Genomic DNA, 70,954 nt, shown 5'->3' on the forward strand with positions numbered 1-70,954 from the left:
ATGCTTCTGGACAACGTTTTCTGCCCCTTTTTCAGCCCTGGCTGGGATTGTGATCCAGTTTCAGTTTTCTACGTCTGCAGCAGCAGGAGCCAAGGCGTTGCTGTCGCTTTCCTACTTTTGCATTTCAGTGCTTTCAAGCACTTAAAGCTCCCTTTTGCCAAGCCAACCTTCTTGCTGATAGCAGCCAGGGAGGAAAATCAACTTCATATCCATCTAGAGTGCTGCTGAATTGGCCCATTTGAATTTGGTAGCTGTGAATTCGAAGCCCTCTGTCACCATGAAATATGGACGATTTTTCCTTAGTAGGTGTGGTGGTAGATGTGAAAAGAGATGAGATTCTGCATGATAGGAAATGGCCTGTCCCTCATGCTCCTCTCTTCTGACAGATGACAGAAGCACAAGCCATCTCTCCCCTGGCTCCCGCTGCTCCTGGACAAGAAGCCAAGGAGGAGCAGGCTGAGCTGCATGACCGCCAGCCACCATCAGTGCTCACACCAGAGGCTGGATATTCTGAAGCTGTAAGTGCCAGTTGTGTGGGGTGCTGTCTTTAGTGCAAGGCAGAGCTGCAAGTTTTGCAGCAGCCAGCACTTTGCTGTTGCTGGCTGAGGATGCTGGGTGCCAGAGTCCTGCCAGGAGCTCGGCATTTCCTCCAGGCAGCGACCAAGGCACTTGGCCTCTGACCTGTCACCTTGAGGCAGCCCAGGGCTGGTGCTTCTGGGAGAGCATCTGGCTGCTTGACTCAGGGCAGCTCTATCTCTAGGCTTCTGCAGTGCTATGGCCAAGGGCAAAGCAGGTAGTGCTGGAGGTGGCAGGCCTTGGTTTGCTTGTTTTCCCTGTTTGGAAAGGTGTGCTTGGCTTGGGAAAGCGGTCTGCACTTTCTTGGAGTAGTTCTTCACTTGTACAGTCTCTTTTGGGCCAGCTGTCTTTTGGCTTTTGATAAGCTGCAAGGGAAGGATTGTGTGGTCCATGCAGCTGTGGGGGGGCCACTCCTGTCCCTCCTAGGCAAAGAAAGAAAGTGCGGAGTTGCCAAGCCTTCTTGTGAAGCCAAAAGCAGAAGCGGCCAGTTTCTGTAGAAGCATCTTTTGCTGCAGTCTGCAGCTTTGGCAAATGCCTTGGAGCCTGCAGTGGGGGTGAAGCTGCAAGTCCTTGAGCGCTGTCTTGTGTTGCTGGGAAGAGGAAGGCCATCTTGCAATGGCGCCTGCTGTATCTGAAGTGACATGGGCACCTTTGTGGGGGAGGAGCTGCGTGGGCCCAAGGGACGCAGGGCTGGCGGCCTTCAGCTGCTGAAGATGAGGCAGCGTGTGGCCAGGTGGCCAAGAAGGCCAAGGGCCTGGTGGCCTGTGTCAGCAGCAGTGGGGCAGCAGGAGCAGGGCAGCGAGCGTGGCCCTGTGCTGGGCAGCGCTGCGGCCACCGCTGCAGTGCTGGGTGCACTTGTGGGCCCCTGGGCAGCAGAAAGTCCTTGAGGGGCTGCAGCACGTGCACAGAAGGACAGGGGAGCTGGGCAAGGGGGTGTAGCACAAGGCCAGTGAGGAGGTGCTGAGGGAGCTTTTGCCTGGACAATGGGAGGCTCTTGAGGGACCTTCAGGCAGACGTCCATCCATCCCTGCATGACAGTGCTCAGCACAAGGGCTGTTTCACCGCCAAACATCCCCTCACTGCATCCTAGGCCTTTAGACACTGGAGGGGGTGACCTTTCCATCTTGTGCTTTGTTGGCTGGTAGTTTTGTTAGGAAGAGAAGGCCTGTTCATTTTCCTTTTTGCAGCAAGCAAAGATGCTTCTGGACAACGTTTTCTGCCCCTTTTTCAGCCCTGGCTGGGATTGTGATCCAGTTTCAGTTTTCTACGTCTGCAGCAGCAGGAGCCAAGGCGTTGCTGTCGCTTTCCTACTTTTGCATTTCAGTGCTTTCAAGCACTTAAAGCTCCCTTTTGCCAAGCCAACCTTCTTGCTGATAGCAGCCAGGGAGGAAAATCAACTTCATATCCATCTAGAGTGCTGCTGAATTGGCCCATTTGAATTTGGTAGCTGTGAATTCGAAGCCCTCTGTCACCATGAAATATGTACGATTTTTCCTTAGTAGGTGTGGTGGTAGATGTGAAAAGAGATGAGATTCTGCATGATAGGAAATGGCCTGTCCCTCATGCTCCTCTCTTCTGACAGATGACAGAAGCACAAGCCATCTCTCCCCTGGCTCCCGCTGCTCCTGGACAAGAAGCCAAAGAGGAGCAGGCTGAGCTGCATGACCGCCAGCCACCATCAGTGCTCACACCAGAGGCTGGATATTCTGAAGCTGTAAGTGCCAGTTGTGTGGGGTGCTGTCTTTAGTGCAAGGCAGAGCTGCAAGTTTTGCAGCAGCCAGCACTTTGCTGTTGCTGGCTGAGGATGCTGGGTGCCAGAGTCCTGCCAGGAGCTCGGCATTTCCTCCAGGCAGCGACCAATGCACTTGGCCTCTGACCTGTCACCTTGAGGCAGCCCAGGGCTGGTGCTTCTGGGAGAGCATCTGGCTGCTTGACTCAGGGCAGCTCTATCTCTAGGCTTCTGCAGTGCTATGGCCAAGGGCAAAGCAGGTAGTGCTGGAGGTGGCAGGCCTTGGTTTGCTTGTTTTCCCTGTTTGGAAAGGTGTGCTTGGCTTGGGAAAGCGGTCTGCACTTTCTTGGAGTAGTTCTTCACTTGTACAGTCTCTTTTGGGCCAGCTGTCTTTTGGCTTTTGATAAGCTGCAAGGGGAGGATTGTGTGGTCCATGCAGCTGTGGGGGGGCCACTCCTGTCCCTCCTAGGCAAAGAAAGAAAGTGCGGAGTTGCCAAGCCTTCTTGTGAAGCCAAAAGCAGAAGCGGCCAGTTTCTGTAGATGCATCTTTTGCTGCAGTCTGCAGCTTTGGCAAATGCCTTGGAGCCTGCTGTGGGGGTGAAGCTGCAAGTCCTTGAGCGCTGTCTTGTGTTGCTGGGAAGAGGAAGGCCATCTTGCAATGGCGCCTGCTGTATCTGAAGTGACATGGGCACCTTTGTGGGGGAGGAGCTGCGTGGGCCCAAGGGACGCAGGGCTGGCGGCCTTGAGCTGCTGAAGATGAGGCAGCGTGTGGCCAGGTGGCCAAGAAGGCCAAGGGCCTGGTGGCCTGTGTCAGCAGCAGTGGGGCAGCAGGAGCAGGGCAGCGAGCGTGGCCCTGTGCTGGGCAGCGCTGCGGCCACCGCTGCAGTGCTGGGTGCACTTGTGGGCCCCTGGGCAGCAGAAAGTCCTTGGAGGGCTGCAGCGCGTGCACAGAAGGACAGGGGAGCTGGGGAAGGGGGTGTAGCACAAGGCCAGTGAGGAGGTGCTGAGGGAGCTTTTGCCTGGACAATGGGAGGCTCTTGAGGGACCTTCAGGCAGACGTCCATCCATCCCTGCATGACAGTGCTCAGCACAAGGGCTGTTTCACCGCCAAACATCCCCTCACTGCATCCTAGGCCTTTAGACACTGGAGGGGGTGACCTTTCCATCTTGTGCTTTGTTGGCTGGTAGTTTTGTTAGGAAGAGAAGGCCTGTTCATTTTCCTTTTTGCAGCAAGCAAAGATGCTTCTGGACAACGTTTTCTGCCCCTTTTTCAGCCCTGGCTGGGATTGTGATCCAGTTTCAGTTTTCTACGTCTGCAGCAGCAGGAGCCAAGGCGTTGCTGTCGCTTTCCTACTTTTGCATTTCAGTGCTTTCAAGCACTTAAAGCTCCCTTTTGCCAAGCCAACCTTCTTGCTGATAGCAGCCAGGGAGGAAAATCAACTTCATATCCATCTAGAGTGCTGCTGAATTGGCCCATTTGAATTTGGTAGCTGTGAATTCGAAGCCCTCTGTCACCATGAAATATGGACGATTTTTCCTTAGTAGGTGTGGTGGTAGATGTGAAAAGAGATGAGATTCTGCATGATAGGAAATGGCCTGTCCCTCATGCTCCTCTCTTCTGACAGATGACAGAAGCACAAGCCATCTCTCCCCTGGCTCCCGCTGCTCCTGGACAAGAAGCCAAAGAGGAGCAGGCTGAGCTGCATGACCGCCAGCCACCATCAGTGCTCACACCAGAGGCTGGATATTCTGAAGCTGTAAGTGCCAGTTGTGTGGGGTGCTGTCTTTAGTGCAAGGCAGAGCTGCAAGTTTTGCAGCAGCCAGCACTTTGCTGTTGCTGGCTGAGGATGCTGGGTGCCAGAGTCCTGCCAGGAGCTCGGCATTTCCTCCAGGCAGCGACCAAGGCACTTGGCCTCTGACCTGTCACCTTGAGGCAGCCCAGGGCTGGTGCTTCTGGGAGAGCATCTGGCTGCTTGACTCAGGGCAGCTCTATCTCTAGGCTTCTGCAGTGCTATGGCCAAGGGCAAAGCAGGTAGTGCTGGAGGTGGCAGGCCTTGGTTTGCTTGTTTTCCCTGTTTGGAAAGGTGTGCTTGGCTTGGGAAAGCGGTCTGCACTTTCTTGGAGTAGTTCTTCACTTGTACAGTCTCTTTTGGGCCAGCTGTCTTTTGGCTTTTGATAAGCTGCAAGGGGAGGATTGTGTGGTCCATGCAGCTGTGGGGGGGCCACTCCTGTCCCTCCTAGGCAAAGAAAGAAAGTGCGGAGTTGCCAAGCCTTCTTGTGAAGCCAAAAGCAGAAGCGGCCAGTTTCTGTAGATGCATCTTTTGCTGCAGTCTGCAGCTTTGGCAAATGCCTTGGAGCCTGCAGTGGGGGTGAAGCTGCAAGTCCTTGAGCGCTGTCTTGTGTTGCTGGGAAGAGGAAGGCCATCTTGCAATGGTGCCTGCTGTATCTGAAGCGACATGGGCACCTTTGTGGGGGAGGAGCTGCGTGGGCCCAAGGGACGCAGGGCTGGCGGCCTTGAGCTGCTGAAGATGAGGCAGCGTGTGGCCAGGTGGCCAAGAAGGCCAAGGGCCTGGTGGCCTGTGTCAGCAGCAGTGGGGCAGCAGGAGCAGGGCAGCGAGCGTGGCCCTGTGCTGGGCAGCGCTGCGGCCACCGCTGCAGTGCTGGGTGCACTTGTGGGCCCCTGGGCAGCAGAAAGTCCTTGAGGGGCTGCAGCACGTGCACAGAAGGACAGGGGAGCTGGGCAAGGGCGTGTAGCACAAGGCCAGTGAGGAGGTGCTGAGGGAGCTTTTGCCTGGACAATGGGAGGCTCTTGAGGGACCTTCAGGCAGACGTCCATCCATCCCTGCATGACAGTGCTCAGCACAAGGGCTGTTTCACCGCCAAACATCCCCTCACTGCATCCTAGGCCTTTAGACACTGGAGGGGGTGACCTTTCCATCTTGTGCTTTGTTGGCTGGTAGTTTTGTTAGGAAGAGAAGGCCTGTTCATTTTCCTTTTTGCAGCAAGCAAAGATGCTTCTGGACAACGTTTTCTGCCCCTTTTTCAGCCCTGGCTGGGATTGTGATCCAGTTTCAGTTTTCTACGTCTGCAGCAGCAGGAGCCAAGGCGTTGCTGTCGCTTTCCTACTTTTGCATTTCAGTGCTTTCAAGCACTTAAAGCTCCCTTTTGCCAAGCCAACCTTCTTGCTGATAGCAGCCAGGGAGGAAAATCAACTTCATATCCATCTAGAGTGCTGCTGAATTGGCCCATTTGAATTTGGTAGCTGTGAATTCGAAGCCCTCTGTCACCATGAAATATGGACGATTTTTCCTTAGTAGGTGTGGTGGTAGATGTGAAAAGAGATGAGATTCTGCATGATAGGAAATGGCCTGTCCCTCATGCTCCTCTCTTCTGACAGATGACAGAAGCACAAGCCATCTCTCCCCTGGCTCCCGCTGCTCCTGGACAAGAAGCCAAGGAGGAGCAGGCTGAGCTGCATGACCGCCAGCCACCATCAGTGCTCACACCAGAGGCTGGATATTCTGAAGCTGTAAGTGCCAGTTGTGTGGGGTGCTGTCTTTAGTGCAAGGCAGAGCTGCAAGTTTTGCAGCAGCCAGCACTTTGCTGTTGCTGGCTGAGGATGCTGGGTGCCAGAGTCCTGCCAGGAGCTCGGCATTTCCTCCAGGCAGCGACCAAGGCACTTGGCCTCTGACCTGTCACCTTGAGGCAGCCCAGGGCTGGTGCTTCTGGGAGAGCATCTGGCTGCTTGACTCAGGGCAGCTCTATCTCTAGGCTTCTGCAGTGCTATGGCCAAGGGCAAAGCAGGTAGTGCTGGAGGTGGCAGGCCTTGGTTTGCTTGTTTTCCCTGTTTGGAAAGGTGTGCTTGGCTTGGGAAAGCGGTCTGCACTTTCTTGGAGTAGTTCTTCACTTGTACAGTCTCTTTTGGGCCAGCTGTCTTTTGGCTTTTGATAAGCTGCAAGGGGAGGATTGTGTGGTCCATGCAGCTGTGGGGGGGCCACTCCTGTCCCTCCTAGGCAAAGAAAGAAAGTGCGGAGTTGCCAAGCCTTCTTGTGAAGCCAAAAGCAGAAGCGGCCAGTTTCTGTAGAAGCATCTTTTGCTGCAGTCTGCAGCTTTGGCAAATGCCTTGGAGCCTGCAGTGGGGGTGAAGCTGCAAGTCCTTGAGCGCTGTCTTGTGTTGCTGGGAAGAGGAAGGCCATCTTGCAATGGCGCCTGCTGTATCTGAAGTGACATGGGCACCTTTGTGGGGGAGGAGCTGCGTGGGCCCAAGGGACGCAGGGCTGGCGGCCTTCAGCTGCTGAAGATGAGGCAGCGTGTGGCCAGGTGGCCAAGAAGGCCAAGGGCCTGGTGGCCTGTGTCAGCAGCAGTGGGGCAGCAGGAGCAGGGCAGCGAGCGTGGCCCTGTGCTGGGCAGCGCTGCGGCCACCGCTGCAGTGCTGGGTGCACTTGTGGGCCCCTGGGCAGCAGAAAGTCCTTGAGGGGCTGCAGCACGTGCACAGAAGGACAGGGGAGCTGGGCAAGGGGGTGTAGCACAAGGCCAGTGAGGAGGTGCTGAGGGAGCTTTTGCCTGGACAATGGGAGGCTCTTGAGGGACCTTCAGGCAGACGTCCATCCATCCCTGCATGACAGTGCTCAGCACAAGGGCTGTTTCACCGCCAAACATCCCCTCACTGCATCCTAGGCCTTTAGACACTGGAGGGGGTGACCTTTCCATCTTGTGCTTTGTTGGCTGGTAGTTTTGTTAGGAAGAGAAGGCCTGTTCATTTTCCTTTTTGCAGCAAGCAAAGATGCTTCTGGACAACGTTTTCTGCCCCTTTTTCAGCCCTGGCTGGGATTGTGATCCAGTTTCAGTTTTCTACGTCTGCAGCAGCAGGAGCCAAGGCGTTGCTGTCGCTTTCCTACTTTTGCATTTCAGTGCTTTCAAGCACTTAAAGCTCCCTTTTGCCAAGCCAACCTTCTTGCTGATAGCAGCCAGGGAGGAAAATCAACTTCATATCCATCTAGAGTGCTGCTGAATTGGCCCATTTGAATTTGGTAGCTGTGAATTCGAAGCCCTCTGTCACCATGAAATATGTACGATTTTTCCTTAGTAGGTGTGGTGGTAGATGTGAAAAGAGATGAGATTCTGCATGATAGGAAATGGCCTGTCCCTCATGCTCCTCTCTTCTGACAGATGACAGAAGCACAAGCCATCTCTCCCCTGGCTCCCGCTGCTCCTGGACAAGAAGCCAAAGAGGAGCAGGCTGAGCTGCATGACCGCCAGCCACCATCAGTGCTCACACCAGAGGCTGGATATTCTGAAGCTGTAAGTGCCAGTTGTGTGGGGTGCTGTCTTTAGTGCAAGGCAGAGCTGCAAGTTTTGCAGCAGCCAGCACTTTGCTGTTGCTGGCTGAGGATGCTGGGTGCCAGAGTCCTGCCAGGAGCTCGGCATTTCCTCCAGGCAGCGACCAATGCACTTGGCCTCTGACCTGTCACCTTGAGGCAGCCCAGGGCTGGTGCTTCTGGGAGAGCATCTGGCTGCTTGACTCAGGGCAGCTCTATCTCTAGGCTTCTGCAGTGCTATGGCCAAGGGCAAAGCAGGTAGTGCTGGAGGTGGCAGGCCTTGGTTTGCTTGTTTTCCCTGTTTGGAAAGGTGTGCTTGGCTTGGGAAAGCGGTCTGCACTTTCTTGGAGTAGTTCTTCACTTGTACAGTCTCTTTTGGGCCAGCTGTCTTTTGGCTTTTGATAAGCTGCAAGGGGAGGATTGTGTGGTCCATGCAGCTGTGGGGGGGCCACTCCTGTCCCTCCTAGGCAAAGAAAGAAAGTGCGGAGTTGCCAAGCCTTCTTGTGAAGCCAAAAGCAGAAGCGGCCAGTTTCTGTAGATGCATCTTTTGCTGCAGTCTGCAGCTTTGGCAAATGCCTTGGAGCCTGCTGTGGGGGTGAAGCTGCAAGTCCTTGAGCGCTGTCTTGTGTTGCTGGGAAGAGGAAGGCCATCTTGCAATGGCGCCTGCTGTATCTGAAGTGACATGGGCACCTTTGTGGGGGAGGAGCTGCGTGGGCCCAAGGGACGCAGGGCTGGCGGCCTTGAGCTGCTGAAGATGAGGCAGCGTGTGGCCAGGTGGCCAAGAAGGCCAAGGGCCTGGTGGCCTGTGTCAGCAGCAGTGGGGCAGCAGGAGCAGGGCAGCGAGCGTGGCCCTGTGCTGGGCAGCGCTGCGGCCACCGCTGCAGTGCTGGGTGCACTTGTGGGCCCCTGGGCAGCAGAAAGTCCTTGGAGGGCTGCAGCGCGTGCACAGAAGGACAGGGGAGCTGGGCAAGGGGGTGTAGCACAAGGCCAGTGAGGAGGTGCTGAGGGAGCTTTTGCCTGGACAATGGGAGGCTCTTGAGGGACCTTCAGGCAGACGTCCATCCATCCCTGCATGACAGTGCTCAGCACAAGGGCTGTTTCACCGCCAAACATCCCCTCACTGCATCCTAGGCCTTTAGACACTGGAGGGGGTGACCTTTCCATCTTGTGCTTTGTTGGCTGGTAGTTTTGTTAGGAAGAGAAGGCCTGTTCATTTTCCTTTTTGCAGCAAGCAAAGATGCTTCTGGACAACGTTTTCTGCCCCTTTTTCAGCCCTGGCTGGGATTGTGATCCAGTTTCAGTTTTCTACGTCTGCAGCAGCAGGAGCCAAGGCGTTGCTGTCGCTTTCCTACTTTTGCATTTCAGTGCTTTCAAGCACTTAAAGCTCCCTTTTGCCAAGCCAACCTTCTTGCTGATAGCAGCCAGGGAGGAAAATCAACTTCATATCCATCTAGAGTGCTGCTGAATTGGCCCATTTGAATTTGGTAGCTGTGAATTCGAAGCCCTCTGTCACCATGAAATATGTACGATTTTTCCTTAGTAGGTGTGGTGGTAGATGTGAAAAGAGATGAGATTCTGCATGATAGGAAATGGCCTGTCCCTCATGCTCCTCTCTTCTGACAGATGACAGAAGCACAAGCCATCTCTCCCCTGGCTCCCGCTGCTCCTGGACAAGAAGCCAAAGAGGAGCAGGCTGAGCTGCATGACCGCCAGCCACCATCAGTGCTCACACCAGAGGCTGGATATTCTGAAGCTGTAAGTGCCAGTTGTGTGGGGTGCTGTCTTTAGTGCAAGGCAGAGCTGCAAGTTTTGCAGCAGCCAGCACTTTGCTGTTGCTGGCTGAGGATGCTGGGTGCCAGAGTCCTGCCAGGAGCTCGGCATTTCCTCCAGGCAGCGACCAAGGCACTTGGCCTCTGACCTGTCACCTTGAGGCAGCCCAGGGCTGGTGCTTCTGGGAGAGCATCTGGCTGCTTGACTCAGGGCAGCTCTATCTCTAGGCTTCTGCAGTGCTATGGCCAAGGGCAAAGCAGGTAGTGCTGGAGGTGGCAGGCCTTGGTTTGCTTGTTTTCCCTGTTTGGAAAGGTGTGCTTGGCTTGGGAAAGCGGTCTGCACTTTCTTGGAGTAGTTCTTCACTTGTACAGTCTCTTTTGGGCCAGCTGTCTTTTGGCTTTTGATAAGCTGCAAGGGGAGGATTGTGTGGTCCATGCAGCTGTGGGGGGGCCACTCCTGTCCCTCCTAGGCAAAGAAAGAAAGTGCGGAGTTGCCAAGCCTTCTTGTGAAGCCAAAAGCAGAAGCGGCCAGTTTCTGTAGATGCATCTTTTGCTGCAGTCTGCAGCTTTGGCAAATGCCTTGGAGCCTGCAGTGGGGGTGAAGCTGCAAGTCCTTGAGCGCTGTCTTGTGTTGCTGGGAAGAGGAAGGCCATCTTGCAATGGCGCCTGCTGTATCTGAAGTGACATGGGCACCTTTGTGGGGGAGGAGCTGCGTGGGCCCAAGGGACGCAGGGCTGGCGGCCTTCAGCTGCTGAAGATGAGGCAGCGTGTGGCCAGGTGGCCAAGAAGGCCAAGGGCCTGGTGGCCTGTGTCAGCAGCAGTGGGGCAGCAGGAGCAGGGCAGCGAGCGTGGCCCTGTGCTGGGCAGCGCTGCGGCCACCGCTGCAGTGCTGGGTGCACTTGTGGGCCCCTGGGCAGCAGAAAGTCCTTGAGGGGCTGCAGCACGTGCACAGAAGGACAGGGGAGCTGGGCAAGGGCGTGTAGCACAAGGCCAGTGAGGAGGTGCTGAGGGAGCTTTTGCCTGGACAATGGGAGGCTCTTGAGGGACCTTCAGGCAGACGTCCATCCATCCCTGCATGACAGTGCTCAGCACAAGGGCTGTTTCACCGCCAAACATCCCCTCACTGCATCCTAGGCCTTTAGACACTGGAGGGGGTGACCTTTCCATCTTGTGCTTTGTTGGCTGGTAGTTTTGTTAGGAAGAGAAGGCCTGTTCATTTTCCTTTTTGCAGCAAGCAAAGATGCTTCTGGACAACGTTTTCTGCCCCTTTTTCAGCCCTGGCTGGGATTGTGATCCAGTTTCAGTTTTCTACGTCTGCAGCAGCAGGAGCCAAGGCGTTGCTGTCGCTTTCCTACTTTTGCATTTCAGTGCTTTCAAGCACTTAAAGCTCCCTTTTGCCAAGCCAACCTTCTTGCTGATAGCAGCCAGGGAGGAAAATCAACTTCATATCCATCTAGAGTGCTGCTGAATTGGCCCATTTGAATTTGGTAGCTGTGAATTCGAAGCCCTCTGTCACCATGAAATATGGACGATTTTTCCTTAGTAGGTGTGGTGGTAGATGTGAAAAGAGATGAGATTCTGCATGATAGGAAATGGCCTGTCCCTCATGCTCCTCTCTTCTGACAGATGACAGAAGCACAAGCCATCTCTCCCCTGGCTCCCGCTGCTCCTGGACAAGAAGCCAAAGAGGAGCAGGCTGAGCTGCATGACCGCCAGCCACCATCAGTGCTCACACCAGAGGCTGGATATTCTGAAGCTGTAAGTGCCAGTTGTGTGGGGTGCTGTCTTTAGTGCAAGGCAGAGCTGCAAGTTTTGCAGCAGCCAGCACTTTGCTGTTGCTGGCTGAGGATGCTGGGTGCCAGAGTCCTGCCAGGAGCTCGGCATTTCCTCCAGGCAGCGACCAAGGCACTTGGCCTCTGACCTGTCACCTTGAGGCAGCCCAGGGCTGGTGCTTCTGGGAGAGCATCTGGCTGCTTGACTCAGGGCAGCTCTATCTCTAGGCTTCTGCAGTGCTATGGCCAAGGGCAAAGCAGGTAGTGCTGGAGGTGGCAGGCCTTGGTTTGCTTGTTTTCCCTGTTTGGAAAGGTGTGCTTGGCTTGGGAAAGCGGTCTGCACTTTCTTGGAGTAGTTCTTCACTTGTACAGTCTCTTTGGGGCCAGCTGTCTTTTGGCTTTTGATAAGCTGCAAGGGGAGGATTGTGTGGTCCATGCAGCTGTGGGGGGGCCACTCCTGTCCCTCCTAGGCAAAGAAAGAAAGTGCGGAGTTGCCAAGCCTTCTTGTGAAGCCAAAAGCAGAAGCGGCCAGTTTCTGTAGATGCATCTTTTGCTGCAGTCTGCAGCTTTGGCAAATGCCTTGGAGCCTGCTGTGGGGGTGAAGCTGCAAGTCCTTGAGCGCTGTCTTGTGTTGCTGGGAAGAGGAAGGCCATCTTGCAATGGCGCCTGCTGTATCTGAAGTGACATGGGCACCTTTGTGGGGGAGGAGCTGCGTGGGCCCAAGGGACGCAGGGCTGGCGGCCTTGAGCTGCTGAAGATGAGGCAGCGTGTGGCCAGGTGGCCAAGAAGGCCAAGGGCCTGGTGGCCTGTGTCAGCAGCAGTGGGGCAGCAGGAGCAGGGCAGCGAGCGTGGCCCTGTGCTGGGCAGCGCTGCGGCCACCGCTGCAGTGCTGGGTGCACTTGTGGGCCCCTGGGCAGCAGAAAGTCCTTGGAGGGCTGCAGCGCGTGCACAGAAGGACAGGGGAGCTGGGGAAGGGGGTGTAGCACAAGGCCAGTGAGGAGGTGCTGAGGGAGCTTTTGCCTGGACAATGGGAGGCTCTTGAGGGACCTTCAGGCAGACGTCCATCCATCCCTGCATGACAGTGCTCAGCACAAGGGCTGTTTCACCGCCAAACATCCCCTCACTGCATCCTAGGCCTTTAGACACTGGAGGGGGTGACCTTTCCATCTTGTGCTTTGTTGGCTGGTAGTTTTGTTAGGAAGAGAAGGCCTGTTCATTTTCCTTTTTGCAGCAAGCAAAGATGCTTCTGGACAACGTTTTCTGCCCCTTTTTCAGCCCTGGCTGGGATTGTGATCCAGTTTCAGTTTTCTACGTCTGCAGCAGCAGGAGCCAAGGCGTTGCTGTCGCTTTCCTACTTTTGCATTTCAGTGCTTTCAAGCACTTAAAGCTCCCTTTTGCCAAGCCAACCTTCTTGCTGATAGCAGCCAGGGAGGAAAATCAACTTCATATCCATCTAGAGTGCTGCTGAATTGGCCCATTTGAATTTGGTAGCTGTGAATTCGAAGCCCTCTGTCACCATGAAATATGGACGATTTTTCCTTAGTAGGTGTGGTGGTAGATGTGAAAAGAGATGAGATTCTGCATGATAGGAAATGGCCTGTCCCTCATGCTCCTCTCTTCTGACAGATGACAGAAGCACAAGCCATCTCTCCCCTGGCTCCCGCTGCTCCTGGACAAGAAGCCAAAGAGGAGCAGGCTGAGCTGCATGACCGCCAGCCACCATCAGTGCTCACACCAGAGGCTGGATATTCTGAAGCTGTAAGTGCCAGTTGTGTGGGGTGCTGTCTTTAGTGCAAGGCAGAGCTGCAAGTTTTGCAGCAGCCAGCACTTTGCTGTTGCTGGCTGAGGATGCTGGGTGCCAGAGTCCTGCCAGGAGCTCGGCATTTCCTCCAGGCAGCGACCAACGCACTTGGCCTCTGACCTGTCACCTTGAGGCAGCCCAGGGCTGGTGCTTCTGGGAGAGCATCTGGCTGCTTGACTCAGGGCAGCTCTATCTCTAGGCTTCTGCAGTGCTATGGCCAAGGGCAAAGCAGGTAGTGCTGGAGGTGGCAGGCCTTGGTTTGCTTGTTTTCCCTGTTTGGAAAGGTGTGCTTGGCTTGGGAAAGCGGTCTGCACTTTCTTGGAGTAGTTCTTCACTTGTACAGTCTCTTTTGGGCCAGCTGTCTTTTGGCTTTTGATAAGCTGCAAGGGGAGGATTGTGTGGTCCATGCAGCTGTGGGGGGGCCACTCCTGTCCCTCCTAGGCAAAGAAAGAAAGTGCGGAGTTGCCAAGCCTTCTTGTGAAGCCAAAAGCAGAAGCGGCCAGTTTCTGTAGATGCATCTTTTGCTGCAGTCTGCAGCTTTGGCAAATGCCTTGGAGCCTGCAGTGGGGGTGAAGCTGCAAGTCCTTGAGCGCTGTCTTGTGTTGCTGGGAAGAGGAAGGCCATCTTGCAATGGCGCCTGCTGTATCTGAAGTGACATGGGCACCTTTGTGGGGGAGGAGCTGCGTGGGCCCAAGGGACGCAGGGCTGGCGGCCTTCAGCTGCTGAAGATGAGGCAGCGTGTGGCCAGGTGGCCAAGAAGGCCAAGGGCCTGGTGGCCTGTGTCAGCAGCAGTGGGGCAGCAGGAGCAGGGCAGCGAGCGTGGCCCTGTGCTGGGCAGCGCTGCGGCCACCGCTGCAGTGCTGGGTGCACTTGTGGGCCCCTGGGCAGCAGAAAGTCCTTGAGGGGCTGCAGCACGTGCACAGAAGGACAGGGGAGCTGGGCAAGGGGGTGTAGCACAAGGCCAGTGAGGAGGTGCTGAGGGAGCTTTTGCCTGGACAATGGGAGGCTCTTGAGGGACCTTCAGGCAGACGTCCATCCATCCCTGCATGACAGTGCTCAGCACAAGGGCTGTTTCACCGCCAAACATCCCCTCACTGCATCCTAGGCCTTTAGACACTGGAGGGGGTGACCTTTCCATCTTGTGCTTTGTTGGCTGGTAGTTTTGTTAGGAAGAGAAGGCCTGTTCATTTTCCTTTTTGCAGCAAGCAAAGATGCTTCTGGACAACGTTTTCTGCCCCTTTTTCAGCCCTGGCTGGGATTGTGATCCAGTTTCAGTTTTCTACGTCTGCAGCAGCAGGAGCCAAGGCGTTGCTGTCGCTTTCCTACTTTTGCATTTCAGTGCTTTCAAGCACTTAAAGCTCCCTTTTGCCAAGCCAACCTTCTTGCTGATAGCAGCCAGGGAGGAAAATCAACTTCATATCCATCTAGAGTGCTGCTGAATTGGCCCATTTGAATTTGGTAGCTGTGAATTCGAAGCCCTCTGTCACCATGAAATATGGACGATTTTTCCTTAGTAGGTGTGGTGGTAGATGTGAAAAGAGATGAGATTCTGCATGATAGGAAATGGCCTGTCCCTCATGCTCCTCTCTTCTGACAGATGACAGAAGCACAAGCCATCTCTCCCCTGGCTCCCGCTGCTCCTGGACAAGAAGCCAAGGAGGAGCAGGCTGAGCTGCATGACCGCCAGCCACCATCAGTGCTCACACCAGAGGCTGGATATTCTGAAGCTGTAAGTGCCAGTTGTGTGGGGTGCTGTCTTTAGTGCAAGGCAGAGCTGCAAGTTTTGCAGCAGCCAGCACTTTGCTGTTGCTGGCTGAGGATGCTGGGTGCCAGAGTCCTGCCAGGAGCTCGGCATTTCCTCCAGGCAGCGACCAAGGCACTTGGCCTCTGACCTGTCACCTTGAGGCAGCCCAGGGCTGGTGCTTCTGGGAGAGCATCTGGCTGCTTGACTCAGGGCAGCTCTATCTCTAGGCTTCTGCAGTGCTATGGCCAAGGGCAAAGCAGGTAGTGCTGGAGGTGGCAGGCCTTGGTTTGCTTGTTTTCCCTGTTTGGAAAGGTGTGCTTGGCTTGGGAAAGCGGTCTGCACTTTCTTGGAGTAGTTCTTCACTTGTACAGTCTCTTTTGGGCCAGCTGTCTTTTGGCTTTTGATAAGCTGCAAGGGGAGGATTGTGTGGTCCATGCAGCTGTGGGGGGGCCACTCCTGTCCCTCCTAGGCAAAGAAAGAAAGTGCGGAGTTGCCAAGCCTTCTTGTGAAGCCAAAAGCAGAAGCGGCCAGTTTCTGTAGATGCATCTTTTGCTGCAGTCTGCAGCTTTGGCAAATGCCTTGGAGCCTGCAGTGGGGGTGAAGCTGCAAGTCCTTGAGCGCTGTCTTGTGTTGCTGGGAAGAGGAAGGCCATCTTGCAATGGCGCCTGCTGTATCTGAAGTGACATGGGCACCTTTGTGGGGGAGGAGCTGCGTGGGCCCAAGGGACGCAGGGCTGGCGGCCTTCAGCTGCTGAAGATGAGGCAGCGTGTGGCCAGGTGGCCAAGAAGGCCAAGGGCCTGGTGGCCTGTGTCAGCAGCAGTGGGGCAGCAGGAGCAGGGCAGCGAGCGTGGCCCTGTGCTGGGCAGCGCTGCGGCCACCGCTGCAGTGCTGGGTGCACTTGTGGGCCCCTGGGCAGCAGAAAGTCCTTGAGGGGCTGCAGCACGTGCACAGAAGGACAGGGGAGCTGGGCAAGGGCGTGTAGCACAAGGCCAGTGAGGAGGTGCTGAGGGAGCTTTTGCCTGGACAATGGGAGGCTCTTGAGGGACCTTCAGGCAGACGTCCATCCATCCCTGCATGACAGTGCTCAGCACAAGGGCTGTTTCACCGCCAAACATCCCCTCACTGCATCCTAGGCCTTTAGACACTGGAGGGGGTGACCTTTCCATCTTGTGCTTTGTTGGCTGGTAGTTTTGTTAGGAAGAGAAGGCCTGTTCATTTTCCTTTTTGCAGCAAGCAAAGATGCTTCTGGACAACGTTTTCTGCCCCTTTTTCAGCCCTGGCTGGGATTGTGATCCAGTTTCAGTTTTCTACGTCTGCAGCAGCAGGAGCCAAGGCGTTGCTGTCGCTTTCCTACTTTTGCATTTCAGTGCTTTCAAGCACTTAAAGCTCCCTTTTGCCAAGCCAACCTTCTTGCTGATAGCAGCCAGGGAGGAAAATCAACTTCATATCCATCTAGAGTGCTGCTGAATTGGCCCATTTGAATTTGGTAGCTGTGAATTCGAAGCCCTCTGTCACCATGAAATATGGACGATTTTTCCTTAGTAGGTGTGGTGGTAGATGTGAAAAGAGATGAGATTCTGCATGATAGGAAATGGCCTGTCCCTCATGCTCCTCTCTTCTGACAGATGACAGAAGCACAAGCCATCTCTCCCCTGGCTCCCGCTGCTCCTGGACAAGAAGCCAAAGAGGAGCAGGCTGAGCTGCATGACCGCCAGCCACCATCAGTGCTCACACCAGAGGCTGGATATTCTGAAGCTGTAAGTGCCAGTTGTGTGGGGTGCTGTCTTTAGTGCAAGGCAGAGCTGCAAGTTTTGCAGCAGCCAGCACTTTGCTGTTGCTGGCTGAGGATGCTGGGTGCCAGAGTCCTGCCAGGAGCTCGGCATTTCCTCCAGGCAGCGACCAAGGCACTTGGCCTCTGACCTGTCACCTTGAGGCAGCCCAGGGCTGGTGCTTCTGGGAGAGCATCTGGCTGCTTGACTCAGGGCAGCTCTATCTCTAGGCTTCTGCAGTGCTATGGCCAAGGGCAAAGCAGGTAGTGCTGGAGGTGGCAGGCCTTGGTTTGCTTGTTTTCCCTGTTTGGAAAGGTGTGCTTGGCTTGGGAAAGCGGTCTGCACTTTCTTGGAGTAGTTCTTCACTTGTACAGTCTCTTTTGGGCCAGCTGTCTTTTGGCTTTTGATAAGCTGCAAGGGGAGGATTGTGTGGTCCATGCAGCTGTGGGGGGGCCACTCCTGTCCCTCCTAGGCAAAGAAAGAAAGTGCGGAGTTGCCAAGCCTTCTTGTGAAGCCAAAAGCAGAAGCGGCCAGTTTCTGTAGATGCATCTTTTGCTGCAGTCTGCAGCTTTGGCAAATGCCTTGGAGCCTGCAGTGGGGGTGAAGCTGCAAGTCCTTGAGCGCTGTCTTGTGTTGCTGGGAAGAGGAAGGCCATCTTGCAATGGCGCCTGCTGTATCTGAAGTGACATGGGCACCTTTGTGGGGGAGGAGCTGCGTGGGCCCAAGGGACGCAGGGCTGGCGGCCTTCAGCTGCTGAAGATGAGGCAGCGTGTGGCCAGGTGGCCAAGAAGGCCAAGGGCCTGGTGGCCTGTGTCAGCAGCAGTGGGGCAGCAGGAGCAGGGCAGCGAGCGTGGCCCTGTGCTGGGCAGCGCTGCGGCCACCGCTGCAGTGCTGGGTGCACTTGTGGGCCCCTGGGCAGCAGAAAGTCCTTGAGGGGCTGCAGCACGTGCACAGAAGGACAGGGGAGCTGGGCAAGGGCGTGTAGCACAAGGCCAGTGAGGAGGTGCTGAGGGAGCTTTTGCCTGGACAATGGGAGGCTCTTGAGGGACCTTCAGGCAGACGTCCATCCATCCCTGCATGACAGTGCTCAGCACAAGGGCTGTTTCACCGCCAAACATCCCCTCACTGCATCCTAGGCCTTTAGACACTGGAGGGGGTGACCTTTCCATCTTGTGCTTTGTTGGCTGGTAGTTTTGTTAGGAAGAGAAGGCCTGTTCATTTTCCTTTTTGCAGCAAGCAAAGATGCTTCTGGACAACGTTTTCTGCCCCTTTTTCAGCCCTGGCTGGGATTGTGATCCAGTTTCAGTTTTCTACGTCTGCAGCAGCAGGAGCCAAGGCGTTGCTGTCGCTTTCCTACTTTTGCATTTCAGTGCTTTCAAGCACTTAAAGCTCCCTTTTGCCAAGCCAACCTTCTTGCTGATAGCAGCCAGGGAGGAAAATCAACTTCATATCCATCTAGAGTGCTGCTGAATTGGCCCATTTGAATTTGGTAGCTGTGAATTCGAAGCCCTCTGTCACCATGAAATATGGACGATTTTTCCTTAGTAGGTGTGGTGGTAGATGTGAAAAGAGATGAGATTCTGCATGATAGGAAATGGCCTGTCCCTCATGCTCCTCTCTTCTGACAGATGACAGAAGCACAAGCCATCTCTCCCCTGGCTCCCGCTGCTCCTGGACAAGAAGCCAAAGAGGAGCAGGCTGAGCTGCATGACCGCCAGCCACCATCAGTGCTCACACCAGAGGCTGGATATTCTGAAGCTGTAAGTGCCAGTTGTGTGGGGTGCTGTCTTTAGTGCAAGGCAGAGCTGCAAGTTTTGCAGCAGCCAGCACTTTGCTGTTGCTGGCTGAGGATGCTGGGTGCCAGAGTCCTGCCAGGAGCTCGGCATTTCCTCCAGGCAGCGACCAAGGCACTTGGCCTCTGACCTGTCACCTTGAGGCAGCCCAGGGCTGGTGCTTCTGGGAGAGCATCTGGCTGCTTGACTCAGGGCAGCTCTATCTCTAGGCTTCTGCAGTGCTATGGCCAAGGGCAAAGCAGGTAGTGCTGGAGGTGGCAGGCCTTGGTTTGCTTGTTTTCCCTGTTTGGAAAGGTGTGCTTGGCTTGGGAAAGCGGTCTGCACTTTCTTGGAGTAGTTCTTCACTTGTACAGTCTCTTTTGGGCCAGCTGTCTTTTGGCTTTTGATAAGCTGCAAGGGGAGGATTGTGTGGTCCATGCAGCTGTGGGGGGGCCACTCCTGTCCCTCCTAGGCAAAGAAAGAAAGTGCGGAGTTGCCAAGCCTTCTTGTGAAGCCAAAAGCAGAAGCGGCCAGTTTCTGTAGATGCATCTTTTGCTGCAGTCTGCAGCTTTGGCAAATGCCTTGGAGCCTGCTGTGGGGGTGAAGCTGCAAGTCCTTGAGCGCTGTCTTGTGTTGCTGGGAAGAGGAAGGCCATCTTGCAAAGGCGCCTGCTGTATCTGAAGTGACATGGGCACCTTTGTGGGGGAGGAGCTGCGTGGGCCCAAGGGACGCAGGGCCGGCGGCCTTGAGCTGCTGAAGATGAGGCAGCGTGTGGCCAGGTGGCCAAGAAGGCCAAGGGCCTGGTGGCCTGTGTCAGCAGCAGTGGGGCAGCAGGAGCAGGGCAGCGAGTGTGGCCCTGTGCTGGGCAGCGCTGCGGCCACCGCTGCAGTGCTGGGTGCACTTGTGGGCCCCTGGGCAGCAGAAAGTCCTTGGAGGGCTGCAGCGCGTGCACAGAAGGACAGGGGAGCTGGGCAAGGGCGTGTAGCACAAGGCCAGTGAGGAGGTGCTGAGGGAGCTTTTGCCTGGACAATGGGAGGCTCTTGAGGGACCTTCAGGCAGACGTCCATCCATCCCTGCATGACAGTGCTCAGCACAAGGGCTGTTTCACCGCCAAACATCCCCTCACTGCATCCTAGGCCTTTAGACACTGGAGGGGGTGACCTTTCCATCTTGTGCTTTGTTGGCTGGTAGTTTTGTTAAGAAGAGAAGGCCTGTTCATTTTCCTTTTTGCAGCAAGCAAAGATGCTTCTGGACAACGTTTTCTGCCCCTTTTTCAGCCCTGGCTGGGATTGTGATCCAGTTTCAGTTTTCTACGTCTGCAGCAGCAGGAGCCAAGGCGTTGCTGTCGCTTTCCTACTTTTGCATTTCAGTGCTTTCAAGCACTTAAAGCTCCCTTTTGCCAAGCCAACCTTCTTGCTGATAGCAGCCAGGGAGGAAAATCAACTTCATATCCATCTAGAGTGCTGCTGAATTGGCCCATTTGAATTTGGTAGCTGTGAATTCGAAGCCCTCTGTCACCATGAAATATGTACGATTTTTCCTTAGTAGGTGTGGTGGTAGATGTGAAAAGAGATGAGATTCTGCATGATAGGAAATGGCCTGTCCCTCATGCTCCTCTCTTCTGACAGATGACAGAAGCACAAGCCATCTCTCCCCTGGCTCCCGCTGCTCCTGGACAAGAAGCCAAAGAGGAGCAGGCTGAGCTGCATGACCGCCAGCCACCATCAGTGCTCACACCAGAGGCTGGATATTCTGAGGCCGTAAGTGCCAGTTGTGTGGGGTGCTGTCTTTAGTGCAAGGCAGAGCTGCAAGTTTTGCAGCAGCCAGCACTTTGCTGTTGCTGGCTGAGGATGCTGGGTGCCAGAGTCCTGCCAGGAGCTCGGCATTTCCTCCAGGCAGCGACCAAGGCACTTGGCCTCTGACCTGTCACCTTGAGGCAGCCCAGGGCTGGTGCTTCTGGGAGAGCATCTGGCTGCTTGACTCAGGGCAGCTCTATCTCTAGGCTTCTGCAGTGCTATGGCCAAGGGCAAAGCAGGTAGTGCTGGAGGTGGCAGGCCTTGGTTTGCTTGTTTTCCCTGTTTGGAAAGGTGTGCTTGGCTTGGGAAAGCGGTCTGCACTTTCTTGGAGTAGTTCTTCACTTGTACAGTCTCTTTTGGGCCAGCTGTCTTTTGGCTTTGGATAAGCTGCAAGGGGAGGATTGTGTGGTCCATGCAGCTGTGGGGGGGCCACTCCTGTCCCTCCTAGGCAAAGAAAGAAAGTGCGGAGTTGCCAAGCCTTCTTGTGAAGCCAAAAGCAGAAGCGGCCAGTTTCTGTAGAAGCATCTTTTGCTGCAGTCTGCAGCTTTGGCAAATGCCTTGGAGCCTGCTGTGGGGGTGAAGCTGCAAGTCCTTGAGCGCTGTCTTGTGTTGCTGGGAAGAGGAAGGCCATCTTGCAATGGCGCCTGCTGTATCTGAAGTGACATGGGCACCTTTGTGGGGGGGGAGCTGCGTGGGCCCAAGGGACGCAGGGCCGGCGGCCTTGAGCTGCTGAAGATGAGGCAGCGTGTGGCCAGGTGGCCAAGAAGGCCAAGGGCCTGGTGGCCTGTGTCAGCAGCAGTGGGGCAGCAGGAGCAGGGCAGCGAGCGTGGCCCTGTGCTGGGCAGCGCTGCGGCCACCGCTGCAGTGCTGGGTGCACTTGTGGGCCCCTGGGCAGCAGAAAGTCCTTGAGGGGCTGCAGCGCGTGCCCAGAAGGACAGGGGAGCTGGGCAAGGGGGTGTAGCACAGGGCCAGTGAGGAGGTGCTGAGGGAGCTTTTGCCTGGACAGTGGGAGGCTCTTGAAGGATCATCAGCATCTCCTGAATGCACCCAAATATTTAGCCACTTTTCTACTTTAATATCCCCCCCTCATTTTTCTTGGGGTTTTTTTCGTTTACTTGTAGGACGAGGCCTCTTCATTTTCTTTCATTTTCAAAGAAAACTATTTGTTTTCTTCATTTTTTTCTGCTGTGTTTTTGCACTTGTATTTGGTCGGTTTAAAATTAATTTTCCATGTGTCACTTCTGCTGAATGTAGTATTTTTGCATGAGAACATATCATTCTGTGCCAGGACCTTTGAACATAAGGAACTGTTGTGGTTCTAGGCCAGGCAGTACGGCCTTACAAATCCATTTGATCTTAGCAGTGTCTGTCCCTTTTTGCAGCCCAGGCATTCAGTGTGTGTTGTGTTTGGGAATTGAGCAGGAAATCAATGCCCTTGCATTCCAGCTGCTCCTCAGAGATCACAGGAGCTGGGAGTGCATGGGCTGCCTCTCTGATTCCAGCCACTTTATCACCATCAGTGTGGTCATTTCCAAGAGAAGAACTTGCCTGAGCACAGATGCACAAAGAGTGCAGTTCCCAGTGCAATGCCCTGGGTTTGATCCCTTTCCATAAGGACCTACACGCTCCAGATTCCCCAAGAGTGTGGTTTATTGAGGAGCAGGATTGCTGCTGATCAGGGCAATGGCTAACCTGTGTTGATGTGTGCAGCAACACAGAGGACAGTAAAGTGAGATCATAGTAGTGAGATCTATCTATCTCTCTATCTCTGTATCTATCTATCTGTCTATCTATCTAATCTATCTATCTATGTAACATTTACATAATTGAGTCTTCCTGGCTCTGGTCCCAGGCAGTTGGAGGTGCAAAGCTCACCTAAAGCATCCCTCTCAGGAGAGGATTAGAGACATGTTCCCTCCACCGATTCTGGGCAGGCAGAGATGTTTCCCCCTCCAAATATGTTGGGTTTTCCCTTTAGAGTTGTTTTCCTCCTCCAGCCTCTTGTGCCCTGAAGTTGTCAGTTAATTCTTTTAATTTCTGCCTGTCCTAGAGAGGGGCAACAATTCCATGTTTAGGTGGTGTTTGGTGACTCTGGTCATACATGCCATGCCATACATGACACATGGTTTCCTTCACTGGCATCCCCAGGGCTGTGTCAGTGCTTTTGTTAAGGGGGCCTTAGGAGAGTGTCTGTTTCTGCTGCTCAGAATTCTCAGCTGACAAAAGAGGGAGAAGAAACACCTTGGTCCTCCTCCATATACTGAGGTGGCCATAGAGGCTCTGTGATGTCCATCAGAGATCTTTGCATGCATCCTTATCTCCTGAATGACCCAGTGACTTCTAAAAAGAGTGTAGATGCCAGGAAGGAGGAATGCTGGTGCAGGCCTGAAATGAACTTGAACTCCAGAAGTGTCTCTCACAAGGAGTGAGCTCACCCAGGAAGCCACCTGTAGAGGCAGGATGAAGAAGTGGGAGAAGGCGGGGTGTCAGTCACTACTGAAAGACAAACAGGACATGGCAGAAGCAGAGGGAGGCCCTCAGCAGACCCTTGAGAAATGCCACACCTTCCCTGTCAGCTGCCTGAGAGGCTGTTGAAGCTTCAATCCCAGATGGACCCTGATTGTAGGGCCAGGGTCACTTTGGAATCTGTGCCTCCCCTCAAACAGAGAATGACCCAGCAGAGCAGCAGCACAGTGCTTTGGGAACATGTGAGCCCAGCAGTCTTTGAGTCTTGGCCCACAACGGTCGTACGGGAAGTTAAAACCCATCTTCTCTTGCTTTCTGTGCAGGTGCTTCTAGAGAAAGAGCAGGAGCAGATTGCTTCAACAGAGATGCCATGGCAGACTCAGGGAGAGCTGTTCCCAGCGCGAGAGCAGGAAGAGCAGCTCAGGCAGCAGGTGGAAGAGCCACAGGAGAATGGCCAGGTAAGCCTGACTGGCCAGGGGACAGAGGGAAGGGCAGGAAGAGGGGCATAAAACCAGAGCTCTTGGGACTGAGGAGGCCAGGAGTCCCACAGGCACTGGAAGCACAGAGCCTTGGAAGCTGCAGAGATCAGCCCTGGGACAGAAGGGTTTCATTGGAAGCAGATGTGGGTAGGGAAGCAGAAAGAAGTGGCTGAATAAATGTGATTTTGAGGCTGCAAGAGGAAAAAGCTGAGCCTGATGGCAGCTCCCAGTCACTTGCTCTGCATTTGTGTGTACAGAAGATCCAGGCAGAGCCACAAGCAGAGCTGCCCGAAGCTCAGAGTGACATCGTGGCAGTAAAGAGAAAGAACAAAGAAGACATGAGAAGAATTCAAGAGGAGAATCTCCATCACCAGAGGGGCGATCAACAAAATCAGGTGAGTGAAAGAGTGGCAGGCACTCCACTCATGAAACATCCTCTCTCTTGTTTTTTAGAGAAGATGAAGGAACAGCTGGATGCAGAGCTTCAGACAGCTCACAGTATGGTCAAGGCAAGGCAAAAGAGGCTGGAGGAAGAAATGAAAATCATCAGAGAGGAACTTAATTGCTTCCGTCAGTCTCTGCAAAAGCAAGTGAGTGAAAGAGGGATGCAGTCACTGCAGTCACCAAGCTGGTGGTTTCTGCCTTTCTTGCCTTTCCACTCAGAGCAGCAGGGAGTGGGGTGATGCCTCTGAGTGCCGTCGTGCCGTAGTGTGTATCACAGTCACTCTGAAGGACATTTCCTGGTGTGCTGATTCTCCACTGCTGCCCTTGACAGGGAAACTTGTCCTTTGGCCTTTTGGCCAGCAGTCATCCAAATTGATTCCTGCTCTCCTTGTTTCTTGAGGTCTTTTTGCAGTGGAACGTGGTGACCCAGCTGGAGGATTGGAACAAGCTGTCTGTATCCCTTGTCAGTCTGTCCTTTGCCTTTCCTCACAGTCGATGATTCCTGGCTGACAGGGACAAGCTGGAGTCTCTGACTGCTTTGTTCTGTTTGACTTGAGGTGCGAGTGTTGACATCTCACCGGGCAGCCTGCGAAGACTTCCAGCGAATGTCTGGCAATGAAGGACCCCAAGTTTGCCATGAGGCACAGGAACAGTGCCCACCAGAAAGGCTCCAGGTGCAGCACGTCATGGGCTCTGAACCTGCTGCCGCAGCAGCATCACCTCGAGGAAGCCTTACTGCCAAACCTGGAAACTCAAGCTTGGGCACTTCCTTCATGTCCCTGGAAAAGCAGACTGAGGAGAAGTACCTGGAGATGCTGGGTACGTCTGTGGTGTTTCTTGTCTGAGGGACAGTGTCTTGTGTGCAGGTGTCAGTAGAGCTGTACCAAATGCTCCTCCTGAGTTTGGTGTCACAGGGCCATTTAGGACTCCCCAGAGGAAGTGCTGTGCTCCGAGGCAGCGAGAGAGTGCTCTGGGTGTTCCTGCTGCCTCTGAGGGCACCTTGGACTGGCTTGGGTTTGCCTGAGCTTGCCTCTCTGCTAAAGGCTTAAGCAGGGATTCTTCTTGGATCAGCAGAAGGCTGTGACCTAGCAAATGATCTAGGCAAGTGCTGTGTGCTAGTGGCCACACTGAACAGAATTTTTAGCTTCCTAAATTCTCCTTTGTCTCCTGACTTCCAACCAGTCATCAGAGCAAAAAAACTTCACAGAAATAGACTGGCTTTGGAGTTTTGTCTTTTTGGTTGGGGATTTTTTTTGGCCGGGGGGGGTGGGGTTGTTTTTGTGTTGTTTATTTTTGGTGGGGGGTTTTTGTTGTGTTTTTCTCCATCCTGAAGGAGCCCTTCTGCCCCACGTCTTACTGATGTCATTTTTATGACTGTTACTGTTACCACTACTACATCTGCAGTTTATTTTCATGAGAATGCTATCTTTTTGTCAATAAGAGCTACTTTGAAAGAACATCAGGTTACAGGACAAATAGAGAGCACAAGGTGTTGTCCATGTGCCCCTGAAGAAAAAACAGATACTTTGATAACAACCTTTATTTAATCTTCTAGTTTTATGCTTATCAAGATGTGTCCAAGAGACACATCCAAGTGGCGTGATCAGATAAAAGTGTAATGCAGGCATTTCTCAGGAGAGAGCCTCCAGCCCAGCCATGCTCGATTCCCCAGATCCATGGCACTTTTCCATACCCGATTCCCACTCTTTCCCATGACTGTTAGAATCCTAGCCATTGGCCCAAGCCCTGCTCACATCAGTCTCTAGGAAAACACATCAAGTCCTTTGTGATTCTGCAGCACAGCCCAATCAATCTGCTTCTTGCCCGGAACAGCTGCCAGTGCTGTGCTCTCAGATAAGACCTGGTGGGGCTGAGACCAGAGCCCGGTGGATTCTGTGTCTACCATCACCTGTTGGGACAAAAAGGGCACTGATCCACGCCTCGGTGGGGCTGATCTCAAAGCCCATCCTCTTGTGTCCTGAATGGGGGCAACAGCTTGTACAGGGCTCAGGCTGCCTCTGCCTTCTTCCCACTGCTTGTCAGTGCTCATGCTTGGGCTTTGCCAGTCCTCTTGTGCTAGCTGCCCTGTCCCTGAGGGCTGGAGGGACTGCAGAGGCTGGAGCCTTCCTTAGCTGGGAGAGGGGCATCTTTCAGCTCAGCCTGCTCATAAAGGGTGAGGGTCCTGATGCTGAAAGGCCCGTTGGGATCAGTTATAGCATGAGCTGCTCTCGTTTACAAATGGGAAGGAATTCTTTTGGCAAACTGCTGAAAGGTGGGCAAGATGACCTCCTCTCCTGCAAATGCATCTCCCTGTGCTTTCTTTCCTGTCAAGAGAACTCTTCAAAGGACTGTACAAAATCAGGCTCTGTGCCAGCCATCTGTACTGCAGGGCTGCCTGTCCTGTTGCTGTTGTGCTTGTTGTTACCCAGCTGACCACAAAGGGCTCAGAGCTCCAGACACTGGGGCTGCCTTTTGTATCTCCTGAAAGCTGGGATCTCTGCTTTAAAGTCAGCATCCTGCATTTTGTTTCCCTCAGGGAGAATGGTGAACCCCATTGAAAATCCTGTAATGAAATACACTGAGCTGGAATATATTGGCAGCGGGTGAGTCCAACCACAGTTACTTCTACATAACCATGGGCCAGGTGTATTTCTGGTGGAATGTCTATCCAGCGTGAAGTCAGGCCAGCTGCAAAGATGTTCACACACTGGGCATAGATTGTCCCATCTCTCAGTGCTGCTCAGAATTGGTGAGTGGGCTCAGAAGGCATTGTCAGAGATACTCCTTGCTGCCAAGGTCTTGCCTGCAGCAAGGAACAGGACCTTGAAGGTCTCCTTGTCTCTCAAGTGTAGGACAGCTCTGTGTTAATTTCTTTAGCATTTTTTGTATGTCTCAAAATCATACTGCCCCACTAATGAAAAAAGAAGAAACGTGCTTGCCTGAAAGAACAAGCTACGCCCTATCAATACTGTGAGATAACAGTTCCCGGGAACATTTCTTTCCCCTGGTTTGCAGAAGGAAACACTCTGTGGTCAGGATAGAAACTGCACAGTTTAGAAAGTGAAACCCAAGAGGAAAGACTAAACTCCCTTTAGAAGTTGAAGCCCAGTGCTTCAGGAACAGGCCCAGTGCCCATGCACTTGAGAGGAAAATGCATCATCTGCCTTCTGGCAGAGCCCTCCTGCATCCTGCAGGTTTTAGGCATTTACAGCACAGATCTCCTGTGTGGGCTGGCTTTCACTGCAAGATCTAAATTGCTTCTCCTTTCTCTGCTTCTGTTTTATTTCTAGGAGTTTTGGAGATGTTTGCAGAGCACTCGACAATGCCACAGGGAGAGAGGTAAATGTCAACAGCATCTGCAGTCTCTGCTGCTCTTGAGGGGCTTTCCCCTCTGGTGTGAGCTGTGGCTGGAGCTTTGGGCAGAGCTGTGCTGAAAAGGCACAAGAAGCACAGACTGCTGCCAGCCTGCAAAATACATTTGGGACTTTGTCCTCCTCAGCTGCCGGAAGGAAGGCACGGAGGGCAGCGGTTGCTTTCAGAGAAGGACGCGCTCGCTCGCTCTCCATTGCTAAAACAAAGGTGGTGCCTTCGAGCACCTCACTGCTCTTTGGGGCTACAGCTTCAGAGTCCTGAATTCTCATTTCTGGCTGCCAGCAAATACATCTGAAAGTTCCTGGTAGTTCCTTAGCCACCTGCAGTGCTGCACTTGGGAACTGCACATAGGGAGAGATCTGCAAGGTGTCCCTAAAAGCCCTAAGCCCTGCCCATAGCCCAAGATGTACCCACAGAGTATTAAGGCATGGATTACTTCTTCTGAATCCCATCCAAAGCAGCAGAGATTGTGATCAGAGGTTTGTGGGTGATAGCTGAGACACCACTGTTACCAAGTGGTCAAGGCAAAATGTCAGTGGCCCCATGTGTCCTGTAACTGGCCCCCAAAGGAGCCCAGAAATGGGCTGTTGGAATGTCAGTTCCTAATTAGTGCAGTGCCTAATCACATGGAAGTTTGGCACAGCTCAGTTGTGTCATTGCAAAATCACTCGCTCCATGTGCGTTGTGGTCTCGTGCCACCAACTTCTCAAGTTACTGATTTTCAATGTCATTTTAGGTGGCCATAAAGATAATAAATCTTCAAGAACTGAGGAGGAAGGAACTAACCGTTAATGAAATCATGATCATGAAGAAGTGTAGGAGTCCCAATGTTGTGAATTATTTAGACAGGTGAGAGATCATGGTCTTATGCCATGGATGTGTGTTTACATACAGAAACCATGAGAGGTTAAAAACCCCCTTTGGTCAGTGGCAGAAAGTAGAGCTGGTAATTTTTATTTATTCATATTTCTCTACTCATCTCCAACGGATGAGAAGAGAGTGCATCTTGTCTGCAGGAGTCTTCCCTGGCACACCTAATTTGAAAATGATTCCAAAATTATTCAAAGCCTGGATCAGCTGTATCTTCCTAAGTCAATAGACTCTAAGTTCACTGCCTCGACATTTGTTTGGGGTTGATTTTTTAAAGTTTCTTAAGTGCTGATGAACCATCCTAAAGTGGATTTCCCTTGGATTGTTGCCCCTCTTTGCCATTGCTGTGCATGCCAGGAAGACTAGGTGCTTATTTCCAGAAACACCATGCCCGACAGGTTTTTTATCTGGGCTGTTTCTAAACTGTATTTTTCACTTGCTGGACATCTCCTTTTTCACAGCTGTGCCTTTCTCTTTGAGACTGCACAGCATGCAAACAATGCACAGCCACGAGGGAATATCTATTCCTTTGATTCTGTCCTTGTCACAAAGGCATCTGGAAATAAGAAACCTGGAAGCAAAAAATCAACCTAGCCATGCATGTTCATCTCCATGCCCTTGTTTCCTTCTTTCAGCTACTTTCTGGGCGAGGAACTCTTGCTGGTTATGGAGTACATGGATGGAGGCGCCCTGACCGATGTCATCAGCAAGACCTACCTGTCTGAAGATGAGATGGCAGCCATCAGCCGGGAGGTCAGCAATCCCATCTGTGTTTCCGAGGGCTTGGGCAGGATTGTCTGGGGAGCAGGGGCTCAGAGCTGGAGTGATTTCCTGTGCCAAGCTTTGTTTCTGTGTTGCTGCTATGCTATGGGCAAGTAAAAGCACCTGAAGTGAAAGGCCTGCCAGTGCCCCTGCACTCACTGTACTCAGTGCCAGTACTCTTATCTCCTCCGGTTGTATTCTCACTCTGCCTCATGTATTTGTATTTGCTGTTCTCCACTTTGCCTCTCTAAATGTTTGCCTGGAGTCTGTCTTCACTGCATTCCTTACCTGTGAAAGTAGAGGTGCTGGTGGCAGGATTTGAAACAAGCAGCAAAGAAAAAAGAAAGAGACTCGTTTCTCTCAGTCCTCAGCTAAAAAGGACAGGAGTGCAGCCCAAATGTTCTTTGCTTCTGAGCACATGCACTGCAGCAGGAGTCATCCTGGCTGGTTTGCAGGGAACACTCTACAAGAGCAGATGCTGTTGCTCTTTCAAAAGCTGACATGCCTTTCCTCAGAAAGGTCCTGCTCTGCAAGTGTCGGAGCAGCAAGCTCTTCCTCTCAGTGGCACTGTGTTCTGCCATTACTCCCCATTCCCCTGGAGAGGGAATCTTTTAGATTCTTTATTTCCTTTCTTGTGTGATGAAATCACATCACTCATTTTTGCCCTCCTGTTCCTGTTTTCTCTCTCAGTGCCTGCAAGGACTTTATTTTCTTCACTCAAAGCACGTGATCCATCGAGATGTGAAGAGCGAAAACATCCTTCTCAGAACCGACGGCTCTGTCAAGCTGGGTCAGTATATTCTTGGTCAGGTGCAGCATTCCAGGGATGTGGCTGTGGGGCTGCTTGGAGTGACAGCCAGCTCCCCAAAAATGCTGCTGGTGGCAGCGCAGGGACACCCGCTGTGAGCTGAGGGCACAGTTGCAACGTGCACAGAGGTAGGACAAGGAACAAGCAGGCAAGAGTGGCCTTGTTCTGTGTGGGTCCCTTCCAGAGGGAGGGAGCTACAAGTCTAAAGTTTCCAAAGAACAAAAGCCACTGCTGGAGACAGTGTAAAAAACGGGGGGATTTTAAAAGTCGCCAATGCCAGGAGATTCAACAGCACATTTTCAAACTTCTACTGGGGAATTCTTTTGCTTGCTTTCCTAATTGCACAGAATCCAAATAAAACCAGTATTTTGCTTTCTCCTCAGCTGATTTTGGCCTCTCTGCTCAGCTCACCCCTGAGCAGAGCAGACTGTGCTCAGTAGCCGGGACTCCTTGGTGGATGGCGCCTGAAGTGGTGACAGGTCAACCATATGGCCCCAAAGTGGACATCTGGTCTTTTGGAATCGTGGGCATTGAAATGGTAGAACAAGAACCTCCTTACTGGAACCAAAGTCCTGACATGGTAAGGAGCAAATACTCACTGATCCCACTGTCTTTCTCACCTGTCCCATGTCCTGCGTGCCACTGGACAAAATCCCATTGCCATCTGCTGGAACTACTTCCACCAAGGTCCCCTCCTCAAAATGTCCCTGCAACACATCAGCATCTGCTCTAGTTTTGGTTGCATCAGTGGGGGAACTCAAGCCTTACCACATGCAAACAAACTCCATTCTCAGGCAACATTTTCCTTTGGGTTATAAGTGCTTCCAGTTCTTTTGTCTGTGGAGATGGTCCCAGTAACAGGAAACAAGCATCTTAGAACTGCTGTTATCTTTCCATAAATGAAGGAAGGAAACCCAAACCCAAACCCAACAAAGTTTCTAAAACTGTGGTCTTTAGAGAGGAACCTAACCCCCTGTGCAGTTTCTTCGCACTGGGAAACATGCCTGAAACCTGGGCATGAGGCTGTAAAGGCCACAGAGTTTCTTCTGCTTCTTGTGCAGTGCTGCTGAAACACTCAGTGAGCATGTTTCTCTCCTAGCCCAAGCCACATTCTCCATGTCACCAAGCCAGAGCCTGGTGATGTGGAGAGCCTGCCAAAACTTCCTGTTTGTTTCCTGGCACTTTCTGGGATGGGCCTACCATTCATGCATTGACTTGAGTCAATGCTCATTGAAATGAGCAGAGGGTGACCGTAGGGATGGCACCTCTCCTCCTTCTGACCATGACAATTTTTCTTTTGCTGAAAAATGGGAAGCTGCAATTTTCAGACTGCTGAGAGACAGAGCTGCAGGTGGCTCCTGTGTGGCCAAGCAGGCATTTTCATCCCAATACATTTGTGTAGGCATCTTAATGTGTCTGTGTTGAAGAGGAGATTGTAAATGTTTGTTTCCTTCCCCGGGGATTAACTGATGGATTTCCTTTCTTTTCTTCCAATTGCCATTGTTTTCAAGAACAGCACAAAAAGCTTGATGAGTTTTGTTCTATGGCAGCTGTGCTTAAGCGACCAACAAGCACTGCAGAGATACCTTTCATGTACTAATCCTTGGAATTGGTTAGTATAGCAAAGTCCATCTTCCAAAAAGCCTCTCAAGCTGGTGTGAATCCTCAGAGAAGCAAATGTGCTTTTGCTGATGTACTTCCCACTAACTAGATCAGTCAATGAAACACCTGCCAAGGCAAGATCTGCGGGATGGTGGAAAAGCTGTGGCTGCATCGGGGTTTGGGGTTTTGGTTGGTAAAGGAAAATCATCTCTGGGTCTCTGCCAGCGCAGAAACTGGCACCGAAGAACAGAAGTTAAACAAAGGGATGTGGAAGAGCACTTGGAGATGTGAAAGCAGCAGGTGGAACCTAGTGTCTCCTTTTTCCCCAGGTTAAACACCTGATAGCCGTAATAGGGACCCCACGGCTGCGGCAGCCACACCGAATCTCGCCTTGCCTGCGTCACTTCCTGGGCTGCTGCCTGCAGAGAGACGAGGAGCAGCGCTGGTCTGCCGGGGAGCTCCTGCAGGTAAAATGTGAAGGGGCTGCAGGTGAAACAGGCTCTGAGGGATGGGCTCCTCCTCCACTCAAGTCCAAGGCATCAGATGAGCCCCCTTCCTCCTCACCTCCACTCTTGGAGCTCTTCAAATGAAAATGGTGAGGAATCCTAGACTGGGCTGGGCTGGCAGGGCTCTGTAAAGGTCCTCTGGTCCAAGTGTCCTGCAAAAAGAGCAAGGACATCTTTAAAGAGATCAGGTTGCTCAGAGCCCTTTGCCACCTGACCTGGAATGGTTGCTGGGATGGGGCACCTACAAGCTCTTGGGGCAACCTGTGCCAGGATTGGACCATTCTCCGAGTAAACAAGGTCTTCCTTAGATCTACTCTGATTAGATCTCCTTTGTGTTTAAAAAAATTCACCCTCATCCTATTGTAACTGGCCCTGTTAAAAAAGATGTCTTGGAAAGTGGCAACAAAGTCTCCCTGGGGCCTGTTCTTCACAAAACTGAATAACTCCACCTCCCTCCGCATTTCCTGAGAGGAGAGCTGCTCTGTTTTCTGTTTCTGTCACCCTCTTTTGTAATTTGGTGGGTGTTGAGTTTTATCTAATGGCAAAAGAATTGAAGTAGAGCAATGCAGGCTACAGAGACATGAAATGGTGGTGGTGGAACCCAAGGAAGCCAGTCCCAGCTGAGCAGTCAGAGATTTGCCTGTGGGCTGGAGGGGCTGTGGGGGGCTCACTGGGAGCCTCTAAGGGGCCCTGCTTTGTGCCCCCCAGCCCACCCTTAGAGGTTTCTGCCACACAAACAGGGACTGCTGGGAGGGACTTGTCCCAGCCCCATCTGCTGCCTGGCACGCCCAAGCAGACGGGAACTGTGCCAGGGTTACTGCCAGGTTGTGTGGCAGAGAGGGAACTGCAGGGCCCAGTGCCACTGGGCTGGCCCTGCTGGGAAGGAAGGTGCCATCCAGCACACGAGGGGCAGGGCATGGAAAGGCAGACTCTGCTTTCTGTCCCTGTGGAAATCAGCATAGCACCTGTCTTACAAAGGCAGGGAACCTATGTCAGCCATTGGAGTTTCCTGCAAGGAAGAAAGGCCAGGGACAGAAAGCACCATTTCTAGAGCACTGGCAGGGCAAAAATCCCAGCAAGATGAAGACATCACAATAAACGGATGAGTGGGATTCTGGGTCACATTTGCCTGTGATGTCAAGGTCCTGTATATTTGGGATGACTGGAGAGCAGATTGTCCCATTGCTCCTCTTTCTGGGTCTTTCTAGGAACTAGATGTATCCTGATTGACTCTCTGAAGCACTGAGCTTGGAAAGTAATGGTTCACTGTTCTTTGTTGTTGTTTGTTTTTGTTTTTTTTTTTTCCGGTGGACAGCATCCATTTGTAACTTCAGCCAAGTCAGCATTCATCCTGGCACTACTCATCAACTCCGTGAAGAAGAAGAACCCTAACCCTAAACCCTAACCCTAACCTTAAATGCTAACCCAAACCCTAAGCCTAAGCCTAAGTCTAAGCCTAAACCAAACCCTAACCCTAACCCTAACCCTAGGAGACAAGAACGTAACAATCATGTCAAGATGTTATCTCTGTTACCAATTTAGAGTAGGATTGTAGAGTAGGGTTGTTGAAGAATTTGTAGAATAGGATTATAGATATTAGGGTTGTATTTAAATAAAGTTTCTGAAGCATCAGCTCATTTGGAAGATTCTCCTCCTTCTGACCCCTTCAGAAAATTCAACATTTCCTTCTGAATTACCAGTTGTTTTTTATTGGTGCTAAGTCACACTTATGGCTTCATAAGTGAGGAAGGCTCTTCTTCACTCACCCTCTCCAGACCACATTGCCTTTGGAATATGACCCACTGGCTGCTTTTGGCACAGCTGTGGTATTTCTAGTTGAGGCAGAAAGGGCAACGGCATTTGCAGGAAAAACCAAAGGAGGAGTGGGGCAACCAAGACATCCTGTGCAGATTCAGGCACTGAGCTGTGACTGGAGAGCATTTGGGCTCCTGCCACTTGGATTTGGATCCCTAAATGCAATCTCTTTGGCTGGAGGAGAGCCTTGCTCAAGTGAGAAAGCAGAAAGATCAGAGAGGGTGCTCAGCAAGGTCTCCTGTGGTGCAGAGCTGTCAGCGCCTGTGAGGTGAGAGCGGGTGTGAAATACAAAGGTGTGTTTCGTGTCAGGTACAAACAGGCGACGCGTGTATTTGTGAATGCGAAATGTGTGGACCCCGACAATGGGAGAGCTGTGAATTCTAAGAATAACTGAGGAAAATAAAGCATGGAAAAAGGCCTTTGAACCTATCTTTTGTTTGCAATTAACCCTGGTTGATTTAGAAGCATTGGAATTGTGTTAAGGATGTTGCTTTTTGCTTGTAGTTAATCCCTAAAGAGCTCTTCAATAATAACCTTTTGAAGTATAATTTTAGAATATTACTTGTAGCCTTGAAACTATAGCTTTGGAATATATATAAAGGAAATATGCTTATCTCACGCCTTATTGAAGCAGGGAAAAAGCGCTTGAGAAAAGAAGATGATCATCACCTCAAGGATTTATGGTTTCGACCAAAGGGAAGCTGGACCTCACTGTTGTTAGGTTTATAGTCTCTGCAATTAAAAGGTGGACCCACATCTGGGGAGCTGGACTCCACCAGATGGGATTCATCTTTCTTCTTTCAGAAACCGGACCGCCACCATCTGGGATACTCCTTTTGAGATAGATCTTGAGAAACTAAGATCACAATAGTGTATAGAATTGTGATGTAATAATTTGGAATAAAAATTGCTGTTGAGTAAAAAATTGGCAATAGAAACTGCTGAAAAAGCTGATAAGTACCCCTATAAATACCTGTAACACTCAACTATCGGTGTGCAGTTAGAGGGAAAACTTCCCCCACTGTACCCAGCGCTGTATATTGCTCATACTTTACCATCTTAAATAATAAATTGATTGCTGCTTGAATATTGGCCTAGTCAAGCTTCTTATTCATAACACGGGCCCGGCCTTGCCCCGGGTGGAGCCCCAGCAGAGCCCCGGCAGAGGCGGGAGCAGGCTGAGCCCCGGCAGAGGCAGGCTGGAAGGAGGCCCTTGGAGCTGCAAGAGGCAGCAGCCGGGCCCTGGGTGCCTGTTCCTGGCAGCGGGCGAATCCTGCGCTCTCAGAGCCCAGGTGGCAGCTGGCTGCTGCCGAGGGGAAGCGCAGCCGTGCTGGGCACAGCCCGGCCTGGAGGCATTGGCCGTCTGGAGTGTGCCCAGGAGCAGAGAAAGGCCAAGGGCAGCCGAGGGCCGCTGGGCTGGCTGAGGATTCCTCCTCTTCTGCCGGCTGCCCTGCAACTCCTGGCCAAGGTCAGCAGTGTGTGCAGCACTCTGGGCACCGGGGCAGGGAGCCGGGCTGCTCGGCAGGCTGGAGCACAGGGCAGCCTCCTTCAGGCCCGGCACTTCTGCCAGGGGAAGTGAGGCCAGCGTGAGGCAGGGACAGCTTGGCAGGGCGCGTCTGCAGGAGCCAGCGCCTCACACAGCTCTGGGAGGAAGCGCCTGCAATCCTGCAGTTCTGCACTGAGCCAGAGCAAAGGTGTGAGGTGCAGAGTGTTTGGCAGAAATATTCAGGCCCACCAGGCCAGCCTGCTTTGTGTTCTCTGGCACACAGCAAGCGCTGTGCAATGCAGCTCTGAGCCGCTGGGAGAGAGGGAATCAGGGATGTGCCTGAGGTGAGTCAAGGGGTGCGGCTGCGCTGGTCTCTGGGTGTTGAAAGAGTGCCTGGCAAGCTCACCAGCCTAGCTCGCAGTGGAGGGGCGCCTGCCGGACTCGAAGTCCAGTCTGCGCCTTCGTGAGTCTTGGCCGCTCCACAGGCACAACGGCGAAGTGCACGGAGAAAAGAAGGGAGGACTCCGAGGTCAGTTGGAACAAGGTTGGGTTTATTGAGCCCAACCGGGCGAGACAGAACTGAGTGCAAACAGGTCAGGAGGGGAGCCTCGGAGACGAGAAAATGTGGATGCCCCCCACTTATAAATGCAGGGGGTGGGCACAGGTGGAGACTTACAACAAACCAATCAAAGTACAGAAGGAATAGATACATTTCTGAATGACAGGCAAAATCATCAAATGAAGCAAGCTCTGGGGAGGGGCCCCTGACCCTTGACCAATCACCCGACGTTCTAGGAAGAAGAATCTAGAAGAAGGGGAAGGGAAGCCAGGTGATGGAAAGGGGGCCTGGGGTGGAGAAAGCAAAGATACATTTTCAAAACCATAGGAACGGGGGAGGGACTAGGAGATTGGCAGACAACGATCTGGGATAGGGGAATTCCGGGCAGGACCACTGACAGATGAATGGGGAGGAACTGGGGCAAACCAAAAACAGGACACAACAAAGGGGCTAGCTGAAAATGTAATTAGCATAACTGAAAAGTGCAGATGAGTTGAGGGGCCAGCTGGGAATACAATTGGGATAGTAAAAGATTGCATATTTTAGTTAAGATTTTTAAATGAGGTAAGAAGCTAAGTTAGTCATATAGCTAGCAGAAATCACGTACCTTAGTTAAAGAGTACCAATATATTAGGAACGTAAAGCTAGCAGTGACAGGGATCAAGGAAGCAATTGTGAAGAAGCAGAGACCATAGAAATACCTCGCTTTAAGAATAATTGAACAGTTAGGAGAGGCTTGGACCATGAGCAGCAGGTCAAAAGGTCTTGCCAACTGGCCATGGGAGAAGAGTTCACCATGAGGAAGATGGCTTTCTTCCTCCCATACAACCACTCCTTCATTTCAAAATCCCACCAAGCCAGTTAAGGGAGTACAATGGTGCAGCTGTAACAGATATTCAGCTGATAAAAATATGAAGCAGGCAGGTAATAATGATGTATTATGGATCTTTAGAAATGTAATGTAAAACCTTTTCTGTAGAAGTAGAGAGCAGGAGTCTGCAACTCCATGCACGTGTCATTGGAAACTTGTTCACATGTGTCCAGTGCTGCAATAAATCCCCTTCTTTTCTACTGTAATTAGTTGAAGAGTTGTCTGTCCGTGCTTCAAGGGTTATGCTGGAGTAGTGAAGTGATTTGGAAGGGAGCAGAAGAGTTTCAGCAGGCAATTTTTGGAAGAGATGGAAGCCTCTTGTGACTGAAGGGAAAGCCATTTGGAATGGAGTAGTGATCCCAAAGTCCATACAATACTGCACCAAAGGATTAGACCCTTCTCTCTTCAGGACCTTCTAACTGATCCTGCCTAAGTTCTGCTTCTACTGAATATCAGCCAGGGCTCACACCTGTGTTGCAGGGCGGTTCTTCCTCTCAGTACTAATGGCTTAGCTATCTCTAGCTGACATATTGCTTACCCAAGGTTAGTCTCTTCCATATCCCTTAGAAAAGGATTTTATCTTAGATCCCCAAATTTTGCATGCATGCCTGCATGCAAAAAAACCCTACAACACAAACCCAGGAGAATCATGGCATAAAAGCAGATTCCATTGATCAAACCCACAATAACTACATTAAAAAGTGGGTGTATGAGCCTTTCTTCAGAATTTTCTCAGTCATGGCTCCTGAGTCATTTTAACAAGTCCAGATTACTTAGCAAGAGGTAATTAGTCATGCATCCAGCTTTCCAGCAGGTGTGTAGCATTTTCTCCAGATAACTGGTGCCTGGACATTGCAACCAGCTTGTGATTTGTGTCTGCCCACTTCTTTTCCATGTTCTGAAAAACTAAGAGCAAGTTGAGCCAAGAGCAATAGTATTCTTGTGAGTGCATCTGAATACATTTGACAGCGACACCTCATCCTATTGCCTATATTGTCCCACGGAAAATTCCTTGCTCGTTTTTCTCTGCCACCAATGGGGATCTGCAGCCCCTGCCCGGCACTGCTCCTTGGGGCTTGTCAAGGCAGAGGCGATGCTCTGGTGCACCTGGCGCAGGTGAGCCTCGGGCCCGGGCAGGGACCCATGTTCCGAGCTGCCGCGGATACGGCGGCGGAGGCGAGCGGTGCCGCGGCCTCGCTGGGAAGCCGAGCGGCGCCCGTGGCGCTGCCTCCCCGGGCAGGGCTGTGCTCTCAGCGCCGCCGGGGCTGCCGAGCAGCGCTTTCCACGCGCCTGCGGCTCCGGAGCCATCCCCGCAGCCGCGCTCTCCCGAACCGCACTGACCCGCGCCCATTCTCGGCCCGGCTGCAGGACTCCCCGAGCCGGCCATCTCCCCTCTTTCCGAGGCTCAGCCCGTCCCCGGCTTCTGCCCTCTCTCCAAGGGCTGTCTCCCCTCTCCCGGGATGCCCCCTCACCCGGGCTCTCCTCCCTCTGCCCGGACTCTTGCCCTTCTCCCAGGGCTCTATCCCCGTTCCCGGCATCTCCTCTCTCTTGGACTCTCCCCGCTCCCAGCCTGTCCCCCCTCTCCCTGGCTCACCCCTTCCCGGGGATCGCCCCGGCTCCCGAGCTCTCTCTCTGCTCCCGGGCGCTCCCCGCTCCCGGAGTCTCTCCTCTCCCGAGCTCTACCCCGTCTCCCTGGGTCCTCGCCTCTCTCCTGAGAGCTCCCCCTTCTCTCGGACTCTCCCGCCTCTCTCGGACTCTCCCGCCTCTCTCGGCATCTCCCCCTTCTCCGCGGTGGCTTCTCCCTCTTGCAGGTTTCCTCCCCTCTCCCAGAGTTCTACCGTCCTCCCAGCATCTCTCCCCTCTCCCGCTCACTCCTCCCTCTGCCAGGTCTCTCTCCCCTCTGCCGGGATCTCCGCCCGTTCCCGGAGCGCCCCATCCCCCGGCCGCTCGCCGCCCGTCCCTCGCCGCCTCGGCCGGGCCGCTCCGGGGCCGCGCTCGGAGCGCAGCGGGGCCGGGGCCGCCGGGGCCGCGTCAGCTCCGCCCCGCGGGAGGAGCCGCGACAGCGCCCGGCAGCGGCCCAGCGCAGGCGGAGCGGCCCCGGCTGCGCCCGGAGCTGTGCCTGGGGCGGGGCTGCGCCATGTGGGGGCTCGGCCGGCCTCGCTCCGGACACGAGGAGCTCCGACCTGTGCTCGCTTTCTACCTTCAAGGCTGCCGGATGCCTTGCACTGAAGCTGGAGTGCCGGGCTATTCCGGTCGCTTCTGGTCCTCAGCTGAGTATTGCTGGCCGGGGGTCTCTGTACAAATGACGAACGGGGTGGGACTGCTGAGGAACGCGCCTCGACCTGTTTGTTTTCCAGCATCAGTCTCATTCCATGGTTATGACCATGGGAAGATGCCAGCAGCTCACGTCCCTGGCAGCAGGCAAAGAACTTAATGGTACAACTTACTTGAAAAGTCTTTTGACCAATCATACAAAGCAAAAGCCTATTGACAGTAGTTCTATCCAACCACTAGAAGCACACGTACCTTTTAAAACACTGCTTGCTTCTTTCAAATACTATACCTGCTTGTAAGCCTTAAAACACAATGCACAGAGCTCCATTATTAAGCTTAGAAGTTCCTAATATCTTGCTGGAGATACTTTTCTCTAGCTTAGGGAGTCATTCTAGCCAAGTGTTAATACACTGGTGCGTCAGTATTAATCAAGTTCGAATAAGCAGCCCGGCTCAGCTCCACGGAGCAGCCTCTGGACTGACTGACAGAAGCTCACAGGCAATGGGAGCTCTCCTCAGATGCAGACATTGTATTGGCTCAGACTCTGGGGGCACAGAGATAGACCAATGAGGTGTCTCGACCTGGGAGTTTTGAATGGGCTATAAAAGGATGCCGGAGGCAATAAACGAAGCTGTTTGCTGATGACCAAAGGGAGTTCCGTTGTGTGTTACATCTCAGACATACGAACATCCCGGATTCTACAGTAATATACACAAACCATTGTTCTATTTGTCCTTACTTTTCTACTTCTTATACAACTTTTCTGCTGACAAACCTTATGCCTACTGCTTAGCTCTACCTGCAGTTCTGCTGTCTCTGAGGTCTGTCTTTCGCAGCTTTCCCAAAACCCTCTGATTTGAAGGATTCCCACAATTTCCCCTCTCGGTACAACTAAAAAGAAACCTTTGTAACCGTGTCATTTATTAACTACCTTGTGTTTCATAGCCTTACTATAATATACCTGCTTCTTACTTGCTTAAAGCATCCTTTTTGCTCGCGTTAAGCCTTGCTATATTCCAACACAGCAATTTTAATGCTGTGAAAGTCCAGTCAGTTCAAAGGGCATAAGTCGTGTCTGATAGCAATTACAAGTCATTGTTCCAAAAAAGTCTCGTCTGTTCCAAGGTCTTAATTCAAAACCTTCCTCCATGTCTATACCTTCATCCGCCATCTGTGTGAGATCTTGAGAACTCTCTGTGAATCCATTTCCTACCTCTCTCTCTCTTGTGTGATAAAAACTTTGATAGTTTTGTCCATCATTTGTCGCACATACTGACGTCTGCAAGGTATTACTACTAGTATCGCTACCAAAGCACCCGACATACAGAGACCTATTTTACAAAGTTCCCTTTGCCAAGGTGCAAAGCTCCATCCTTGGAATAAATCATCTAACCATGACCCACCATCTTCTATAATTGGAGCTGTCAAATCTTTCAGCTTTTGTATGCTTTTGTGGATGGATTCAGAGTGATCAGACAGGTTCATGCAACACAATCCATCAAATTCCTCACAACCATGTCCATGTGCCAGTAAAAGAAAATCAATTGCTGCTCTATTTGGAAGGGTAGCATGCCCAACAGTGTTAAGATCTATCAGCATATCACTGATTACAGTGCATGTGGCATTAGTTTGCTTACTCAGCCAACATCCAACCCAATCTGATTGTTTCGATGCCATTGCTGAAGCCAGCTGGGGTAAAACCAAACCTGCTGAAACTCTTTTGGCTGCATTCCAAGGCACAAAATCCCTTTTACACTTTTTATCATAGTGATGAGCAGATCTTGTTCCTCTCTGTTTCTTCTTAATGACTGCTTTAGCAGTAGGTGCTACCACAGTGAGCATTCCAATGCTACCTGGGCCACCTTCAAGGCGTGATGGGATGCCCTGCCAAGGCCTATCTACACAGCTGAACCAATATCCTCTTGGTAATTGTTGCGGATATTGGTCAGTCTTGGAAAGCATATCCCAACACTCTGAATAATTACACCAAAACCTTGAATTTCTGTATGCAAAATAATGGGGACTAACATTGTACTTTGGAGGATCATCTTCTCGCTCATCATTAGCTGTAAACGTAAGGCAGAAATCCATTGTTAAAGGACCAAGGATGTCTTATTCTTGGGGCTCAGGTACTGCTTTGGGAAGTTCTTTAGCCCAAATGTTCAAATTCAATGCAGAATTGTTCCCATTGTCAATTTCACCAGGCTTACTATTGAAGTACTTTTTGACCAAAGGCAAATTCTTTACTGGCAAACTGACTAGACAGGTTGAGAAAGGCTTTCTGCTACCAAATTAGACAAACATATGGTATCCGAGCCTGCTGCCTTGGCTAAGGTCACCCAAACATTTGGTTTTGGTTGTTCCACAGGCAAATCTACACTACAAATAGACGACAAATCTGCACTACAAGAAGCAATTAAAACCAACACCGTTGTAACATTTGATTTTGCAGCATCCTTTTTGTGAGCTAATTGTTGGCTAAAGCTCCTCCCATATCCTTCTCAATTCAAAAACATTACTTTTGAACTTTAATAAAAATTAACCAAACAAAACCTACACTTTTTCCAAAAGAGCTCTATGAAACCAACAAGTGACACATTTATAAACGACATAAAATCAGAGTTTGCAGGTTCCACCAATGAACAAGGAATGTCAGGTGCGACCTGTAGTAAACCCCATCGATTTAGGAAAAGCACCATGGAGAATATGAACAATAGGAATGCTGAAACAGCAAAAGAAATTCCTGTTTCCCTGTCCTCCACCCTTATCCTATCTCTGTAACCCTATAAGGCAATGTCATGTTAACCCCTTACCATTGGTCAAGCTTGGATCCTTTCCAACCCTATAAAAGAAGCATACTGTACCCCATTAGGGGAGAAAGAAGAAGAGCGGAGACCCTTCACGGACCTCCCCAAGTAAAGCCATCTCCGTGGAACAGCCTGCGCCTTCTCCTTCTCCTCTCTCTCCGTCTGCTGCAGCCTCAAGCCCGGGGCTCCACTACCTAGCAAGCAAAGCTGAAATCCTAAGAGCTTGCAATCACTATAGAGCTGATAATCACCATGCTTGCTAGATGGTAGCCCCGCGGCGTTGGCATGAGCGAGCCAGCCTCGGGCACCCAGTCCCTACTCAGGGACTGAGCTCCTGAGCCCTATTGCTCTGCTTTATGATAAGGCCAAATCAGAGGCTTTATTAAAGTGGCAGCCCAACTACTACGGACCCCCCCAGAGGCGATATCTGTCAGCTGAGCAACAAAGGCTCCCGGGGTTTTCTGTGATTGCCTGTTCGGGAAGCTGCTCCTCCTGTGAAGGGACTCTTCGTTTTAGAAAATCCTATCCCCAGGAGGGTCAGTTCGACACTCAAAACTAACATCTGAATGAGAGAAAGTTCCGAGGAGAACTGACGTCAGCAGACCCCTTCCACAGATCTTGGACCCCAGGAACTCTAAGTATTAGCTAATATTGCGCACATAACTTCGGGGCTCTAAAACTTTTTTTTCGGTTTTTTTTCCTTTTTTTTTTGTGTTTTTTTTTCTGCTGGAAGGGCTAACCATTAACATGGGTACAATTTTTAGTACATTAAAACTAAGTAAAACCGAGAGAGATATATTTAACTATTTTAGAAATCTTATCTGCTAACAAATTCTCCTTTTCTAAAGGCAAGCTCTCAAAAACTAACCTTAAAAAATTTGTAACTTGGATTATTTCATAATACCCTGATACTGATACGAAAGCAGTCATTGAAAATTCGTTTTGGGATATGATCGGGAACACAATATATGTCTCCCAAACAAACCAGGATTTCTCTGTAACTAATTATTTGCCTTTATTCCATATAATAACTAAAACCGTTGAAAGATTTAACAGAGAAAAAATCTTGCAGGTAACAGACACTTCCTCTTTAAATACTAACGAGATTGATAAGGCCTCAGAGGAATGTCGCTTGCATACCTCACATCACCCCTTAGGTCCTAAAGTCCCTCTCGTCTCCGTTACTCCTAAAGCAGAGGTTACGCTGCCCACCACGGTTCCCCCTCCCACATCCTCCACCCCTGCGGGACCTGCGCTGCCCAACTCCGCGGATCCTCTCTTATCTGTAACTCCACACATTCCCCCCACCCCCGGCTCGGCTTCCTCCTTGCTTCCAGTCCCGGGGGTCCCTTTTCCTGCCTCTGCCGCCCCCTCCACCCCTGCGTCGGCTCTGTCCCCCTCCGCTGCGTATCCCCCACCCCCGCGCTGGTGTCCCCCACCATCCCTCCCGTCGCCGCGCCCGCCGCCCCCGCTCCCCTCACCACGGCTCCGACCGGCCCGGCCCCTCCCGACGGCTCCCCGAGCCACACCCCCGCCGCTCCTGAGCCCGTGTCCATCCCCGCCTCCTCCCCCTGCTCCCTGCCTGCCACAGCAGGGGGACCTCACACAAGCACAGTCCCACCACACCACCCCGTAACCGCGGCACCCCGGACCGCTCCCACTGCCTGCTCACCCCCACTCCCCCCATGCCCGCACCCCCACCCCGCCCAGCACCCCTGCCCCCACCACGCGTCCCCCCAACCCCCGCCCACCCTCAATGCCACCCGAACGGAATCCCAGAGACCCTCCCAAAGTGCTACCCCCCCCACCCGGTCCTGTGCGTGCTGTGCTGCCATCCCAGCTCCAGTGGCACCTCCCGCTAGCCAGGTCATGCCATGTCTCCCCCCAGCCACTGAAACCTTTGAAAAACGCTTCTAAATGAAAAAAACGTAAGTCACGGATAGCAACCCCCCCTCAGTCCTCCTCAGAGGACCAGAGCTCTTGCAGTGAATCTGATTCTGATACGATCCACATGGATCCATGGGCTCTTATTAAGATAGAGGCAACCAAGGCTGAAGATTGGGAGCTGGCACAGAAAATTAATGCTTTCCCAGTAGAATATAAGCAAGGACGGAATGGTGGCGAGTCCCCTATAAAGACGTGGAAAGCTAACTCGAATAAGGAACTAGTGCAATTAAGAAATATAGCCAAAGAACATGGGCGAAGCTCACATAATTTTAGAAATTTCTTAGAAGCCATGTTCTCAGCACATGTCTTACTTCCCCACAATATAAAAAATATTTCACACTGCCTCCTGTCCCCAGCAGAAGATATGTTATGGGACAGGCATTGGAAAAGACATTTAAAAACATTATCAGATTCATATTCTGCGGATGCTAATAAGACGAATTTTACGGTAGTCCAACTAGCTGGTGAAGGTGACTTACAGAAACCAGCAGACCAATTGGAAACCTTGAATAAAGAGGCACTGCAGGACGTTGCTCTCGCAGCAAAAGCCTCTTTACTTCTCGTGCATGATGAGTCAATGCCAACAATGTATTTTTCTACTCTTAAACAAGGGATAGATGAAAGCTTTATCAAATTTGTGGACAGACTTAGAGATGCTCTGGAGAGACAGATAGAGAGCACAGAGGCAAGGAAGGAACTCTTATGTAAACTTGCCTTGAGTAACTCAAATGAAAAATGCAAAGCCATTTTGAGGTCTCTACCCATGGATACAGACCCCACCATAGAGCAAATGCTAGAATGCTGTACACGTCATATGTCCACTGAAAATACAGTGGCCCAAGCAGTTGCTAAGGGTATTGCTGAAGGAGTTTCTGGGGCATATGCAGTAATAGCTTCTAAAGAGCAAGCTAAATGCTATCACTGTGGGGATCTTGGACATTACATAAAGGATTGCCCAGAGAGATCACCCCCCCCCAATACCACTGGAACAATTACCAAAGACCCCAGAATCAGCAGCATTACCAGCAGCATCCGTTAAAGTCCTTGCGCCGCCCGGTCGAGTCCCGGGCACTGACAACAAATCAAAGGCCACCCAGACCCAACCCCGCACCAACCCAGGACGTTCCGGACCACAAGAAGAGGATCCAACCCACGGGGCAACCCAGATGGGAACCCGCCGTCAACTGGTAACTGCTTTGTCCATTGACTTTAATAATGAGAATGTTCACCGTGTTCCCACAGGCAAATATGGGCCAAAAGGTGGTCCTTCGCACATTTTAATTATAGGTGACTCTCTTCATAGCCCAAAGGAGATCTTCGTTGTTCCAGAAGTGCTGACAGTGCAGCCAGGACAAGATTCTCGTCCAGGTATACTGCATAGATTTACCATTTTTTCTTTCAAAGGGAACTCCAATAGCACAAGCCTTTTTCTCCCAAAGGATCACAGGGAACAGATTCCTCTCAACCCTACAGCTATGTGGGCACAAGTCGTGGGACCATCCAAGCCTACCATTGAGTGCAGCCTCACCTGCAAAGGCGAGAAGACCCACCTACCAGGGATGCTGGACACCGGTGCTGATGTGACCATCATTGCCCGCTCAGAATGGCCAGCACACTGGGATCTACAACCCATTGCAGGCATGATTTCAAGGATTGGCGGAGCTACAGTGTCCATGAGAAGCAAGAACAACATCCTCGTGGAAGGGCCTGAAGGCAAGCTGGCAACCATTCATCCATTTGTGGTAAGGGCCCCCATCACCATTTGGGGCAGAGATGTTCTATCCCAGTGGGGAGCTTCCTTACATATTCCCACTCAGGATTTCTAATCAGGGCCACTGAGCTAAGCGCGCTGCCAGAAACAGCTTGTCTCACCTGGAAAAGTCACAAGCCAATCTGGATTGAACAGTGGCCCCTCAATAAAGCCAAGCTGCGCACCCTAAACACCCTTGTGGAAGAACAGCTCGCAAAAGGCCACATAGTGGAGTCCGACAGCCCTTGGAACTCTCCAGTCTTTGTTCTACCAAAGCCTGGGACAAACAGGTGGAGGCTCCTCCACGACCTTTGCAGAATCAACGAGGTCATCGAGGACATGGGCCCTCTCCAGCCTGGCCTGCCCTCCCCATCGATGCTGCCTAGAGACTGGACACTTGCTATCATTGACATTAAGGACTGTTTCTTCAGCATTCCTCTGCATCCTGAGGATGCTCCACGGTTTGCTTTTTCCGTTCCCTCTCTTAACAAGGAGGCCCTGCTCAAAAGATATCATTGGCGGTATCTTCCTCAAGGCCTGAAAAACTCGCCCACTATTTGCCAGTGGTACGTTGCTCACATCCTGTCTCCCGTTTGGAAATCATTCCCCGATGCTATCATCCACCATTATATGGATGACATCCTGGTGTGTGCTTCAGACAAAGCTTACTTGGACAAAACAGTTCAAAAGACTATTGAAACCATAGAAAAGGCAGGAATGGAGATTCGTGAGGACAAAATCCAGTACACCAAGCCATGGACTTACCTTGGAGTCCAGATCCGGGAAAGGACCATCGTACCTCAGCAGATCACCATAAATGACGACCCAAAAACCCTCAGGGACTTACACAGCCTGTGCGGATCCATCAGCTGGGTACGTCCACTGCTAGGAATTACAACAGAGGACCTCGCTCCCCTGTTCAACCTTCTTCATGGACCTAAGGACCTGGACTCTCCCTGCACTCTCACAGAAGAAGCCAGAAGTGCCATCACCAAAGTCCAGGAAGCCCTGTCTTTACACAAAGCCCATCGCTTTGAGGCCAGCCTGCCTTTCCAGTTCATCATCCTGGGAAAAGCACCTGGATTCCATGGACTGATTTTCCAACGGGACTCCCAGCTTCGAGACCCTTTGCTGGTACTGAAATGGGTCTTTATAAGTAGCCAGCCCACAAAGACATTTACCACCTACTAGGAGGTCATAGCACATTTAATAAAAAAGGCAAGGACTCGCCTTCGATCTCTTTCAGGTTGTGAGTTTGAATGCATATACTTACCAATAACTCTTACAGACTTTGAGGATTTGATCCAGACCAATGAAAGCCTCCAGTTTGCCCTGGATAGCTACACGGGCCAAACTTCAGTTAAGATCCCAAAATACAAACTTTTTAACCCTGATGTAACCTTCCATTTGATTCCAAAATGAATTCAAAGTAGAAAACCTCTCAAGGCTCTAACCCTCTTTACAGATGGCTCAGGGTCTTCCCACAAGTCGGTGGTTACATGGAGAGACCCCCAAACACAAGATTGGCACTCTGACATACAAATAGTGGAGGGATCTCCACAGATTGCAGAATTAGCAACTGTTGTCAGAGCCTTTGAAAAATTTAAGAATGAGCCTTTCAATCTGGTTACAGATTCAGCTTATGTTGCTGGGATAGTGATGAGAGCAGAACATGCTCTTCTCAAAGAGGTCTCTAATCCAAAGTTGTACCAACTGCTCTCTAAATTAATATACCTAATCTCCCACAGAAAGCAACCTTACCATATAATGCATGTGAGGTCACACACAGACCTCCCAGGTTTTGTTGCAGAAGGCAACAGAAAAGCGGATGCATTAGCAATGGCAGCAGAAACTGCTAATGTTCCTAACATCTTTGCCCAGGCAAAGTTGTCACACACGTTTTTTCATCAAAATATACCTGCCCTTATGAGAATGTTTAAGCTCTCAAAGGATCAGGCAAAGGCCATCTTGGCTACATGCCCGAACTGTCAGAACTATCAGATACTATCCATGGGGATGGGAGTCAATCCCGGAGGTCTGAATAGCTGCCAGCTGTGGCAGACAGATGTAACTCACTTTGCACCTTTTGGAAGGTCAAAATACATGCATGTATCGGTCGACACATTTTCAGGAGCAGTATTTGCATCATCACATGCAGGAGAAAATACCATGCACACAATAAAACACTTTCTCCTCGCTTTTGCCGCCCTGGGTGTACCAAAAGAGATTAAAACAGATAATGGACCAGCCTACACTTCCCGCAAGTTAAAGGAGTTCTTCAATGAATGGGGAATAGCACACAAGACCGGCATACCTGTAAACCCCACAGGACAATCAATCATGGAAAGGACACATCAAACCCTCAAAAGAGTCTTTGATCAACAGAACAGAGACACGAGAATCACATCTCCAGTGGAAAGACTTTGCAAGGCTCTCTACGTCATCAACTTCCTGAACTGTACAGCATCAGAGCCTGACCCACCAATACTTCGCCACTTTGCAAATACCACCTAAGCAAAGCTCACTGAGAAACCACCTGTGCTCGTGAAGGACCCTGAAGCACACCAAATTTCTGGGCCTCACCAGTTGATTACCGGGGGTAGAGGATATGCGTGCGTGCTACTACCAGCCGGTCAAGGTGGTAGCCAGGAAAAAACATAAAGCCATACTTAGGCACTGCAAACACTACTCCTGCAAACGGAGACAAGAACTCTCCTGAGGCAAACACAAGACCACCTCAAAACCAAACCAGCTCTGCCTGGAGACAAAGACGTCGCCAAATACCCACAAACACAAGAACAGACCACCCCATTACAAGACAGCAGACAAAACTGAAAGCTAAACAACAGTCTGCTGCATCAGGCCATAGATAGCCTTAACACAAAAGTGTTGTCTGAACTATATGTTGTTACACTGGTTTTTTGTATTTAAAGAAAGAAAAAAGAAAAAACAAAACCCTGTTATTCCCTCTCCCTAACCTTTTAAAACCCCTAAACCTTCTTCCCACTCCTCCTCCCTTAGTGTAGCTTAGAAATTAAAAGAAAAGGGGGGGAGGAGGGGAACACAGAAGAAAAGAACAAGGCAGAAAACCCTCTCATCATAAAGATAACAAATTCTGCTTATATTCCCTATCAGAAGCCCTATTCCTGCCCAAAGATGAAAAATATCTCCATTGCTGCTGTCCTCATTGCTGCCTGGATGTTCTTCACCGTACCGCGTGCCTTCGGCTGGATTAGCCCACAGCCTAGCCATAATGTTTGGGTAACCTTAGCAAAAACATTAAAACAGGACAACATGTGCTTGTCCATGGGAAGCATTGATAATCCACTTTCCACATGTCTAGTAGGAATTCCCTTTGTAGCAGATGACTGGCCTGTCTATAACTCAGAGATCCTCCGCACCACAGGTAAGAGACCCAATGTGGCTGCTACTTGGGACGAGTGGACAAAAATTCTGCCAGATGCTCGAGAGGAACCCCAAGAATTAGATCTGTTGGGGTCCTCCAAGGCCACATACTGTGTCAAATTTTACTTTAGACGTCCAAAAAACAATTGGCCAGAAATTGACCAGAACAAAAACACATGTGGAAAAGAGATATCACCAATTAACAAAGCCTATAACTCTCACGATTGGTGCAATTACACAGCTCGTGTGATTTCTGTGTCCTCTCTCCATCCCAAAGTATTACCCAAGGGAATGTTTCTCATCTGTGGTGACAGAGTATGGGCTGGGATCCCCTCCTGACTCCAGGGAGGTCCCTGTACCCTTGGAAAACTTTCTACCCTTACTCCAAACATCACCCTGTTACATAATTGGAAAAAAGAAAGCCAATCAAAATGACAAAAAAGGTCCTACACTGAATTTGATGAAAATTGTGATCCTAAATTATACGATTGGAACAAACCAAAAAAGATTGCTGTCTCCCTGTTCTTACCCTGGGTAGCTGCAGCTAAAGCCCAAGGTGAAATCAATCACCTTGGGTGCTGGCTCAGTAAACAAGCTAACGCTACATCTGCAGCTTTGAGTGATCTCTTAAAGGAAGAAGAAACCACAAGACATGCTTCGCTCCAAAATCGAGCAGCAATTGACTTCCTGCTGCTTGCCCATGGGCACGGCTGTGAAGACTTGAAAGGGATGTGCTGCTTCAACCTCTCTTCACGCTCGGAATCCATCCATGCGAACATCCAGAAACTGAAAGATCTCGTGAAGGACTTGAAAGTAGAAAGAATCCCAGACGGGGTCAATGAACTTTTTGGGCAATGGGGATTAACAGGATGGGCTGCATCCTTGGTTAAGGGAATGCTGTTGATTCTCCTTGTAGTTGTTATTGTGTTAGCTATGTTCTCGTGCCTTGTTCGCTGTTTCAAAAGAACTATAACAAACGCCTTTTTTGTAAAAACAGAAAGTGGAGTTGTAGTAAACCCCATAGATTTAGGAAAAGCACCATGGAGAATATGAACAATAGGAATGCTGAAACAGCAAAAGAAAATTCCTGTTTCCCTGTCCTCCGCCCTTAACCTATCTCTGTAACCCTATAAGGCAATGTCATGTTAACCCCTTACCATTGGTCAAGCTTGGATCCTTTCCAACCCTATAAAAGAAGCATACTGTACCCCATTAGGGGAGAAAGAAGAAGAGCGGAGACCCTTCACGGACCTCCCCAAGTAAAGCCATCTCCGTGGAACAGCCTGCGCCTTCTCCTTCTCCTCTCTCTCCGTCTGCTGCAGCCTCAAGCCCGGGGCTCCACTACCTAGCAAGCAAAGCTGAAATCCTAAGAGCTTGCAATCACTATAGAGCTGATAATCACCATGCTTGCTAGATGGTAGCCCTGCGGCATTGGCATGAGCGAGCCAGCCTCGGGCACCCAGTCCCTACCCAGGGACTGAGCTCCTGAGCCCTATTGCTCTGCTTTATAATAACGTCAATGAGAGGTTATTACTCCAGATCCCTGGCTAGCTCTGTGATGTTCCAGAGGCAATGGCAAGACTGGGGAACTGGCTAGGCTAGGGTTTTGCCTGAGCCAGAACCTCTAGGCCAATTGCCTAGCAGCGAAGATCCCTGGAGGATCGACGAGGACCGAGCCAAGGAGGCAGAAGAGGCTCTTCTGCAGTGTAAAATACAGTAAATTTATCAGGAAAGGCAGGGGAAAGGTACATAAACGTAAAGAACCTAAAAGCAAGCAGAAGTAAAAAGCACTCCCAGCAGCCCTGTGCACGGCTTTTTAAAATCATTCAAAGTGGAGGGTGGACACCATATAGTAACCAATAAGCGACTCTCAGGGTGTGGTTTCGAGGGCTACAACAAATCAGAACAAGGGGAGGAGAGAGGGTTGGGATAGGGATTGGATCTTAGGGTGAAGGACAGGGAACTTTCTGGAACAAAGGGTAGGGTTTGGGTTGATGGATGGGCCAAAGGGGCTGGATTGTCTTGACAGACAGGGAAAAATCCGGGAAGGAGGGAGGGGATTCCTTGAGGGACGCCTGGGTAGGAGGGCATAACACAGGAGAGAAACTAACTGTAGTAACTCAGGGGGCGCTTGAACATAGCACAAGATAACAGAAGATTTGACTCCGAAACTAACACACTGCAACACAGACATTCAGGCTTTTAGCAGCCTAAAGGTGGCACTATTAGAAGCCGCAGCAGCTGGTGAAAGCCATCTCTCTCCTTCAGGTTCTTGCTGCGTGGGAAGGGGCTGCGAGTTGTGGTGGCTGCACTCCCCCTTTGCTGAGAGGGTGATCTGTACCAGGGGAGAACAGAAAGCTGCCATGGTGAGCAGAAGATGCTCAGAGCATTACAGTTGAGAGAATGGCACTGCCCCTGAAGTGCAAAAAGCTTGAAAGCATATAGTTCTGTGCAGAATCACTGTACAAATTTTCTCTTCTAGAACGTACCCATTTTAGTATTCTGTAGATGAATACTCTGGGTTTTACAGAATACATGGAGTTTTTTCTTAAGGTTTCTTGGGAGAACTCTCAAGCTTATTTTTATTTGCATTTTGCATCCAGCATGTATACCGATTTTTTTTTAATTGTTCCTTTGTAAATACTTAGGGAACAAATACCCAAGCATTTTTTAATCCTTTGAGATATTCTGATTAATATTCTTAGAAAGAAAACCTTGTTGAACAAGTGTGAAAACGGAGAGGGAAAACAGTAGAAAAGTCTTTTAGAACAGGGCATGTAATAGGTAGGTTCTGTATCCAAGGGCAGAGACCTCGGAATTATTTTGCGTTGTTCATTTGAGTTACTCATGGCAAGCTTGCATACCAGCCCCTATCTTGGTGCTGTGCTCTCTATCTGTTTTTTCAGAGCATCTCTAATTCTGTCCACAAATTTGATAAAGCTTTCATCTACTCCTTGTTGAATATTCGAAAAGTGTTGGGTAGGGATGGAGTCATCTGGGGTAGGTAAGAAGTAAGGAGGTTTTTGCTGCAAGTGCCACATCTTGTAATGCTTCCTTAGCTATCAGCTTGGTCAGAGAGTTTCTGTAAATCCCCTTCCCCAGCCAGCTGTTCAACCGTAAAATCTGACTTATCAGCATTTGTAGAATATGAGTCTGATAATGTTTTGAATTGTCTTTTCCAATGCCTTTTCCATAAGATATATTCTGCTGGGGAAAGGAGGCAGTGAGCAATATTTTTAATGGCATGAGGTACTAAAACATGTGCTGAGAACATAGCTTCTAGGAAATTTCTAAAAAGATGTGAACTTCTGCCATCTTCTTTGGCTATATTTCTTAATTGTATGAGTTCTTATTTGAGTTAGGCTCCCATGTCTTTCTATTAGTGGGGTCGGGCGCAGTGGGGGCAGGGGAAGCCGTGGTAGGGGTAGGAGAAGCAGCAAGAAGGGTGGGGGGAGCTGACTCCGTGGAAAGAGGCACTTTTGCACTTGCAGATAAGCCACAGGATGCTGCAGTATTCGTGTTTGGCGCGTCCAGGCTGGGGAAGGGGGGACCACTGGAACCCTGCAGGTGCGGAGGTGGTGGGGGGAAGCGGCAAGAGATTGCAGGGAAAGGGGCAGAGGATGGAACAGCGGCAGAGCTGGGACCAATGGGACCTGGAGCCGGAGGGCGGAATTCCAGGGAAAGATTGTTATCAGTGTGATTAGGATTTGAAGGGAGGTTGTCTGTCCCTGCTGCAGGAGGTTGCAGGGAATGTAAGCTATCTCTGTTGGCTTTCTCTATGGCTTTAGTTATAATGTGGGAACATAGGAAAGAATTGAGTTACAGAGAGATCTTGGTTAGTTTGGAGTTCTATATCGTGTTCCCGACTTTGTCCCAAAAGAAGTCTTTAGTAATGATGTCTGTGTTAGTATCTGGAAACTGAGAAAGAATGCATTTTATAAATTTTTTCAGGTTAGTGTTTGAAAGATTACATTTAGAGAAAGAAAAGTTGTTAGAAGATAGGATTTCTAGGATTACTAAGTATAAATCTGTCTCATTCTGGGATCCTTTCAATGTACAAAGTTTTGATCTCATGTTTTCCCGTTCCCTACCAGCAGACAAAAGGACAAAAAAAAAAAGAAAAAAAAGGATACCCAAGATGCCTGTGATAAAAGGTCTTTTAAAACTTACACTTCTTCAGCTGGGTGTGGGTCAAGGGTCTGCTGGAGGCAGTCTGCTGTTGTCAGTCTCCTCAAACACTCGTTCAGATGTCAGCTGTGAGGGTTGACTGACCCCCCCCTGCAGAAGAGCCCTGCTATAATGGAGGCTTTTCTTTGGGGGTCCTAGCAATCTGAAGGTAATAAGGATTTCAAAAGAAATGCTGCTCCAGAGTTCCTTCTGTTCGGTGTGCCACTTATTGCGACCATTTGCTGGGTTTCGGGGTGTCTCCAGCAGGCGGCAGCGGCCCAGGTAGCGCAGTCCGGGTCAGGACAGACTGTCCGAGCTCCCAAGCAATTCTTAGCTGCAGGCCACCTTAGCAAGATTAAGTGATATCAGCTCTTTAGTGACTATCAGCTCATTGTGATTGCAGCCCTTCAGCTTGCTAGGTGCCTAGGCAGGCAGACACAGGGAGAGAGAGGAGAAGTCTGTGTGGGGTTCCACAGGAGCGTCTTTATTGATTCCTCTGCGGAGTTCCCAGTGACAGCTGTTCTGCCCGAGCTGGGCAAAAGCAGCTCTTTATCTAGGGTAGAGGGGTATGAGGAATTGTCCAATAGAAAGGGTTAAAGGAAAGTGACCTATAGTCTTACAGAGAGATAAGCAGGGGTCCGAGGGCAGAAGAGAGGGGCTTCTAGCCCATTCCCCATGACTTGGCATTTCCTGTCTTAGGCTTCTGCATGCCAGGGAGCCCTTGCAGGCCCTATGCCTGCTACATTGCTTATCATCTGCCCAGTCACAAGTTACTGCAGCTGGCAAAAACAACCAGTCTGTCCTTACGGCCAAATAATAGTTGAGTGCCAGTGCAGGGACCCACCGTCTTCACTGATGGCTCAGGAAAAACAGGGAAGGCTATTGTTACCTGGAAGGATGAGTCCGGATGACAAGTGCTGGAAGGCCACGTGTCCGGCTCGGCCCAATTGGTTGAACTAAAGGCTGTTGCTATGGCATTCCAGAAATTTTCTCAGGTGCCTCTGAATTTGGTCACTGACTCTGCCTATGTGGCAGACATAACCAAGCATTTGGATTGCTCACTTCTGAGAGAGGTCAATAAGGCAGCTTTTTTTCACTATTGAAAGCCTTGTGGTGTGCAATTGAAACCCAGGTTCATTTGTATTCCATCCTGCACATGCGGAGTCTCACCACTTTACCAGGTTTCATAGCAGAAGGTAATGCAGGCCTGACAGGTTGGCGAACCCTGCATGGGTAGCGCTTCAGCCTGACAAGATTGTGCAAGCCAAAGCATCGCATGATTTTTTCATCAAAGTGCACCTACTCTGCAAAAGCAATTTCGGTTAATGTTGACTGAAGCTCATGACATTGTCAGTTCCTGTGCTGTCATGGACTTGCTGCACCTTTACCAGCAGGGCTGAACCCCAGAGGCCTAAGGGGCTTGGAGCTTTGGCAAATAGATGTTACTCACATTGCTGAGTTTCCTATGTGCATGTGTCTATTGACACCTTCTCCTCTGCTGTGACTGCTCACAGGGGTTTTCAGGTGAAGGAAGAGACGAGAATCTTGACTCCATGATCAGAAGGCTCCATTTCTTATTTGATGGTATATATATATATATTACATTATAACTATACTAAAAAGGAAAAGAAGGACAGGTTTTCTCAGAAGCTAGCTAAGCTAAGAAGAGAAAAGAAAAGAATGATAACAAAGGCAGGTCTCTCAGACTCTGTCCAAGATAGCTCGGTCCTTGATTGGCCATTAATTATAAACAGCCAAGATGGGCCAATCCCAGGTGGACCTGTTGCATTCCACAGCAGCAGATCAGCATTGTTTACATTCTGTCTCTGAGGCCTCTCAGCTTCTCAGAAGGAAAAATCCTAAAGAAAGGATTTTTAGGGAAAAGATGTCTGCGACACTCTGCCACGTGGGCATCTGCTCAAAGGGGTTGCGACGTGATTGCCCATTGGAGGATGGCTTTTGCAGTTTTGGGCCTACCTTCTTCTGTGGAAACTGACAATGGCCCTTCCTTGTCTCACAAGAAAACACGTTATTCTGTATGCTTATGGGGAGTCTCACATAAACTTGGTATTCTGCATTCCCCAATGGGTCAAGCTATTGTTGAATGCACTCATGCACTTGAAGCATGTTCTGGAAAAATGTAAAAGGGGAATGCCAGGAGAGACTTCACACAGTCGACTAGAAAAAGCTTTATATCCAATTAATCACCTTACAGTGCCAAAGAATTCAGAGATTCCTGTAATTCTGAACCATTTTCTCTCGTTGAATTCAGCAGGTGAGACGCACCTGCCTGGAGCCAAGGTCTGGATATGGGACCTTGCCACCAAGAAGTGGGAGGGCCCGTGCCACCTTATCGCCTGAGGCCGCGGGTATGCATATGTCTCCGCAGGTACCGGGGTACGATGGATACCTGCAAGGAGTGTTCACCCTGACTTGCAACATCAGAAACAGAATGTGGCCAGCAGGCAACCTTCAAGCAGTGGCCAAAGTGCTGACCATCAATCATCAGTCTTTGAGTGATCATCAAGACACCGACCATCAACAAGCTGAGCCCTCTACTAGTGGGGAATGAACATTTTCTCTTTTCTTTGTTTCCAGAAAGAGATTGTTGATGAGTTAGACTCCAGTGTTACCAGCAGATTAACAATGTTACTATACTAAAAGTTGGTAACTGACTTTTAGAATGAATAGTTAAAGTTTATGGAATGTAACAGAATAAGTATGAGATCTCTTTGACCATTCTGAGCCAATGTCTGATTGAGGTTTTGATTGATAACTGATAAAGCTCTGGAGCTGTGTTTATTCTCTTTCCTGCAAGGGATCGCACAGGATCAAACAAACACTGCCTCCTCCTCTAAACAAAAAGGGGGAATTGTGAATATCCTCAGTTCAGTCGAAGAAAGAACAGAGAGAATTTCTCCCAAGCCAAGCCTGGGAAAAGAATTAAAACAATTATTATCTCTCCTTCTGTAACCCTTGTTTATAGATATGGTTCTCCAGAGTGTGCTATTCATAGTTCACCAACAGTGTGAGGGTTTTTACTTTGAGACCAACCAAGTCCCGCCTTAGCGAGTCACATTATAAAAGACACACTCCCTTGATTCAATTGCCTTCTGATTCATCTTCTGAAGACTGGAGTCTTTCATTCCATCTCTGACTCAACAGCATCAGTGAATTATTCTACTCATTCATCTGGAGGCTGCTGAGGCAGCAGCAATGCAGTTCAATATCAAAGATTTGTTATTGTTTAGGCCACATTATGAAATCTCTTGATTATCCGTGTGCAGCATGATTTATTCCTTCGGCTAATATCTCTGCTCTTGGTCAGCAGCTATGGATTGTAGGAGACATTTTAGATCACAGACTCTATGGTTTCCATCTAGGAAAAGTAATACTAAAAAAGCTTTGATATTCTCCACATTTTGTTATTTTAAGCCATCTAAACCAAGAATCACTTTTGCCCAAGTTTTTGTCTTTGTTCTTCTGGGCTGCTCCAGGATTGTATCTGAAGGCTCGTCAAGTCTGTGATAACCAGGTATCTAGAATTTAGAGATCTATAGTTGAGAATATCTAAATATTCTATAATTTAGAACCAGATATCTAGAATTTATCTGTAGTCTCAGCACAGCTGTCTAATATTGTTTTACATGCAAAATGTCCACAATATGACCCAAGACGTGCAGAACATGCCCTTTGGGACATGCAAAGAAAAAATTTCATATACCATTAAAATTGATAACAAACACTCTTAGGCAGCTACAGAAAGTCTCTATAGTAGGACTGCATCTTCTTTGCATTCCTTATTTCTCTCCATTCCTTATTTCCACAGGTGTATTGTAGTTAGAGATTTAATCATTTTGGGCTGTACTGTAGTCTCCCATGTACCTGGGCCTCTTTTAGCGTTCAAAAACACATAATCACATAAGCGATTATATGCGGTGCTGTTTCTTTTAGAGCTCTGGGAATCGGGGTAGTTTCCACCCAAATCTGATTCCATCCATACGTTCAAGGTGAATGTGTTTTGTACTCTATCATTATGTAACTTTTATGTTAATTATCAAAGTTATATTGTTCTATTGTATACACAGATTTCAGCTAAACATAGCCCCCTTTAAATTTCCAACATAGTGTCTCGCTATTCTTCTTCTGGTTATATCATAATTATATTTAATTACTAAACAATCATCACATCCAACAATTATATCTTTTATCATACTGCTTACGCAGGTGCGGTGATCTGAGAAAACACAAAGCCTAATATTTTCAAAGACTATTTTTAACATTTTCCAGGGCTCCACTATCATTCTCCCCCCTTTGAAAGCATTTTCACTTTACTATAGGTGTAAGTGTTTTCACTTGATCCAGTCCTTTATTCCTCAATTTATACTTGGGGTTCTTCAAATCCAGGGTTGATGTGGATGCTATCACAAACTGGAGAACCAGAAGATGGTGGGCGTGGATCTCATGTCAGTGCCTTTATTATTTTCTGGTTCCAGGATGTTTTCTTCTGTATCTCTCCCTTTAAGATGCTGTAAACTAACCAAATTGCTAAGAATACAATTAGTAAGATTATCACACTCTCAATGATAGATTTAATCCATGAACTCATATTCCACCCTAACCCTTTAAAGATTTTTTCCTAACCAGCTTGTAGTCAAGTCCTTTTGCTCTTTTTTTTTGCTTCATGCTCTATTTGTTTCAACTGATTGATGTCATATTCTACATCTGCAGTTACATTTGGGATATGAACGCAGCAATGATCAACTTGTCCCTTTAAAATCCACATACTCCATGCTCTTTCAGGAGTAACAAATCTAAGGCTAATCGATTTTGTAAAGTCATTTTTGTGGTGGCTTGTAATTGTACGTTTAATTCTTTAAATCCCTCCCGGGTGACGCTTGCCAGTCTATCTACCTGACCTGTAAGTTTGTACAGCATCTCCCTACTCTGATAGTTTGCTATAGGACCAAGTAATGACTCTATGTCTCACCCAAATTTCACTCCACTAGAGGGTTCTTGCCAAGTGTCATCTGGATTTTCACTGTCTAGGACTTCCCATCTTGCTCTTCTCTGCAGAAGTTCATGTTTTCCGTTAAATGGGGACTTTTTCCAAATTGGACATAAGGTTGGAAGGCCTAAAGTAATTTCCTTTACTTTCCATCTACAGGCAGATGCGTTGTCCAGGTGCCATTGCTTGCTGCCCATACAAATTGTCCTGGACCTTGGACTGTAATTCTGGTACATCCTATGACTGCTTTATAATTCACTCTGCCTTGTTTATGTTTGATCCCTCTGCAAGCACAACCAATTTGTAGGGCTATTGCCAGGGGTGGCATCTGTTTTATCTCTGCATCATCAGAAGTGCAGTCCTAAGTTTTATTACATGCCCACCAACTTACTTTGTCTGCCCTCCTTCTGCTCCTAGTGGCAGTGTTTGTTACTGTTAGATCTGTTTCATTCTCGGGGCCTTCCCACTTAATACACCAAGGGGTGTTTGCCATATATTGGAATCTTTGAAGAATACTCACAGACCACGCACTGTCCCAAGGCTCTATCTGATCTTTCTGATCCTTGGCCTCACACTTCCATACCAGAGTGGTTTCTGTAACATTTTCTATAATCTTTTGATAGTGTGGCAAATAGCATTGCCATTGTGTGATGCCTCCTGATTCTCCCATAGGGGTTCCTAGTATGCCATCACTTAGAATACAGTCTTTCTGGCCCATGGATCTCATCCATGTTCCTATTTTCTCCCAAGTTTCCTTGATTACTTGCCTCGATTCAGATACCTGTTTACATGTAATTGTTTTGTTCTTTTGTATTTCAGGTAGTTTTGATGTTATGATTCCCCAATTTACTGGGTTACCTGCTGCCTTTGGTATTGGCAAACAGACAGTTATTCTACTGGTGTTTTGCATTTTGGCAAAGTCTTTGACTAATCCAATCATTACATTCTCAGCCTGAACTGCATTAGAAACCTTTATCACCTGTGTTTCTCTTTGTATCTCTCTTCATTCTAGAATGAAGAGTAGTTAGTTGATCATTTTGCATTCCACATCCCAAAGACATTAATGACCATAACATTGGCACAATTACTGATAGCATTCTCAAAGTAATTAAACACATCTTATCTGCAGCCTTGTTGGTTCCACAGTTTACACAGTCCGTGATTGAGGATGGATTTTCTTCACTCGGGTGTAATGAATCCAGGGGTCCAGGCCGGCTCCTTTGACTGCTGTAAAGGTGGTCAGCAGTACCTGATGGCGTCCACTCCACTTTTCTTTCAGCGGTTCTTTGTTCCAGTTCTTGATGTACACCTCGTCTCCTGGATGTATGTTATGAACTGGGTTCTCGAGAGTCAGTGGTCTGTTCCACACAAGGATGCTCCGGAGCCGAGCTAAAGTTTTCCCGAGAGACAGAACATAATTATACACTTCCTGCTTTCCTGTGATGTGTACATTCGGGTTAGGCTCAGGAGATTCATATGGTTTCCCATACAATATCTCATAAGGACTGACTGACATCCCACTCCTAGGCTTTATCTGAATCCTCAGTAGTGCTATTGGCAAAGCCTGGGGCCACTGCAATTTGGCTTCTTGGCATATTTTACTGATTTGCCTTTTTAGTGTCTGATTCATCCTCTCTACCTGTCCACTCGACTGGGGTCTCCATGGTGTGTGGAGGTCCCAGGTTATCCCCAGCAATCTACTTACATCTCTTACTACTGTAGCTATGAAATGGGGCCCCCTATCTGATGATACCCCTAGGGGTACCCCGAACCTGGGAATAATCTCCCGTAGTAACCACTTAACTGTTTCCTTTGCTTGGTTCGTGCAACAGGAGAGGGCTTCTGGCCACCCAGAGAATGTGTCAACCCCCACTAACAGGTATTTGTATCCTTGAGTTCTTGGCAGTTCTACAAAATCTACCTGCCAATAGTCTCCTGGCTCTATTCCTATCCAAATTCTTCCTAGCTGTGCTTGTCGCCTAGCCACTGGGTTGTTTTTCAAGCAGATATCACATTTTGACAATACTGATTTTGCCATTGTTAACATCCGTACCGAAATTAAACACTTCTTTAGCAATTTTACCAATGCCTCTGCTCCCCAGTGACATTCGTTATGTTTAATTTGCAGGACTTCTCTCATTATCAAGGGGGGTACCACTATTTGTCCTTGTGCAGTCACATACCATCCCTCTGAATTCCTTTGCGCATTTAGCAAACGTGCCAGTCTCTCATCTTTTACTGAATATTTTGCTTCTGGAGGCAAATTGAATTGGGATACATTAAGCTTTAAAGGTATCAATGCCATTGTTGTTTGCAGCCTTCGAGCAACCTGTCGGGCTGCCCAGTGTGCCGTTCGATTTCCCTCACAGATTTTGGAGTTTCCTGATTGGTGTGCTTTACAGTGTATGATTGCCACTTGTTCAGGTTTTTGTACTGCTTTTATCAATTGCAGGACTGCATCCTGATGTTTAATGTGCATACCTCAAGAAGATAGTAATCCTCTTTCTTTCCATTGTCCTCCGCGTACATGCACCACTCCAAAAACATATTTTGAGTCAGTCCAGATATTTACCTTTTTCCCTTCACTTAATTCTAGTGCCCTGGTTAAAGCAACCAGTTCTGCCTTCTGGGCAGATGTATTTGGTGGTAATGCCTTTGCCTCCACTACTGTACTGACTGTTGCTACCGCATATCCGGCGTATCTGGTTCCATTTTCCACAAAGCTGCTCCCATCTGTAGACAGCTCCCACTCTGGCTGTTCTAGCGGGACATCTTTCAGGTCTTCTCTTGCTGAATAGGTGTACTCTATTACCTCTCCACAGTCATGCTCTAATGGGCCTTCTTCAGTTGTGGTACCTAGGAACAAAGCTGGATTCAAAAGGTTAGTTGTTTTTAATGTGACATCATCCTGCTCAGTCAGGACTACCTGGAATTTCATCATGCTGCTTGGGGATAGCCAATGGCCCCCCTTCTGCTCTAAGGCAGTGGTTACCATGTGCGGTACATAGACATCTATGTGCCTTCCCATAGTAAGCTTCCTGGCTTCTTGTATCAGCATCACAGTGGCTGCAACTGCCTGCAGACATGGAGGCCACCCGGCACTTATGTTGTCAGGTTGTTTGGAAAAGTAGCCCACCGGCCTTTTCCAGCTTCCCAGACGTTGGATCAGGACTCCTAGTGCAAGGCGCAGCCTTTCCTGTACAAACAGCTGAAAATCTTTAGACAAATCAGGTAACCCAAATGCTGGAGCAGTTGTCAGTGCATTGTTTAATTTTAGGAAGGCTTCTTTCTGTGGTTTGCCCCAGGTGAATGGCTACGTCTTCTGAGCTTCATACAGGGGCTTTGCAATCAGTCCACCAGGCCGTGCCCTGGGTGACCTCAACGGAGAGCCCGGCTGATACGTGCTGCCAAGACCTTGTGGGGCTGCAACAGCACTGACGTTTTTAAAATGGATGGAGAAAGGCAAGCAGCATATGATTTATTTACTTGCTTTTTACAAAAGCGTCAGGTTAAGGGCATAGATTTGCAGAAAGAGCTTCCTGGGTTGTTAGCTTATGGGTATGAACAGGGCCATTTTCAAAATCCTCATACAGTTCATGAATTAACAGAGTGGCATAAATCTGGGGACAAGCTGTGGCAGGCAGTCATAGATGATGATAAAACTGCAAAAAAGTTGGGAAAGCTGTGGTGAGTTGTGCATGATGAGTTATTACAATATCAGGCAAAAGAAAAGGCTGCTAAGCAAGCTAGTGTGGGGCATGAAAAGAATAAGGGTTATGGGGGCTGGTTTAATTGTCTGTTACCCCCTGCCACATCTACAGTCATTTTGCCACCAACATCGGCTCCTGCTTCAAGCAGCAGCTCACCCCCCACGTGTGCTACAACAGCACCGTCCGCACCGCCTGTGTCAAACCCTCCATCTCCTCCTCCTGGTAATGCGCCCATCCCTGGGTCAGAGAGTGACCTAGCGGGGGCCATTGCATGGGGGCGAAGGGAGGCATGGGCAGCGGTAGCAAAAGATATCATGGATACGGGGGATGAGGAGTCTATAAAAGCAGCTATGGATGTTGCTTGTCCGGTGATATATTCTCCTGTGGCAGGGGGCGGGTTTCAAGCAACAATAACTGCTCTAGACTGGAAGTTGTTGTCGCAATTGCGGTCCACAGTTAGTCAATTTGGGGTAACCGGTGAGCCCACAAAACAAATGCTTGATTCTATCTGGGGGACTCAGGTTTTGCTGCCAGCTGATTGCAGAGGAATAGCGAAGCTTATCTTCACTCAGCATCAGCAGCTCTTGTTTAATGCACACTGGCAATCACTCTGTCAGGAATGAGTAGCAATAATACGGCAGCCAGGCGACCCGTTACACGAATAACCCTAGAGGAGCTAATGGTCTAGGGCCTTTTCTTCGAACAGAAGCACAAGCGTTAATTGGTCCTGATAAGTGTCGGGAGGCTATGCGTCTGGTGCGGTTGGCTATAGAAGGATAAAAGAGCCAGGGGGGATTCCTTCTTATATGGGAATAAAGCAAGGAAGAGATGAGTCATTTGGATCTTTTATAGATAAGGTAGCCAATGCTATTGAGCGGGCAGGAGTCCCTGATTTCATGAAGGGTACTTTGTTAAAACAATGTGCACTCCAGAACAGTAATCAGGCTACAAAGAACATATTAAATGAATGTATTAAATACCCTAGGAGCTAATTGGTCTATAGAAGAAGCTTTAGAACGATTGGCAAATGTGCCCTTAGGGAATCAAGCAATGGTAGTAGATGCTATTAAGGAATTAGGAACAGCATTAAAAAAACAGGCAGCAGCCTCACAGAGTCAGGTGTTAGCAGCTCTTGCCCCCCTACAAGCAGCGGCAACAATTACTCCACGGGCTCTATCTACTGGCCGATTCAAATGTTACCGGTGTGGAGGCATGGGACATACGCGACAGGCCTGTCAAGCAGTCTGGTGCCAAAATTGTCGCTTGGACACCCACAACACCGGAGCTTGCCGACACCGCTCGGGAAATGGGAAAGCCAGCACGTCCACCAGCAGCCGCGCCCAGACACAAGTAGCTGCCGTCAACACCTCAGCCCAGCTTCCCTTCAACCAGCCACCGCCGGGAGCCTCGGATTGGATGTGGCAGCTGCAGCAGCAGTAACCTTGATGACCACCCAACCGCAAAAGGTTCCGACTGGAATAATGGGACCAATCATCATTGATGGATTACCTATGGGAGCTTTACTTCTGGGTCGTTCATCGGCTACCATGATGGGATTATTTGTTTTACCTGGGGTAATAGACATTGATTATACAGGGGAAATTTGTGTTATGGTGCATACTCTTTTTCTACCTATATAAATCGAGAAATGACAAAGGATAGCTCAATTGATTCCTTTGGAACAAATGGCTAAAACTTTACCCTCTCATCAATCACAGTCGAGAAGGGAGCGAGGATTTGGTTCCACTGGAGGACTTACTTTATTAACAATGAACCTGAATGATCGACCAAAGCGCACTGTAATACTGGTTTATCAGGATGAAAGGCAAACCTTGGAAGGATTATTGGATACTGGCGCGGACTCCAGCATTGTTAGTCCGGATTTCTTGCCCCACAACTGGCCATTACAGCCAACCACAGTGACAGTTACAGGGGTTGGAGGCCTAACACTTGCAAGAAAATCACCCATGTTATCTGTAACTATTGATGGAAGAACTTTATGGAGTGTTTTCTCAATTGTACCTTTGCCCCCTACTGTACAGTGCCTTATTGGTTGGGATATTTTGGCTCAAATAGGGGTGGTGCTGACAAATGAGCACCCTTTAGGCTAATGGCCATTGCGTGGACTTTCCCAATCCCATTAACTTGGACCACAGATGTTCCAGTGTGGGTTAAGCAGTTAAAAAGGGAAAGTCTGGGACAAGTTCATATACTAGTACATGAACAATATAAGCAAGGTCATTTACAGCTGTCAACAAGTCCATGGAATACCCCTATCTTTATTATTAAAAAGAAGTCAGGGAAGTATTGCTTACTACATGATTTGTGGGCTGTAAATGAACAAATGGAGCTTATGGGAGCCTTACAACCAGGCTTACCTAACCCGGCTATGTTGCCAAGGGACTGGCCACTTTTGATTGTAGATCTTTAGGACTGCTTTTTTACTATTGCTCTTCACCCTCGAGACACTCGGAGGTTTGCCTTTACCTTACCTTACCGGCTTTAAATAGGAAGAGCCAGACCAGAGGTTTGAATGGGTTACTCTTCCGCAGGGGATGCGCAACCGCGCCACCTTGTGTCAACTGTATGTTGACAATGCTTTACAACCTTTACGACAAGCCTGGCCTGAAACAATCATTTATCATTATATGGATGATATTTTATTTGCGCAGCCACAACCTTTTACAGGTCAACAAATTCAAAAAATACACGATGCCCTGAAACTACATGGATTGGCTGTAGCTCCTGAAAAAATTCAATTATTTGCGCCTTGGAAATATCTAGGATGGATACTTAGTGATCAAATTGTTACCCCCTAGAAATTGCAATTAAATATTAAAATACATACATTGCATGATGCTCAAAAGTTACTTGGTGATCTGCAATGGCTGCGCCCTATTGTAGGCACCCCTAATGAACTATTAGATGAACTTCGACCTTTACTGAAAGGATCTGATCTGGCGCAGCCTGTTCATATAACCTCTGAGCAGGTTAAGACACTGCAACAGATACTGGACTGTGTGACACAAGGCAGTGTTCGGAGACGCGATCTTAACCTCCCCATACAGCTGACAGTTTGGTGTGGAACTAAATTTTTACTGGGTGCACTTACTCAGCAAGACAGAAAAACGGGGGAGGTGTGGGCCTTGGAATGGATATCTCCTCCACCTCAACAGCATAAAACCCTTCTTCAAAAAGTTGAAATTTTGGCTGATTTGCTTAAAAAGGGTCGTGAACGGGTGTTACAGATCACGGGAAAGGAACCTGATCAGATACAGATACCAATGAAGAAAAGACACATTGACCTGGTACCTGACAAACAGTATGGAATTACAAGAGGCTCTGTTGGGAGCTGGTAGCGTGATTGCCACTGATGATATTCCCAATATACCGTTGAATTGGATAGGGCAATGGGGTTGGATTCAATGCCCACAAAGATCACAGAAGCCCCTGTTGGATGCTATAACAGTCTATACGGATGCAGGAAGAAAATCCAGAACTGCTGCAGTGACCTGCAGGAAAAGGGACAATGGCACCATCAGATTCTCCAGGCTTCCGAGTTGGATACTTTCAAATGATGGAGCTGTTGGCTGTTGTATGGGCCATGATGCATTTCTCTGGGCCTCTCAACATAGTGACAGATTCTTTGTCTGTTGCAGGAGTGTGTGAGCAAATAGAAGATGCCTCTATAAAAGAGGTTCAAAACTGGAGGTTACATGAACTGTTTATACAGTTGCAGAGGGTAATTAAGTTGAGGAAGCATTCTTTCTCTGTTATCCATAGCAGAAGTCACAAGTGGGATATTGGTCTAGGAGAGGGTAACATGCGAGCAGATAAGCTAGTGTCAATCCCACAAGCAACTCCAATTCCCAGGCAGACTATGGCCAGAGAGGCACATTCCATGTTTCACCAAAATGCAAAAGGCCTGCATAGAGAATTTCAGATATCTATGGAGGAGGCACAGGCAATAGTTAAAGCCTGTCCTATATGTAGTCATCATAATGGGGGCTGCGGGTTAGGTCTGGGAGTTAACCCAAGAGGGCTGAACACAAATGAGACCTGGCAAATGGATGTCACACATGCTGCTGAGTTTGGAAGGATGAAGTATGTGCATGTTACTATAGATACTTACAGTCATTTTATATGGGCCACAGCACAGACTGGTGAGAAAGCAGGGCAGGTGGAGAGACATCTCAGTGGTTGTTTTGCAGCAATGGGAGTGCCACAGCACATCAAGACAGATAACGGACCTGCTTACTGCAGCAAAAGAATAAAGCAGTTCATGCAAATGTGGGGGATAGAACACATGACAGGCATCCCTAATTCTCCTACAGGGCAAGCGATCGTAGAAAGAGCAAATGGTACCTTGAAAAGATATCTGGGTAAATACACAGATGTCAGAGAGCCACAAGAAAGATTGTTAAAGTGTTTATTTGTTTTGAATCACTTGTGTGTTTTTGGAGAAAGTAAAGTTCCTGCTGCAATTTGCCACTATGTACAGGAAAAAGATGATGTGAAGCAAGATGTATGGGTAAGATACAGAGATCCTAAAACAGGACAATGGCAAGGTCCTGCTAAGGTGTTATTTTGGGGCCGCGGATGTCTTTGTGTTTCTACCCCTACAGGATCTTTGTGCGTACCTGCTAAATGGACCCGAGCAGCTGTGTTAGATGGAACACCTCAATCAACTGAGCAAAGAGGATCGTCAGTGAGTGGAGACGAGGCTGTTGATCATCCTTCGACCAATACTTCTTAAACTGAAAGGACAGTGTAATTTTGCCATTGACCAAGCGGTCGATCAGTGCAAATCTGTTGATAATATATTAAGCTTGCTTTCGGCGCTTTCTACATTTGAATTTAGAGGACCTAGGATTTTAACTTGTATTAAGTGTCAAAATAGACATTGTGCTGCATGGATACTGCTTTTTTGTGGGGGTTGGCAGGAAACTAAGTGGGTGCATCAGTCCCAATTACCTGAGTTGTGGTGCAGGAGCTGTGATTTCTCTTGGCAGTTCAACTCCTGGCAAAGAGAACTTGAAGCATTTACAGGGCTACCTGGCCGCCAAGGGTTATAGTTGTATGAATCCCCAGAACAGAAAATTCTTGCACGGTTTAGGTGGGAAACCCAGCACTTAGTCAAACGTGCTTTAGGGCAATCTCATTCGTGTATTTTACAGTCTAAGTGTGGTTGGGATATTCCCCTGTCACAGTCAAGTATAATAGGTCCGATTTCAGGAGATCAAGATCCCAACCGAGCGTGGGATGATTGTTAGAGAGACCTAAAGAGGTTACATCTGGGCAGATCAAGGGGGAAAAAGAGAAAGGGAAAGAAGAGATATTCTTAATAATTTGTGAGAAACATGCTTATTTCCCAAATGTCTGAGTGGTTCAAAGTAGTGCCTGGAAAAATTAGGGTGACGTGGCAGTCTTATGCTATTACTTTACTAATCTTTGCCCTTTTTCTGGACAGTGCAGACCATCAAGTATGGGTCCCACTTCAGCCCAAGACTAACATCTGGGTCACCCTGGCAAACTTAACTAACCAGGAGGCTATTTGCCTGTCATTATCTTCTCCTGGTACAACCTGTTTGGTTGGGTTACCAGCAGATCCCTGGCCATGCCCCTCACATGTACCCACCTGTAGGACCAACAATGCTAGGGCAAGTGTGGATAATTGGGACCAATGGGTTTCCTTTTTTCCCATAGCACCACAGGAACCCCAAGAATTGGTGCTGTTAGGTTCAGTGATGGCAGATGCGTGTCTTAATTTCAACCATAGAAGCCAGCTGCCAGCCAAGAACCATTCCAATATTGTAACTTCCAGCATGGCTGTCTACCGTAATGCAACAGCCTGGTGCAATTATACCACAAAGAAAGTGTCAATCTCATCAAATGACCCTATTCAATTGCCAGCAGGATACTTCCTGATATGTGGGGCCGTGCTTGGCCCGGTACCCCATCAATGCTGCACGGGGGACTGTGTACAATTGGACGGCTGTCTCTACTCACACCCAACACATCCATGATACTGAACATGAGCCGCCGCCATCATCGAAATAAACGAATGGCTCATGCATTTGCTGCAGACTGCAGGGTCGATGTCAAATTCTGGTCCCCAGGGGCCATAGTTGCAGCATCTTTCTTGACTCCAGGGGTATCAGCAGCAGGTGCTCATGCTATTTTAAACAAGTTGGAATGTTGGCTGGCTAAGCAAACCAATGCCACCTCTTTAGCACTCTTTAGCCTTTTGCTTGATGTTGATTCTATTCGCCATGCAACGCTTCAAAATAGAGCTGCAATTGATTTTCTTTTACTTGCACAAGGCCATGGTCGTGAAGAATTTGAGGGCATGTGTTGCATGAATCTTTCTGACCATTCACAGTCCATTCACTCCCAACTCTCTGAGTTGCGGAGGTTAACTGGAAACCTACAGGTAGAATCAGGCTTTGGTATTGATGAATGGCTCAAATCTTTAGGCCTGGGATCATGGTTACGCTCTATTGTTAAGGCCAGCATTATAGTGGGCATTATAGCTTTGTTAGTAGTATTAATTTTGCCATGCTTTTGCGTATGCCTACAGAACATGGTGCAAAAGATGATATCGGCTGCATTTAATCAGACCATGCTTGTTCAACAGAAAACGGGGAAAATGTGGAGTGCCTTGTGGGGAGTTGGCTAGCTGAGAAAGGTCACATTGACATTATACCATTGGTTAAGTTAGAAGGAGACAAGTCTAGGATTCAGCAGTCAGTGTGCAACCACTGAAAAGGACATTATGCCTTTGGTGCAACAACTGGATAGAGGAGAGGATCTTTTGCCAAAACTATGAGGATGGTTTCAGCAGAATAACCACAAGAATGTAGAAGTAGTAACAAAATAACCATAAGAATATAGAAGTAGGCGTGGTTGACTGATAAGTTATTAACCAATAATGAGCTCAGCTTTGCAATATGTATAACCTTCCTTAACACCAATATAAATATGTGTGAACTATCAATAAAGTTCAAGACTTGCTGATCACTCAGATTGAGTGCTGCATTTCTTCTGCCGATTTCCCACAGCCACCCACCAAGAAACCTCCCAATAAGAAGAAGGGACAGACTGAGCATGCAGCCTAAGGAGCATGAGAAGTGAGAGGATCGTTACAAACAGCAGGCAGAATACTCATTATGGAGAGAACTAGGGAACTTGCATAAAATAAACACTAATTGCTTTCTTTGCTCAAATACATAAATACTCAAACGCTCTGGGTTCTTGTGCTGCTGGCTTTGTGAATTTGTCCCTGAGCCCCCCTTTCTGCACAGAACTGTAAGTAATTACCTCCACTCACTGGGTGGATCGGCCTCTTGAACAACGGGTGCTGGAACCAGCCAAGCTGGAACAACACTCACTGTGGCTCTGACACCTCCACTCTCGCTTCAGCCGCCGAAGGATCTGAGCGGTCCTGCCCTGTGCCTCTGACAATGGCCACGTGTCCTTGGAAATGGGGAGTTCCATGTGCCAGGCTGGCTGGGATTTCACTGAGGAGCGGGACAGGACACAGTGGGGACAGAGGGATTTCACAATGGGCACAGGTAGGGAATGCCCTGCCCTGTCCCATCACTGACTCTGCTCATTCCCAAGTGCAGAAAGGGGCACCCCACCAAGCCCAGTAGTTGCAGCTGTGCAAACCAGGGCTAATGAAGTGTTTCTGCACAAAAGTGCTACACTTGGCTCTTTCTGAGACATAGGAGCAGCTGAACACTTCTAACCAGGGCAGCAATGTGCAGCCCTGATAGCTCTGGGCAATCCTGTTGTGGGCCCCTCAGTCTCTGAGGCTTCCAGCACGTACACGGGCACTCAAATATCATCTCTTTGACACAGCCCAACGGCCTTTCCTCATCTCAATCTCCTCAAAGGAAACAAGCCAGCAGCATGCCCAGGCCCCCACGTGCACTGCAGGAGGAGCTGACATGGAAAGGCCAGGGAGGACCATGAACACAATTCCAGGCTGACAGTTGTGCTGACTGCAGGTGGCCATTGAAATTACTGACACATCTGGAAAAATATTTTATATTCAGCTTATGATCATTTGATTTTCATTTTCTCCACACCCAACCTTAGTCCTGATCTCAGTCAGCTGGCACCAACAAAACCCTTGTCCAGTCATTCCAGGGTGAGGTAATAAAGTAGGTAATTGAAAATAGGTTGAATATTGCCATCCAAAGATAATTTCCCATTAAATCTTGTCTTTGTTTTCAAGACCATGTCCATATCTGCCTATGTCTGATCTCTTGGCTGCCACACTCACAAGGACAGTGTAGTTTGAGGAGGGCAAGGAAGGAAACAAATTAGAAAACACCAGAAGCAACATGTCTAGAAGAACTGTGCCTCTTTTGGGGAATGACTGGATGGTATTGATTATGGATGCCCAGTTATGAACTATTGGAAAAGCCTTTGTATGAACCATGAAAGGAATGCAAGGAGTGTTACACTGGACTCCAAAATGTCCAACAGCCGTTCCGTATCTTAAAAGGCATTGATGAGAGCCCCTGCCCTGGAGTTACCAGATTTGACTGAACCCTTTGTACTGTTGATGCATGAGTGCCTTGGCCTTGCACAGTAACTCCACAGTTAGCTCAAGGGCTGGGAATCTATGAGAGAAGCAAGTTGAAAGGAGTGTATTTCTTAAAAAAGAACTAAACATTGTACTTGAGGGATGACCAGTACACCTGAGAGCAGGAGCCACCACAGGTGAGGCTATTCATTTGATAGAATCGGCTTGAAAATAAATGGGGAGAAAAAAGCAATTGATGTCCTGCACATGGGTATGTCTGGTGTAGAGCAAAAAGGAGCTCACTGGTTTTCCTAAAGTAACAGCTGGCACTCCTGGAACAAAAGACATGGTGCTAAGAACAGCCATTGTCTTGAACCCTGCTGTGCTCCTCAACCCTTCTACAAGGAATCAGCATCTCCAATCAAACAGGGAAAGCTTTGGGAGCATCCAGTTCCCTGCTGAAGTTGCAATAATGCACTGCAAAGCTCAGCAGTTCAGACAAGCCCAGGAGACTGATGAGCAGACCAAACTGCTGGAGAGGTGGCAGAACAAAGCATCTGCTTGGCAATTCTTTCCAAAGCTGTGAACCCTTCCAAATCAGACCCAGAACAGCATGATGAAAATAATCATTCCACAAAATTCTTAAATATCTGATTGAGTCCTAAAGGGTAGTAGGTATCAAAAAATCAACAAGTTAGAGTGCCTCAAGCAATGACTCAAACTAGAGAAGACAGACATAAAGAAACCCATTGGGGTGTTGAAGGTACAGGAGACAATTTGGAAAGGCAGCTACTTAGTGTTAGGCTGACAGGGACTCTGACAACTGAAATGTAAAATTGGCTTACAGATCAATGCACAGTTTTACAAAAGACTGCCCTTAGGGATCCCAAAAAATAAGCTTGTAGTGCCAGAGATTAATGCCAAAGACATGTTTCTGAGTTACCTCAGCAAGAAGGACAAAAGTACTTCTTAGGTTTAGTAGACCCATTTTCTGCATGGCCAGAGGCTTTTTCTTGTCACACCAAACAAAGCTAAAGTACCTCAAGTAACAACAAAAGAAATACTACTAAGACTAGGGATTCCTTTTGGAATGCCATCAGATAGGGATTCTCATTTCATGAACCAAACAAAATTTATGTGAAACACTCCCAGTTAAATGGGACCTACTTAGCCCATGGAGGTCATGCCCCAGCAGCGAGGCTGAGAGACCAAATCAGAGACTAAAACCAGAAAGGAGTAAAAGTTGCCAGGAAAACTCACTGAA

General features: G+C 49.4%; 1 long non-coding RNA gene across 1 annotated transcript; it reads left to right on the plus strand.

Annotated features, from left to right (window-relative positions):
• The first annotated feature begins 22,884 nt into the window (after positions 1-22,884).
• On the plus strand, positions 22,885-24,057 carry LOC143692224 (uncharacterized). Its single transcript, XR_013180111.1, has 3 exons — positions 22,885-22,970; positions 23,249-23,581; positions 23,993-24,057. It is a non-coding gene; the product is annotated as an uncharacterized LOC143692224 (long non-coding RNA).
• The last annotated feature ends 46,897 nt before the right edge of the window (positions 24,058-70,954 follow it).

This window comes from Agelaius phoeniceus, chromosome Z (assembly GCF_051311805.1).
Source record: "Agelaius phoeniceus isolate bAgePho1 chromosome Z, bAgePho1.hap1, whole genome shotgun sequence".
Classification (NCBI taxonomy): Eukaryota; Metazoa; Chordata; class Aves; order Passeriformes; family Icteridae; genus Agelaius; species Agelaius phoeniceus.